The sequence below is a fragment of the Bolinopsis microptera genome, chromosome 11, assembly GCF_026151205.1.
Source record: "Bolinopsis microptera isolate Bmic1 chromosome 11, MBARI_Bmic_1.0, whole genome shotgun sequence".
Classification (NCBI taxonomy): Eukaryota; Metazoa; Ctenophora; class Tentaculata; order Lobata; family Bolinopsidae; genus Bolinopsis; species Bolinopsis microptera.
This window is the reverse complement of record NC_087082.1, coordinates 2,556,175-2,613,761: the sequence shown is the minus strand read 5'-3', so window position 1 is coordinate 2,613,761 and position 57,587 is coordinate 2,556,175. Positions and strand designations below refer to the sequence as shown.

General features: G+C 41.4%; 2 protein-coding genes and 1 long non-coding RNA gene across 3 annotated transcripts; 1 reads left to right on the top strand and 2 right to left on the bottom strand.

Moving 5' to 3' along the window:
- Positions 1-14: 14 nt before the first annotated feature.
- Positions 15-735, bottom strand: LOC134823224 (structural maintenance of chromosomes protein 3-like). Its single transcript, XM_063834619.1, has 3 exons — positions 483-735; positions 293-360; positions 15-132 (listed from the first exon to the last, which is right to left on the bottom strand). Exons 1-3 carry the CDS (start codon positions 733-735, stop codon positions 22-24), a joined length of 432 nt encoding a protein of 143 aa, XP_063690689.1. The 3' UTR covers positions 15-21.
- Positions 736-1,895: 1,160 nt separating this feature from the next.
- Positions 1,896-3,476, top strand: LOC134822594 (uncharacterized). Its single transcript, XR_010161205.1, has 3 exons — positions 1,896-2,020; positions 2,914-3,012; positions 3,207-3,476. It is a non-coding gene; the product is annotated as an uncharacterized LOC134822594 (long non-coding RNA).
- Positions 3,477-4,865: 1,389 nt separating this feature from the next.
- LOC134823203 (structural maintenance of chromosomes protein 3-like) lies at positions 4,866-37,682 on the bottom strand. Its single transcript, XM_063834594.1, is given in 27 exon segments — positions 4,866-5,053; positions 5,214-5,281; positions 5,404-5,653; positions 10,073-10,180; positions 10,341-10,408; positions 10,531-10,846; positions 10,991-11,161; positions 11,276-11,404; positions 11,507-11,675; positions 16,637-16,806; positions 17,008-17,091; positions 17,512-17,625; positions 17,764-17,889; positions 18,061-18,387; positions 18,507-18,648; positions 19,303-19,439; positions 23,408-23,557; positions 23,758-23,978; positions 28,952-29,006; positions 29,008-29,121; positions 29,752-29,767; positions 30,483-30,599; positions 30,753-30,777; positions 30,893-30,958; positions 31,079-31,167; positions 37,162-37,324; positions 37,601-37,682. Coding segments are annotated over 27 exon segments (3,588 nt in total). The 3' UTR covers positions 4,866-4,942.
- Positions 37,683-57,587: the final 19,905 nt, after the last annotated feature.

Genomic DNA, 57,587 nt, shown 5'->3' with positions numbered 1-57,587 from the left:
TTCGATCAGTTTGTTGGGTGTTTATTTGTCAGGTGCTTCATCCTCGATGAAGTCCAGAGCTTCCTCCATGGTAACTTGCTGGATGTGGGACACCTTGCTGCGATAGATCACTCCGTAGTGCTTGTTTGCTGCCTGGGAAAGGGAAAGTGTAAGCAGTCATGATATAGGACATGGTTAGCAAAGTCATCAACGGTAAAACTATGCGCGAACGTTATTCCTTAAAATTCTTGATTATGTCTATGAACGATTTCCGTCTGGGTAAAACGACTGGGAATTGTCGGAAATAAGTTACCTGGACAAGTTCAGGACGGAATGTTGTTGTAATGAACTGGCACGTGTCCGACTGTTTGCTTATCAACTCTGAAATTAAAGTTGGTTTATAGCAAAATATTTGTAAGAAATGTCATCGGAAATGACTGGTTCAATCAATAGAACTCTTTAGTTCGTAAGTCAATGGAGGTGACGAGACGTTTAAGTTTTACCTGCGACAGCTTTACGATGTTGAGGATCCAGCGCCTGATCGATCTCATCAAACAAGTAAAAGGGAGCAGGATCACACTTCTGGATAGCGAATATCAGAGTCAGAGCAACCAGAGACTTCTGTCCTCCAGATAACTGCTGCATTTCCTTTGTCTCCGAAACCTTTCCACTGAAGGAGACCTTGATGCCAACTCCTGTGAATTGCTCAACGAGAGGGACTGAACTGCCCTCCTCGTCGAACTCTGAACGTTTCATGATAGTCAGGCGAATATATTAATTTCCGCAAAATTCAGGGACACGTAGTACTTCTTTACTGAGGTCTTTATTTGCATAAGAGTCCTCCTATAAAGGGAGGCTCTCCAGAATGTGTGAAGTGTGGTCGTGTCTGATATCGCAGGAATAGCAATCGCACACAGGCTGACGTTCAGCTTCACCGCCACCTGCTTATCAGAAGTTATTAAATATTACCGGTGTCCCGCCTATTTAATGCTCAAACTAGCTCTTTCCTAGTTTCCACCGGAAGCGCCATATAGAGAATTTCCTTTGATAGCTGTCACGTGACAGTCACGAGATAGCTATTGAGCGCGTTTACTGGTTGGATATATAGCGCGTGATATTGAGCTATTATTACGCACCATATAAGGCGTAATTAAGAGCTGCATCTAGCACGTGATATTTGCAAAGCTAATTACATATAAGGCGTAATTAAGAGCTCTCGGAGTTGCAGAGGAGTTGCAGGGAGTTGTAATAGCGTGAAATTGGCTGGTTGATTAGGTGTAACAGTACATACAAGTAAATTTTTCGTGAACTATGTTGGTATAAAGGTAACTCTGGTTTAAGAACAGTGTGTGAGGACGCGTACAGATGGAAAGTGCACTGATTTGTTGTTCAAATGGTTAGAACAAAGATTTGTCCGAACCGGCTGAAATCGTTGTTACGTTGAAAACTGTCTCCTCGATTACCTTGTTACCTAGCTAGTAACTTGGTATGAAGGGAGAGTGGAAACCAGACGAAAGTAAGACGAAGTCTCGGGGATCGGGATGCAGCCTACAATGGGCATGAATATATAGAGGGCCCTAGGTTGCTCCCCAGATCGGCAGTCCAATAACACATTTTCTGAAAATTTCTAATTTTCAAACTTTTCATCAGTCCTACGCCACTGCTATGTAATAAGCGCCATGTAATGAGCTGGCACAGAATTTGTTGTCTCTGATTTTGATAAATTTGGTACCAAAAGTTGCCTCTAAGTATGAATAATGAAAATTCACCGTTTATCAGCGCTTCGTGACTAGAAAAAACCACAACTTTCTCACTGAATTTTGATTGAAAAATGCCATTAATAGTTTATAACTTAATTTAAGTAAAACAAAATTTAAATTTTATTGCCATATTACAATGAATAATAATATAGTTTGACGACTGGACAGAAGACATAGAAGATGACCCAGCAGAAGAAGAGGAACCTACCACTTCAGCCTCCAAGTCAAAGGGAAAAGACAAACTTGACGATTTTAACCTGGGTGTTTCCTATTCTGATGATGTGAGTGTTATTGTGTTAGATATTTCAAGCTCATAACAGTCGTTTTCTTGAGAGTGCCACTGACCGCGAATTTTTCCAAATTTTTTCTGAAACCTGACCAATTATAGCTCTGTACTCGTAGTTTATAATAACACTCATTAAGTAGTAAGTTATTAATCATTAACATGCCAATGGATTACAGATGTTGGTGCATCTTCGTTTGAGGTTAGAAAAATCAACAATAAACTATTACAGGTTAGATGTTTACCTGAGTTCTATATCTTTCGATAGCAACTCCATCTATCAATCTGATTAGCAAGTCATTCTGTATTCCACCAGTACTTGTGATCCTGGTTGCAGCTTTCAACATGTTTTATGGGCCCAACACTCAGCTTTCACAGTTTATGACTTCTGGCCTCCTTGCGATGTCGTAGCAGGTAGACCATTTCTTGTTGTCGCGGGCTAACCAGATTGTATAGGAACATCGAAGAGCGACCAAAGCAGCCTCATTCAGGGCTTTATTCTTCGTCCTCTTCGCCAATCCAAAGTAGTTAAATAGAGCTGGTACAGTATGGTGCCAGAAGCCCCTACACCCAATCTCTACCGTAAAGAGCAGAGCTTTCCAACCGCACCCGTCGATGCCAGGAATCAGCTCTCTGTTGTAGCGTGCTTCTTTACGTGCTACTTGGTCACTGAAGTTACTCTCGTCACCACAAGTCAGTTCAATCAGAACTGCTTCTCTCAAACTATCCGACCATACTACAATGTCGGGTCTCTCCGCTGTGTTGTAGATGTGCTGTGGGAACTGGGCAGGTATTCGAAATCCTTGGCAATAAAGTTGAAATATCGTTGTTAAATGTAAGCACAGTAAAAATATGTTCGAAACAGCTTGAATATGATTTTAAAAATCTCAGACGTATGCCGTGATGGAATACTCGGGCGATACCATTCAGCTGTACGAGTCCATGGCCTCAGCTGGCACTCTCAAGACATACAATGACATTACAACAGTTGTAAGTATTACAGCTGATATAGTAAAAAATTGTTATTGCGACTCTTAGTCTTACTTAAAAGCTTAAAGTTAAACTACACTGACTGTACTAACGAACATCGAGCGTGAGACTCGCAAAAATAAGTACGATTGTCAAAACAAGCTCAGTATATATTGCTAATTTTATGAATTACCTTACATTTATAAATTCCACAGTCAGCAACTGACAAGGAAGGAGTAACTAGGTACAAGCCACTGGGAGCTGAGACCGAAGAGGACGCTGTTTACACCAGAAGCACCAGACAAAGTGTAAAACGAGATGGCGAGGGCGCTGTGTCGGATAAGTGATCTGGAAACAGTTAGGGACAATGGAAATTACAAAAACTAAAAGGAATATGGTTTATTGGACCATTTCCCATGTATAGTTCAGTCTGATTGCAAGATAGAGATCTAACTGAAACACTTGCCAGTTTACTTAGCACAATAATTACCGTATCCGAGAAACTATCTATTTGAACTTGAATTGAATGTTTATTAAGAATCAGTACTGGACAGCTTTTCGTAATTTCATACTACAGTTGTAGTCTAATATCTGGTTCAAGAAATTGACCCATGGTCGTCTTATTAAAGCATTTCTCATCATGGAAGTCATAGCACATTTACGTTGTGCTTCCACGATTACATTTACAATATCAAATTTACGCTGTGTGATTTAGATATAACAGGAAAGTGATTAAACAGTTTGGCCGCTATGCTTATTAATGTTTACGATTTTCTGCTAGTTTAAACAATAACTGACAAGGATGATATCTAAGGATGATTTTGAGTGACACTAAACACTGTAATCTATGGTAATAAACTACATTGTCCACTATTCAGGCCCCTTAATGAGTAGTCAATTTTAGTATTTTAATACATGGTTGGGATCAGACGGAAAAGTACTAGATCAGTAGAGTATTATTTTAACGATTATTCATTTTCTGATTGATATAATATGACAGTTTGGTAATTAATGGATGTTTGAAAACAATGAGTAGATCCATCATTTTTAGTTCATTTTAAGACTGAAGTTTTCCTTGGCAAACTGCATGATGTGTGATCTTACCACAGTCCACACGCAAGGTATGATCATAACTGTAACTACTGATAAACGCATAAGAATCCCTCGGTCTCACAGTACTATAAATTAGACTTGGTTTAGGCAAACAAACACGTATTTTGGTGGTAATGAAGTACTGTAACAATACATAATATGATTGATAACATAATGCGAGATGCCAGTTTATAGATTACAACTTCAACAAAACTCGACAGGGCATGAACTGTGTTTAAAACGTTAGCTAAATAACACGATGGGATTACAAGTCTGGTATATTATTTGGATGGCTCATACCATGAACCCATTCAATATTATATTGTGTCATCGGCCATTCTCACATGAATATCAAAATGGAGACCGTTAAATCTAAATTACTTAGAGAAGTCCACAATTCAATATTTTTGTGGATCTACAATGTAGAAGCATTAAATCACGTTTAAAATAAACATGTGTTAGGATTGGAAATCCCTTGGTCTCCAATATATTTTCATAACTAAAACGTTTCTGGAGAAAATAGCGGCAGTATTTTTTTGGACAATCTAATTTCATTATTAAGGGTCCGAACAAGTAAACTTTTAAAAAGGTTAAATTTAGAATAAATAGTTTAACAGGACAAGCAAAGTACTATCCGATTCGTTTGAAACATAACAAACGGCGTTAAATATTAAAATGCCAATTGCAAAGGGACACGGTCCAAAAAAGGGTAACCCCATACATAAACTAAATAGTAATCGGGTTAATTGACACATTTTAAGTGACCTGCACAATCGATTATCTAATCAATTTATTTAATCCAATTAGAGATGGTCCGTCAAAATAAACTCGAAATCACTTCGATCAGTTTGTTGGGTGTTTATTTGTCAGGTGCTTCATCCTCGATGAAGTCCAGAGCTTCCTCCATGGTAACTTGCTGGATGTGGGACACCTTGCTGCGATAGATCACTCCGTAGTGCTTGTTTGCTGCCTGGGAAAGGGAAAGTGTAAGCAGTCATGATATAGGACATGGTTAGCAAAGTCATCAACGGTAAAACTATGCGCGAACGTTATTCCTTAAAATTCTTGATTATGTCTATGAACGATTTCCGTCTGGGTAAAACGACTGGGAATTGTCGGAAATAAGTTACCTGGACAAGTTCAGGACGGAATGTTGTTGTAATGAACTGGCACGTGTCCGACTGTTTGCTTATCAACTCTGAAATTAAAGTTGGTTTATAGCAAAATATTTGTAAGAAATGTCATCGGAAATGACTGGTTCAATCAATAGAACTCTTTAGTTCATAAGTCAATGGAGGTGACGAGACGTTTAAGTTTTACCTGCGACAGCTTTACGATGTTGAGGATCCAGCGCCTGATCGATCTCATCAAACAAGTAAAAGGGAGCAGGATCACACTTCTGGATAGCGAATATCAGAGTCAGAGCAACCAGAGACTTCTGTCCTCCAGATAACTGCTGCATTTCCTTTGTCTCCGAAACCTTTCCACTGAAGGAGACCTTGATGCCAACTCCTGTGAATTGCTCAACGAGAGGGACTGAGCTGCCCTCCTCGTCGAACTCTGAACGTTTCATGATAGTCAAGCGAATATATTAATTTCCGCAAAATTCAGGGACACGTAGTACTTCTTTACTGAGGTCTTTATTTGCATAAGAGTCCTCCTATAAAGGGAGGCTCTCCAGAATGTGTGAAGTGTGGTCGTGTCTGATATCGCAGGAATAGCAATCGCACACACACAGGCTGACGTTCAGCTTCACCGCCACCTGCTTATCAGAAGTTATTAAATATTACCGGTGTCCCGCCTATTTAAGGCTCAAACTAGCTCTTTCCTAGTTTCCACCGGAAGCGCCATATAGAGAATTTCCTTTGATAGCTGTCACGTGACAGTCACGAGATAGCTATTGAGCGCGTTTACTGGTTGGATATATAGCGCGTGATATTGAGCTATTATTACGCACCATATAAGGCGTAATTAAGAGCTGCATCTAATCTAGCACGTGATATTTGCAAAGCTAATTACACATCCATATAAGGCGTAATTAAGAGCTCTCGGAGTTGCAGAGGAGTTGCAGGGAGTTGTAATAGCGTGAAATTGGCTGGTTGATTAGGTGTAACAGTACATACAAGTAAATTTTTCGTGAACTATGTTGGTATAAAGCTAACTCTGGTTTAAGAACAGTGTGTGAGGACGCGTACAGATGGAAAGTGCACTGATTTGTTGTTCAAATGGTTAGAACAAAGATTTGTCCGAACCGGCTGAAATCGTTGTTACGTTGAAAACTGTCTCCTCGATTACCTTGTTACCTAGCTAGTAACTTGGTATGAAGGGAGAGTGGAAACCAGACGAAAGTAAGACGAAGTCTCGGGGATCGGGGATGCAGCCTACAATGGGCATGAATATATAGAGGGCCCTAGGTTGCTCCCCAGATCGGCAGTCCAATAACACATTTTCTGAAAATTTCTAATTTTCAAACTTTTCATCAGTCCTACGCCACTGCTATGTAATAAGCGCCATGTAATGAGCTGGCACAGAATTTGTTGTCTCTGATTTTGATAAATTTGGTACCAAAAGTTGCCTCTAAGTATGAATAATGAAAATTCACCGTTTATCAGTGCTTCGTGACTAGAAAAAACCACAACTTTCTCACTGAATTTTGATTGAAAAATGCCATTAATAGTTTATAACTTAATTTAAGTAAAACAAAATTTAAATTTTATTGCCATATTACAATGAATAATAATATAGTTTGACGACTGGACAGAAGACATAGAAGATGACCCAGCAGAAGAAGAGAACCCTACCACTTCAGCCTCCAAGTCAAAGGGAAAAGACAAACTTGACGATTTTAACCTGGATGTTTCCTATTCTGATGATGTGAGTGTTATTGTGTTAGATATTTCAAGCTCATAATAGGCGTTTTCTTGAGAGTGTCACTGACCGCGAAATTTTTTTCTGAAACCTGACTCTGTAGTTGTACTCGTAGGTTATAATTATATACACTCATTAAGTTGTAAGTTATTAATGGATTACAGATGTTGGTACATCTTGGTTTGAGGTTATATATTAGATTCGAAATCCTTGGCAATAAAGTTGAAATATCGTTGTTAAATGTTAGCACAGTAAAAATATGTTCAAAACAGCTTGAATATGATTTTAAAAATCTCAGACGTATGCCGTGATGGAATACTCGGGCGATACCATTCAGCTGTACGAGTCCATGGCCTCAGCTGGCACTCTCAAGACATACAATGACATTACAACAGTTGTAAGTATTACAGCTGATAGTGCAAAATTGTTATTGTGACTCTTAGTCTTACTTAAAAGCTTAAAGTTAAACTACACTGACTGTACTAACGAACATCGAGCGTGAGACTCGCAAAAATAAGTACGATTGTCAAAACAAGCTCAGTATATATTGCTAATTTTATGAATTACCTTACATTTATAAATATCTCCGGGATTTCGACGCGGGATCATATTATCACTCAGCCCGGCCCGCTGTTAGATAAACATCTCAAGGTGATATCATCCCGCCCCGGAAATTTGTATAAACCCGGCCCGCTTTTTAGTCGTAACTGATGTTTATCATTCAATTCTCCGACTTACAATAATCAATGATACTGCTGATTAGAACTCGATAATAGTAGAACAGTTAGACGCACGATCACGTGGGCGCGTCACGTGCGTACCACGTGCCACCAATAGCATACGCCGAGTCTATACCACGTGACACGAAAGCGCACCACGTGATATGAAACATCGTAACCGTCCACTTCTTTTACACGCAAATTCCTGGGAACGTTGCCAAAGCAGCTAATTCTTGGAATTTCTCCAACGCGTGGCGTGAGAAGTTGGCGACTAGCCAGCTACCCTTGTCCGTGCCCTAAAAATAGTATTGTTTTGCTTGCTCTCCTTCCAGCTTTTGTTCCTGCTAACGTTCAAGCTATTGCTCCACTATGACAGATCGGTTTGACATTCAGATTGATGAACTGCTTTCCAATCCCTTGTCGAAATCGCCGGAGATAATTATAATCCATAAACACTTCACGCTCAGGGCTAAATAAATGTAATCCCTCAGCTGGCGCTTCGGGATTACATATTAACACAAAACTCGTGCGCTGCGCGCACTCGTATGTGTTTATCAGATCATCCCGCTAGCGCGGGATGATCTGTTATATAAACCCTTTGCGTGGCGGGTTTATGTTATTATAAATTCTACAGTCAGCAACTGACAAGGAAGGAGTAACTAGGTACAAGCCACTGGGAGCTGAGACCGAAGAGGACGCTGTTTACACCAGAAGCACCAGACAGAGTGTTAAACGGGATGGCGAGGGCGAAGTGTGATCGGATAAGTGATCCGGAAACAGTTGGACATTACAAAAACTAAAAGGAATATGGTATATTGGACCATTTCACAAGTATAGTTCATTCTGATCGCAAGATAGAGATCTTTAAACTGAAACACTTGCATTGCCAGTTTACTTAGCACAATAATTACCTGTTACCGTGTCCGAGAAACTATCTATTTGAACTTGAATTGAATGTTTATTAAGAATTAGAACTGACAGCTTTTCGTAATTTCATGCTAGTTGTAGTCTACCTGGTTCAGGAAATTGACCCATGGTCGACAGTCGTCTTATTAAAGTATGTCTCAACATGGAAGTCATAGCACAACATTTACATTGTGCTTCCACGATTACATTTACAATATCAAATTTACGCTGTGTGATTTACAGGATGTGATAACAGGATAGTAATTAAACAGTTTGGCCGCTATGCTTATTAATGTTTACGATTTTCTGCTAGTTCAAACAATAACTGATAGTGATGATATCTAAGGATGATTTTGAGTGACACTAAACACTGTAATCTATGGTAATAAACTACATTGTTCACTATTCAGGCCCCTCATGCAATGAGTAGTCAATTTTAGTATTTTAATACATGGTTGGGATCAGACGGAAAAGTACTAGATCAGTAGAATATTATTTTAACGATTATTCATTTTCTGATTGATATAATATGACAGTTTGGTAATTAATGGATGTTTGAAAACAATGATTAGATCCATCATTTTTAGTCCATTTTAAGTCTGAAGTTTTCCTTGGCCAACTGCATGATGTGTGATCTTACCACAGTCCACACGCAACGTATGATCATAACTGTAACTACTGATAAACGCATAAGAATCCCTCGGTCTCACAGCACTATTAATTAGACTTGGTTTAGGCAAACAAACACGTATTTTGGTGGTAATGAAGTACTGTAACAATACATAATATGATTGATAACATAATGCGAGATTGCAGTTTATAGATTACAACTTCAACAAAACTCGACAGGGCATGAACTCTGTTTAAAACTTTAGCTAAATAACACGATGGGATTACAAGTCTGGTGTATTATTTGGATGGCTCATACCATGAACCCATTCAATATTATATTGTGTCATCGGCCATTTCACATGAATATCAAAATGGAGACCGTTCAGTTTTAAATCTTAATTACTTAGAGAATTCCACAATTCAATATTTTTGTAGATCTACAATGTAGAAGCATTAAATCACGTTTAAAATAAACATGTGTTAGGATTGGAAATCCCTTGGTCTCCAAGATATTTTCATAACTAAAACGTTTCTGGAGAAAATAGCGGCAGTGTTTTTTGGACAATCTAATTTCATTATTAAGGGTCCGAACAAGTAAACATTTTAAAAAGGTTAAATTTAGAATAAATAGTTTAACAGGACAAGCAAAGTACTATCCGATTCGTTTGAAACATAACAAACGGCGTTAAATATTAAAATGCCAATTGCAAAGGGACACGGTCCAAAAAAGGGTAACCCCATACATAAACTAAATAGTAATCGGGTTAATTGACACATTTTAAGTGACCTGCACAATCGATTATCTAATCAATTTCTTTAATCCAATTAGAGATGGTCCGTCAAAATAAACTCGAAATCACTTCGATCAGTTTGTTGGGTGTTTATTTGTCAGGTGCTTCATCCTCGATGAAGTCCAGAGCTTCCTCCATGGTAACTTGCTGGATGTGGGACACCTTGCTGCGATAGATCACTCCGTAGTGCTTGTTTGCTGCCTGGGAAAGGGAAAGTGTAAGCAGTCATGATATAGGACATGGTTAGCAAAGTCATCAACGGTAAAACTATGCGCGAACGTTATTCCTTAAAATTCTTGATTATGTCTATGAACGATTTCCGTCTGGGTAAAACGACTGGGAATTGTCGGAAATAAGTTACCTGGACAAGTTCAGGACGGAATGTTGTTGTAATGAACTGGCACGTGTCCGACTGTTTGCTTATCAACTCTGAAATTAAAGTTGGTTTATAGCAAAATATTTGTAAGAAATGTCATCGGAAATGACTGGTTCAATCAATAGAACTCTTTAGTTCATAAGTCAATGGAGGTGACGAGACGTTTAAGTTTTACCTGCGACAGCTTTACGATGTTGAGGATCCAGCGCCTGATCGATCTCATCAAACAAGTAAAAGGGAGCAGGATCACACTTCTGGATAGCGAATATCAGAGTCAGAGCAACCAGAGACTTCTGTCCTCCAGATAACTGCTGCATTTCCTTTGTCTCCGAAACCTTTCCACTGAAGGAGACCTTGATGCCAACTCCTGTGAATTGCTCAACGAGAGGGACTGAACTGCCCTCCTCGTCGAACTCTGAACGTTTCATGACTAGAGTAGCGGTACCGCCAGGGACTAGCTTCTTGAAGATATCTGTGAAAAAGTGGGACACCTGAAAATATGACAGTCGGTTATTTATATACATTACCTTAGGAATGTTTATACAATCTTTCTTTATGCTTGGTTTATCTAAAAATGAATTAAGAATATGATTATTATTATTCGCTCAATAAGAAGACTAAGGAACAACATGTACCTGTTTGAAAGTTAGCTGAATGGCTTCGTGTTTTCTGTGCTCTAGAACGTCCATCAAGTTCTTGATTGCATCCAATCCCTTATCAAGCTCTTTCTTCCTCTCTATAAGCTTTTCTTTCTGTTCCGAGAAACTTACAAACTGATCCAGAGCTTTCTTGTTCACGTGAGCGTACTGAAAAGTTGGTGGTTTACTAATGTACCAAAATGAGTTTACATTCAGGCGTCAGCAACATTGTTCCTACATTTCGACACACCAATTAGAAATAGAAATTTTCATAAAACACACCTTTTTCAGCTCATTGTTACACTTGTTCATGAGCTTCCACAGCTCCTTCAAACTCATGTTCTGATATTTCTCAAAAGCGTCTGCTGGTAATGACCCCAACTCTCGGATCTTTCTCATCACTTCCTCTTTCTGAGTGAAATGTATTTTAATACACTATTCAACGTTTAGAACAGTGGTGGAATGAGTCAACTTCTGCAAATTACGAGTCGTGAATTTTTTCAGGGCGAGTACCTTTCGTAACTTTACAGCTCGTTTGTTTGCCATTTTCTCCATGTTTTTGCTCTCTTCTTCAATGCTTTCCTGAATCTCCCTCTCTTTTCCTGTTTTGTGTTCAATCTGAGTCGCCAATTCTTTGCATTTCTTCGTGTATACGTCCATTTCATTCTCGAGCCAGTCTAATCTGTTGGAACAAAAAATTAGAATTGTTTTTAAATGTGTTTAAAGAATTTTACAAATCAATAAATTATAAACGCGTGTAGCGCCAAATTTTACTCGCAGTAAGGTCCTTTATTCATACAAGTCGCGCGCAAACTAGCAATAGCAATAGGCGGGAATTATTTGTACACCGCTTCGTGTAAACATCAAGCGCCAGTAGATGAATCCATAAATTTGGAACATGGGCACATCGAAGTATTGGCTGTATTTAAGTGCTGGGAAGCCTCAATTCGGTTTTCTAAGATGGATATAGGTAAAAACTAGGCCTAAGAGTCATCAAGACTCAAATAACATTACCCAGGTTCATGGAATGAACGAAAATGAACAAAAATGAATATTGTCCTAAAAATGCTCAGAACGGTTTAAAATTGGTCGGAAAGTGTTTATATTAGTCCTAGGACCACTCAAACCAAGTTTGGGAATCACTGCATGTCTAGAACCGATGTTACCAATGTTCCAAAATGTTCCAATTTTGGGACAATAATCCTTCTGAGAATCCAGATCTTTGGAACATGGGCACATCGAAGTATTGGCTGTATTTAAGTGCTGGGAAGCCTCAATTCGGTTTTTTAAGATGGATATAGGTAAAAACTAGGCCTAAGAGCCATCAAAACTCAAATAACATTACCCAGGTTCATGGAATGAACGAAAATGAACAAAAATGAATATTGTCCTAAAAATGCTCAGAACGGTTTAAAATTGACAAAAAGACGAAGACTGAACCCCGACACAACGACAAAATCCATTTTCATCTCCACCTGGTCCGTTGAAACGGTCTGTATAAAGAAGTCTTACTGTAGAGTAATTGAGTAGTTTATTTTTATATACAGATTTTATAATATACAGTATTTTATAACATACAGTATTTTTACTAGATAATAAACGTAGAATTTAATTTGCTGTTTACTAAATGACTGTTATCTTTGTTTTCAAAATACAAAGCACACTCAAATACAGCTAGTGATGTCAAAAATTTATATCAAAATATTGGAGGATTATTAAAACCAAAATATTTGCCCATATGGATATGGATTCATCTACTCCAGTAGATGAATCCATAAATTTGGAACATGGGCACATCGAAGTATTGGCTGTATTTAAGTGCTGGGAAGCCTCAATTCGGTTTTCTAAGATGGATATAGGTAAAAACTAGGCCTAAGAGTCATCAAGACTCAAATAACATTACCCAGGTTCATGGAATGAACGAAAATGAACAAAAATGAATATTGTCCTAAAAATGCTCAGAACGGTTTAAAATTGGTCGGAAAGTGTTTATATTAGTCCTAGGACCACTCAAACCAAGTTTGGGAATCACTGCATGTCTAGAACCGATGTTACCAATGTTCCAAAATGTTCCAATTTTGGGACAATAATCCTTCTGAGAATCCAGATCTTTGGAACATGGGCACATCGAAGTATTGGCTGTATTTAAGTGCTGGGAAGCCTCAATTCGGTTTTTTAAGATGGATATAGGTAAAAACTAGGCCTAAGAGCCATCAAAACTCAAATAACATTACCCAGGTTCATGGAATGAACGAAAATGAACAAAAATGAATATTGTCCTAAAAATGCTCAGAACGGTTTAAAATTGACAAAAAGACGAAGACTGAACCCCGACACAACGACAAAATCCATTTTCATCTCCACCTGGTCCGTTGAAACGGTCTGTATAAAGAAGTCTTACTGTAGAGTAATTGAGTAGTTTATTTTTATATACAGATTTTATAATATACAGTATTTTATAACATACAATATTTTTACTAGATAATAAACGTAGAATTTAATTTGCTGTTTACTAAATGACTGTTATCTTTGTTTTCAAAATACAAAGCACACTCAAATACAGCTAGTGATGTCAAAAATTTATATCAAAATATTGGAGGATTATTAAAACCAAAATATTTGCCCAATAAAATAATTTCTGTCTAATTGTACATAATTCTGATTGCAACTTTAAGACCCTGTTGGATGAAAATATTGACTCTTTGCCACCATTTTTTAACCATTCTGAGCGCTTTGAGAAAAATTTTCATGTTCGTTGTTCATTCTATAAACTTGGGTAATATTATTCGACTTTTGATGGCTCCTCTAGGCCTAGTTTTTTAATATCCATCTTAGAAAACCGAATTGAGGCTTCCCAGCACTTCGATGTCCCCATGTTCCAAAAATCTGGATGCTCAGGAGGATTATTGTGACAACATTGGTAACATCGGGTCTAGACATGAAGTGATTCCCAAACTTTCCGACCAATTTTAAACCGTTCTGAGCATTTTTAGGACAATATTCATTTTTGTTCATTTTCGTTCATTCCATGAACCTGGGTAATGTTATTTGAGTTTTGATGGCTCTTAGGCCTAGTTTTTACCTGCATCCATCTTATAAAACCGAATTGAGGCTTCCCAGCACTTAAATACAGCCAATACTTCGATGTGCCCATGTTCCAAAAATCTGGATTTTCAGGAGGATTATTGTCCCAAAATTGGAACATTTTGGAACATTGGTAACATCGGTTCTAGACATGCAGTGATTCTCAAACTTGGTTTGAGTGGTCCTAGGACCAATATAAACACTTTCCGACCAATTTTAAACCGTTCTGAGCATTTTTAGGACAATATTCATTTTTGTTCATTTTCGTTCATTCCATGAACCTGGGTGATGTTATTTTAGTTTTGATGGCTCTTAGGCCTAGTTTTCACCTATATCCATCTTAGAAAACCGAATTGAGGCTTCCCAGCACTTAAATACAGCCAATACTTCGATGTGCCCATGTTCCAAAAATCTGGATTCTCAGGAGGATTATTCTATTATTGTCCCAAAATTGGAACATTTTGGAACATTGGTAACATCGGTTCTAGACATGCAGTGATTCCCAAACTTGGTTTGGGTGGTCCTAGGACTAATATAAACACTTTCCGACCAATTTTAAACCGTTCTGAGCATTTTTAGGACAATATTCATTTTTGTTCATTTTCGTTCATTCCATGAACCTGGGTAATGTTATTTGAGTTTTGATGGCTCTTAGGCCTAGTTTTTACCTGCATCCATCTTATAATACCGAATTGAGGCTTCGCAGCACTTAAATACAGCCAATACTTCGATGTGCCCATGTTCCAAAAATCTGGATTCTCAGGAGGATTATTGTCCCAAAATTGGAACATTTTGGAACATTGGTAACATCGGTTCTAGACATGCAGTGATTCTCAAACTTGGTTTGAGTGGTCCTAGGACCAATATTAACACTTTCCGACCAATTTTAAACCGTTCTGAGCATTTTTAGGACAATATTCATTTTTGTTCATTTTCGTTCATTCCATGAACCTGGGTGATGTTATTTTAGTTTTGATGGCTCTTAGGCCTAGTTTTCACCTATATCCATCTTAGAAAACCGAATTGAGGCTTCCCAGCACTTAAATACAGCCAATACTTCGATGTGCCCATGTTCCAAAAATCTGGATTCTCAGGAGGATTATTCTATTATTGTCCCAAAATTGGAACATTTTGGAACATTGGTAACATCGGTTCTAGACATGCAGTGATTCCCAAACTTGGTTTGGGTGGTCCTAGGACTAATATAAACACTTTCCGACCAATTTTAAACCGTTCTGAGCATTTTTAGGACAATATTCATTTTTGTTCATTTTCGTTCATTCCATGAACCTGGGTAATGTTATTTGAGTTTTGATGGCTCTTAGGCCTAGTTTTTACCTGCATCCATCTTATAATACCGAATTGAGGCTTCGCAGCACTTAAATACAGCCAATACTTCGATGTGCCCATGTTCCAAAAATCTGGATTCTCAGGAGGATTATTGTCCCAAAATTGGAACATTTTGGAACATTGGTAACATCGGTTCTAGACATGCAGTGATTCTCAAACTTGGTTTGAGTGGTCCTAGGACCAATATTAACACTTTCCGACCAATTTTAAACCGTTCTGAGCATTTTTAGGACAATATTCATTTTTGTTCATTTTCGTTCATTCCATGAACCTGGGAGATGTTATTTGAGTTTTGATGGCTCTTAGGCCTAGTTTTCACCTATATCCATCTTAGAAAACCGAATTGAGGCTTCCCAGCACTTAAATACAGCCAATACTTCGATGTGCCCATGTTCCAAAAATCTGGATTCTCAGGAGGATTATTGTCCCAAAATTGGAACATTTTGGAACATTGGTAACATCGGTTCTAGACATGCAGTGATTCCCAAACTTGGTTTGGGTGGTCCTAGGACTAATATAAACACTTTCCGACCAATTTTAAACCGTTCTGAGCATTTTTAGGACAATATTCATTTTTGTTCATTTTCGTTCATTCCATGAACCTGGGTGATGTTATTTGAGTTTTGATGGCTCTTAGGCCTAGTTTTTACCTATATCCATCTTAGAAAACCGAATTGAGGCTTCCCAGCACTTAAATACAGCCAATACTTCGATGTGCCCATGTTCCAAAAATCTGGATTCTCAGAAGGATTATTGTCCCAAAATTGGAACATTTTGGAACATTGGTAACATCGGTTCTAGACATGCAGTGATTCCCAAACTTGGTTTGAGTGGTCCTAGGACTAATATAAACACTTTCCGACCAATTTTAAACCGTTCTGAGCATTTTTAGGACAATATTCATTTTTGTTCATTTTCGTTCATTCCATGAACCTGGGTATTTTTATGCTACTTTCGATGGCCCCTAGACCTAGCTTGCAACTATATCCATCATTTACAATTATTTTTGGCACTATTTAGAGCTTATTAGGGCAAATAAATGCATGGGACACTTTTGGGACAATTTTGGGACATGTTCCAAAAATGTTCCAAAAATGTTCCAAAAATCTGGATTCATCAACTCTCAAGCGCTGTATCAGTTTTCATAAGTTCTATTTTGGCATTATTCCAGAACTTTTCAACAATAGGATAAGATTGGCGACTCCTTACCGCTTCTTCGTGGATTCCATTCCCTCGGTCGCTTGAGAGAACTCTGCTCTTTTACTATCATAATCCTGTTTTCGCTCACTCATTCCCAACTCATCAATATTACTCAACAGCTGATCTCTTCTTTTGAATAAGTTATTGTGCAACAGATTTTCGTACATGTTCTTCTCTACCTAAAGTGTTGTCAATTAAATTCACAGACTAGATTGCATATGAATAACCACTGAGTAATCTAGCACGTCGAGGATTTTGTCTCTGTGGTGTTATCTCCGACCATTCTAATTTATACACACAAAATTACACCTTGGTTAATTAACATTGGCGCGGAAACAGAAGAGATGACGGAAAATAGCAGAACGAATTCTTTTACATACTTCTAATTTACTCCTTCGTTCGAGAGAATCTCTAATTTGAGACTGAAGAGAGGCGATTTCCTTATTCAGTTTCTTAACTTCTTCCTGAAATACACAAATTGTACAATTACCGCGAATACTTAGCAGTAATTAAATTAATTACACTGCCAATCATGGCTAGTGGAATGAATAGAGATAATAAATCAGATTTAGAATATGATTTCCTTCCAAATCACCTGTACTGGTGGATAATACAGACAGGAAGTAATTGGAGTTGAGCATATTCAAACAATACTTTTGGAAATTCTCGAATAATTAGCAGTAACTGAATTAATTACACTGCCAATCATGGCTAGTGGAATAAATAGAGATAATAAATCATATTTGGAATATGATTTCCTTCCAAATCGCCTGGTGGATAATACAGACAGAAAGTAATTGGAGTTGAGCAGATTCAAAGAGACTTTACATCACACATTAACACGTGACGTCACACCATTAATCATGACACGTGATCGTACAAACCTGTTCAGTCTCAGTGAGCTGAGAAAGAAGCTCGGTTCCCAGTTCCTGCTGGAGTGAGGCCACGGTGCCTCTCAGTGCAGTTAGATCTCCATCTAGCGCCAATTTTAATCTGGTCTGCACAAGATTCGGGGTCAATTTCAAAATACTGCAAACTGTCCAGCAAAACGTTGAAAAATAAGAATCAGACAGCACAAGATTTTATAAAGTAAAAAGAGGAGGTAAAAGTAAAAACTACTTCTCTTCTAAATTTACCTTGGTGTCAAGATGCTTTTCAAGCTGTTTCTTCTCCACATTGAGGTTCTGAACATCCATTTTCTGTCTCTCATAAGTTTCCCTTAGCTGAATCTGCTTTGTTTCTAACTTCTGCACTGCACTTACCTTTATAGTAGAAATTGTTATTATATTTTATTTATACTATCAGAACAGAAAACTTACTAACACTTCGCGATAATTGCAAAAAGATCATAATTGGGATAATTATAATCAATTATAATTACTTAATATTATTATTAATTGGTGCATTAATAGCCTAAACAAAGTTACACCAACCAGCTTTGAGAGCTCGGAGTCCACTTCTTCCATGTCGCCCTTTATCTTGCCAGCGTTTGTCTCCTCCTCCGCCAACTTGGCCTGCCAGTACCATACCTGGCGCTGTGAGTCCAGACGAGACTTACGCTTGTCGTAGTACCCCCCAGTTAGCGCACCACGGCGAGACACTTGGTCACCGTCAAGGGTGATGCAATCCATGTGCTCGTTACGCGCGTACTGGGACGCAATCTCCAGACTCCGACAGATGAGAGTTTTGCCGAATATTGTTTCCATGGCTGGTTTGAAGATCTGGTTGTACTCCAACTTGCTTACCATCGGGATAACGTCCTGGTGATCAGATGGAATGTGTGAATAGTCTGATTATAATTCAATATCTAATTCGCTAATTACAGTAACTAATTAGTAAATTACCCCAATTAGTTTGATAAATTCTGAACAAAACCTACGTTGGATGTGGGATACTGGACTTCCTTGAAGGTGAGTCTGTTAAGAGGCAGAAAGTTAACTTCACCGTTCATTTTGTTCTTGTTCATTATGCTCAGTATTTGTGATGCTGTCTTGTCAGTGTCTACTATGATGTAGAATAGCCTGTTAAGGTGGGGGCTGTTAGTTTGAGTTATATTTGAGATTATGTTGCTAATGACAGGGAGGTGATACATTATCTCGTATAGTATTGTACTGTGATTTATACACTTCTAGACTCTAGTGTTGGTGGCTTTCTGTGGTTTTTGGTAACTAAGTGGTCATTGATGAACATTTGTAAAAGACGGGCAATCAGCTATTAAATGTGCACTGTGATCACATGCACTATTGTAAATTGTAAATTGTAGATTGACGTATTGGTTGGGTGTAAATTGATACTAACCAAGTGAATAGAGGTGACGGAACATAAGATAGAGATAATATGAAGTGACGATGATTATATGCTTTCAGGAAATGAAACAAAGACCGAATCATTGCATATCATGATTTAGTACAATACATAATACATACATGTATTATGTATAATAACTACTTGTGTGCATTTTGTATTGAATAAGTAACAGTATAAAAATAGTAATGTTGTGACGATGAGACTTTTGAAGGCGACGAAACATCAAACTATTCATTCACGATTAATAGTTAAAATAAGCACAAATTGTTCACGATATAATTGGTTATTCAAGTAGACGATACAAAATAATCCCTGGATGATATTGGAGTAGTATTGTTAGCAATTAGGTAATTAATCAATTAAGTTACCTGTTTCCAGCGGTGACTTCAACAGCGGTGAAGAACTTCTCGTTACATTTGAAGTTCTCTATAAGGGGTCCATACACGCCACTGATGTTCTTCTCACGTACAATCTTCTTGATGGCATCTATACCGTTGTTAAATGCCTGAAGAAGTAGACAAAGTAAAACAGGGAATTGAACAGAGGTGAAGCACTGATAGATGTGGATTCTGGTGGAACATTGATTCTGGGATTTTATCAATGCTGGATGATAATTTGTTCACGTGTCAGGAAAAACATGTTTCACCTCCCCACCACAATCCAGATATATGGACTGTGGAAGACGGAAATACGCTCATTTGAAAGTTGAGTAAATAATGAACGTTTAAAATGTATGTCACCTACAGCTACCCAAGATACACGTATGACTGTATCTCCATGAGGTTCGAATTTACACAACAGTATATATTAGTATAATTCCATGATTAATGTTACTAACGTTTGTTGTTACCTTACATTTTCGCATAATCTTTAGGTTCTTTTTACCTTCCACTTGATTAATAGATGTGGATTCTCGTGGGGATGTGAGGTACATTTGTTTACTTTAACAGGGTTCTGTTCAGCACAAGAAAGAGGTGATGCACATTTTGTATCATGGAACGCTTGTAACGCTTGTAACGCATGTAACTCTTGCTACCCTAAACCTCCTTTAGAGGTTTAGATTTATTTTCTGGACGAAAGCTTAGAAATAACCGAGAAATCGACCTTGTTATTAAACTCATTTTGATGACTGGACTGTTTCTAACCTAAAATTGCACGGGAAATCGATTAAACTAGGTCTCAGAACCCACAAACACTTCCTTATCCCTCAAAATTGATGTTTTACAGTTAATACGAGCGACAAGCAACATATATTTTGATCTTTCGGCTCAACTCATGACATAGGGGGCTAAGCTGAAAACGAAAGATTAAGGCAATCGTCACTTTAACTGATCGAACAGGTACTAACAAGATCGGTTGCAATTTTAAACCCCCCCCCCCCCACAGTTCGTATTGTACGTTAACACAGAACTAAACGTTCACATTATTTATAGTTTATGACGTAATCATGGCGTACGCGTGTTTATGATGCAGATAGTACCTTGAAATTGCCGAGCCAAGCTGTGGTTACGATAACAATGTGAATATAAAGTGACTCAATTTCAATCTGTTGAGCGAGGGATTTCGATCCGAGGCGGCGAGGAATCATACACTCATATCAAACTTCTTTACTTTTAGTCGTTCACATTTTGCACCGATGGACAGTTTTACGTCCTATTTTTGACAGTGTTGAGGTCGCTCCTTCAACTGACTGTGAAGTGTCGGTGATGCTATTTAATTGACGAAAATTTAATTGTTAGGTGAGGAACAGTCACCAAAATGAGTTGCTTACCTGCCGTGTGTTTTCGTACTCTGCTCTTCACTCAAGTTGCAAAGTTGCAACAAACATTTCTCTCTGAAAATTGTGTTAATACCTGTTTGATCAGTTAAGGTGACGATTGCCTTAATCTTTCGGTTTCAGCTTAGCCCCCTAGGTCATGAGTTGAGTCGAAAGATCAAAATATAAGTTGCTTGTTGCTCGTATTAACTTTAAAACATCAATTTTGAGGGATAAGGAAGTGTTTGTGGGTTCTGAGACCTAGTTAAGTTAAATCGATTTCCCGTGCAATTTTAGGTCAGGAAAAGACATCAAAATGAGTTAATAACAAGGACAATTTCTCGGTTATTTCTATGCTTTCGACTTTCGTTCAGAAAATAAATCTAAACCTCCAGAGGGGATAGCAGGAGTTACAAGCGTTACAAGCGTTACATGATACAAAATGTGCATCACCTCTTTCTTGTGCTGAACAGAACCTTACTACAATAAAACCCCGATTTACCACGGAGTTTGGGGGAAAGGAAACATCCGCGGTAAATCGGGGTTTGTTTGTTTACATTATACATGTTAAAATACAAACCACTAAGAATTGTAACAACATGGAAAGTTGTGGCAACTCTATCCACTTGTACTTGTGAGGATGTTAATTGCTACACATAACCCATTTATCATGCCTATTTGTGTCGGGGTGTATTTTGTGATTACGTATTTTAAGTTTTAACTATATTATGTAGTATGTTTCAGTTTTAACACATGTAAAGATATACGCGCATTTACTTCAGACTGAAGATGCATTATACTCTCATAAAAACTGATAAGTGTCACAATTTTTCAGCTCAAGTTATGTAACACAATGGTAACACAGCTGACAGCCACCTTACCGGAAAGAAAACGGCTGTTTCTCGGACTAGCTCTACTCGTCACTTTAGTTCTCTTCTTTGCACACACCAGACTACAATTTGAGGATTACAAAAAGTTTCACCTCTTTCTGGCCAGCACCCCGGTGTTATCCCACCGGATACAGCTGTGGTACGAAGGCAAATGTGTGGGCTCCTCTCCGGATGGTAGGTTACACGTCATGTTCTGTAACCCTCGGGAGGAGCAGTATTTCCAGTTGTTACCAGATGGGAGGTTGGTGTTCGGTAGTATGGGGAGTAACGGTGGCGGGATTGAGGGGAAATGTGTGCAGCTAGGAATGGGGAAGACCAGGTTAATGCTCGGAGACTGCAGCTCAGCGATCACTATCAGGTTGGATCTTGTTAATGGTTCGTACCTGCAACTCCAGAAGAACAGTAAGGTATACCAGCATCTGTATACGCAGGGTAATGAAGAACGATGTATTTCACCGATAAGCAAGTCTAACGAAGGACTGGTGCCTAACCTTAGCCCTGAAAACCGTGATCCTGTATCTCTCTCTAGTTGCCATGAAGAAGCTTCTAGAATAAATCTTATTGAAGAGAACTACTTCCAGGAGAGTGTCAAATATCTGCTTCTTCCTTTTCCTAAAGCAGAAACTAACTGTGATTTCCCTGCTTGTGGGATCAACAAGGTAGCTGTCCCTGTGGCCCTCCTCCCGACGGAGAAAGTAGAAAGGTGTCATGATGTATCTCAGTGTGTAACTGTTGTCATCAATACTGCTCGTAGGCCTGAGTTGGTACTGAGGATGATTCAGTCAATCAGAAAGTTTGAAAAGTACCAGAATCTGTCAGTCATCGCGTATGATGGTGGTGTTGGGGAATTATCTGACGAAATCATGGAGGAGATTTTGAGTTGTCCTAATCTGAAGTATATCATTGGGGAGGAGGAAGAAATTGGGATGGCTCAGGGTAAAAACTCAGCATTAAAACACGTCAACACAAAATATCTCCTATTATTGGACGATGACAACATGTTCACCGAGAAGACAAATTTAGAATTGCTTGCGGAGATTTTAGACACAACAGATGCAAGTCTGGTGGGAGTAGCTGACTCTTTATACAAAGCAGATACAGGCTTCATCAACTTTGGGTATCTCACAAGGAATGAAAGAAAAACAAGAAGATTATTTGTATCTCCCGAAACTTGTGAAGAAGTGAACGAAACAACCCTAAATTTTCCGACCTGTGTCAGATGTGAACTAACCTCAAAATATTTCCTGGTCAGAACACGTGATATAGTGGAGGTAGGTGGGTGGAGCAACGATCTATCAGATCTAGAACACAAGGATTTGTTTATCAGATTGAAAGCGGCGGATAAGAAGGTTGTGTACTGCCCGGAGGTTATCATTTCCAATAATAAACCAGGGAAACGGATGAAAAGCAAAACAGAAAACCGGATGACAAAATTGTTTGGTAGTAGGTGGAACATAGATGAAATAAATAGGTGATAATATAAATAAGCGATATCACTATTATCATTCTATAGAAAGCGTGTAATAAATGTTAGAATTTATTTATTATTATTTATACGTCATGTATTTTCCGATAAGGATCGGATACTGGTAATCTACGAAGAATACCTAATTTACAAAAATTCAAATAGAGTATGAGTATGGGTCTCATACTGTTCTGTTTTTAAACCTATTATCACAGAATCACGCATGATTTATTTAAAGATTTTAAATGTGTTTACACCTTTACACAATACACATTTACTATTTATTTGTCTACACATTGTATTTGTACCTAAAAAAGTTAAATTAACAAAAATTGTACCAGATTCTTATTAAATTGACTGACCTTGCTGACTGTGGAGCGGAGTTGACGTTCTGCCTCGTCCAGCTGTTCCTTGCTGGTATTGAGACTCTGCTCAAAGTTACTGTCCTGTCTCCACAGGTCCTTTCGTTTGTTTTGAACCTCGTCTCTTTTAATCTTCGCTTCTCCCAGCTCCTGGAGAAATGTTTGTAAGTTTTAGAGATATTGGAAAGTTGCTAACTACCCAACTCATTTGGTCTACTAGAAATTTTCGATTTCATAATATCTTCTACAAGGTGCCACATCAGGCCTCAGGGACCTATGTTATAAATAACAATGAATCGTAAGTGCTATAAGATTTGGTATATCTGAAACTAATTCAGCGTAAAATGAACCTTGTTAGTCTCTTCTATTTCCTTCTTTCTTTCCTCAAGATTCTCACTTCGTTCCTTTATATCCTCTGTTATCTTCTCTATCTTTTCTTTAGTGTCTGTAACCTCCTTTTCAACAGTTTTGGTTTGCTCCTCCTTGTCAGAGAGATTTGATCCGTACGTTTTCAGCTCACTACTTATCCACTCATCTCTCTTTTTTTGATCCGTGAATTCCAGATTTCTTCCTGTTCACCAAAAAATAATAAAAATAAGCTCTAAAACAATATTTTTTCCTACCTGAGCTGGGTCTATTGTTCCAAGCTACTTTTCTCTTTTAAATTTACGTTGAAAATAAACAACCAAACAAAATAATCATTGAACACAAGACTTTAAACACCCTACGCGCGTGGGGTGGACTCCTGGGGTGGACTTTTATTCAGCGCGTATTTTGTAGCCTGTTCAACTTGACGTTTTGATTCGTTACTATCTCAATGTCACAGATACACAGAATGTGAGGTGATCATCTTAAAGAGAAACGTCTCAGCTTTCACCTGGTGTAAAGTTTATCTTTGTACTCAAAATATAGCTCGCTCAGTGTGCAATAGAAGTTGACAATACAATAACCACGTCTGCGACCGGTCGTCAGGTACCGGAGTGTTGCACAAAATTGGGTCCCTAAATTAAAATTCTATGACACAGTTACCATGCAGAAATGTCTAGGGAAACATTTGGTGAAAGTTTCAACTCTCTACTATAAAAATAGCGATAGTTATTGACGATAAACCGTGAGAAACTCCCTCTTGTCGAGATCAACGCTCTAGGAAACTCCCTTCTGTACCACGTGACAACGATTTGAGCGTCACGTGGCCGTCACGTGACAAAAGTGCGCGCATCGGATGGAGCAGTCTCGTGGGAAATCCTGATTGCCTGATCGATCTCGTGGGAAATCCTGATTGCTACGGAAAGGGCTGACAACCACAGTTATTTCCCTTCCTCAATTTTCCAGTTCACTTGCTCAGTGCTGTCAGTTTGTTTTTTGTTTGCCCTGCTATATAAACTTCACTCCGTCATAATCCCTACTCCCCTATCCAATGAACTGTTTCTGTTACAGCTGCCATTCTGTTGACTGGACCCTAACTTAGTCTTATCATTTTCACTTGATAACTTTATCCGTGTGCACTTTCTCGAAACTCAACTTATCTTTGTCAAGACTCAGCTAATCTCAGAACTAAATGTTGCCTTAACAGACTTACTTGTCACTGCACTGGGCCCTCCTTTAAATGCAAATATCATATGAGCAGCTGATCGATTTATTGCTTGAACTGTGCATCCTTTTTAAAAATAAATAAGGTCAATTTTACTATCGTGAAACTTAGTCACTGAAGACAACGCAATCTGGCTGTGCCGGTTCCCCTCTGCCTAGATCACTTAGAATATCCATAGTTAGCAATACTTTTATCGTTTAATGCAGCGATATAGCCAGTTATCAATACTACATAGTAGATTTTAGCCTGTTCCAATCATCCTTATATCGCGTTAATGGAATTTATGAAATTGCCTACCGTTCAAATCGCTCTCTGTTGTTAGCACCACACTGATTAACTACGATGTTCCAATTTTTAGAATTATGTCCGACATAATTCTAATTTTTGCTGTTACAGCAGATAGTTAGGGTGTAATGGCACGCAGGAATAAGTCATCCCTGTCCTCCAAAAAGCCCATGAAAAGGTATTTGGTAAGCTATGTCTTTTCCAATATCAAATCCAATGTATCACAATCTGTGGACTTTCTACTCAAAAACTAGATTGATTAATTGATAATTCATTGCTGATTGTTCACGCGCCCTGTATGGAAGTATATAATGGTAATCCGCATACTCCAGAAGAATTGAAGCAATCTCAAAAGAAAAGAAGGGAATCTGGATCCTTCGTCGGATCGTTCAAAAGGCTTAGAGGGGAGCTCTACGCTTCACTGGCATGCAAAGCAGGGAGAGTGACGGAGGCGGAGGCACTGCTGGCTGCTGGAACGGGACATTACCAAGCTGGACAGAACGCAGTTTAACCCTTTCATGGACGCGATCAACTCAGGTAAATCATTCGGACCGCCTTAACAATATGGGTTTATTGGTAATAGTAGCAAGAGGTTTTAGTCATGCGTTTGATTACAGCACAGTGTGAAACCCTGAAGCATACGTCGAGGCTCTAAACTCTGTTTTGGTCTAATAATCAATTATTTGAATATTGAAGGATTAATTTGGTAACTTGATGATCACACAATTAACAGGACAGGTCGACTGTGCTAGATGGCTGCTGAGGCAAGACGGTTTAAAGCTTCAGACCGAGATATGGTCGTTTTGTAGGGAGAGGGTGCTAGAGTCATTGCTAACAGCTTAACAGAAGGTAAAAATCCTGAACTTTTGTTCATTGATTAAAAATCACCATTCAGACATACAATCGTCAGATGTAAAAATTATTTATTCACTATTTTGGATTACATTTAGTTACAGGACTAACATGCGACATCGTCGTTGACCTTTGTCTTTAATTCAACAAGGTAGGGAGAGCGATCCATGGCTGTCCCGATAGACCCACTCAGACTCCTGCCGGAAGATACTCCTCCGGTTGATCCAGATGAGACAGTTCTAGCAGATGATCAGTTACAGACTGAAGAACATATCCCGCAGATCAATGCGTCAACATCTGCAAATGAAGGTACTTCAATCTGCTCTTCTTGTATATGTCTTTGTGCCTGCGTCTGTGATTGTACTGAAGTGTACTCTGTGTGTTTGTGTCTGTGTCTGTCTTTGGTTCATGTGTGTGTTCTCGATTGTACTGCGTGTGTCTGTAATTGTAATGTAGTGCACTGAAGTGAACTATGTGTGTTTATGTGTGGTGTGTCTGTGTGTGTCTGTGTGTACTGTGTCTGTCCTGTGTGTCCGTCTGTGTCTGTGTGTGTCTGTGTTTATGCCTGTGTCTGTGTGTCTATGTCTGTATGTGTTTGTGGGTGTGTGTCTGTGTGTCCCTTGTCTGTGTGTAACTGTGTCTGTCTGTGTGTCTGTCTGTGTGTCCGTCTGTGTCTGTGTTTATGCCTGTATGCCTGTATGTCTGTGTCTCTGTGTGTGTGTGTCTATGTCTGTAAGTGTTTGTGGGTGTGTGTATCTGTCTGTGTGTGTGTGTGTGTGTGTGTGTGTGTGTGTGTGTGTGTGTGTGTGTGTGTGTGTGTGTGTGTGTGTGTGTGTGTGTGTGTGTGTGTGTGTTCTTTCATAGAAGTTGTCTATTTCCAAGATACGAAGTTCGAAAAGCTAGCATTTAGTAATAGACGAATTTTGCCAGCTGATATCAGAATCGACATGATGATGGTACTACAGCGAGATGCTCATGGAAACGGTTCTCCGTTTGCTTTCCTCCTCCCACGAGCAGTACAAAAGTGTGGGTTCAACTTTAATCTGATAGAAGATAATCGTATGCGGAAACCCAAGCCCGGCCATGTCTGTACATAATAACGAAAAGAAACCGGTAAGTTTCTAATCATGTAAATGTTCGGCCGAAACGTTTGCATTCATTTAGACTAGTGACGAAAATCAACAATCGTTTGCAGTTTGGTTTGCAAAATCGACAAAAAATAGTCATTCCCCATGGCCATGATATTAGAATTCTGCCCGTTGAAATCGGCCACTCTGATTTTATCATTGAACTTCACATTGATGACATGTTCATTCTCTACAGGTTATGCTGCGAGGCGTTTACCTCCGATAGATGTTGAAAATGCCCCACAGCATTATAAAACATTTGGACCGCCGAGGGGGCCAAAAACCTCCTCAATCGAAGAGCTTAGTAGACATGCCAGCAACCTACAGAGACTTCAAATTCTCAGGGAAAACCCCTTTTAGGACGGTAATAATTAATTGTTTAGTTAAAAAATTTAATAATAGTTTTTGGTGTGATTATGAATACAGTATCGAGCCTCGAGGGTACCTAAAAGGGTATATAAATTTCATTATGCTTATATCTTTTACTATCAATGAATACAAATCGCCTTCTTAGTTAAAAACCCAAAATAATTAAATCTTGCTACAAGGCATTTGATATTTTCAACAGACCGGTGAAAGTCTCATCTTTTTAGGAAGCTTAACTCCGACATCCCCCAAAATTTTCTACGCCCCCAGATCACAAAGGGCTTTTGATAATTTGCTTCCCGCCAATTCGATTTTCGAAGCCCGGGGGGGAAGAACAAAAACGAAAAACCCCCCCTCGCAACGATGTCCCCGCGGACAAGGGAAGAAAGGGGCCTCGGTGGTCACAAGACTGGATAATATTTATTTTTTAAGCGTTGAGGTTGCACGAAAGCTATGTAACGGGACTATCAATTTTTAGGATTTTTTTTTGGATTTGCAGTTTCCCGGGTTTTATTGTGATTTTAACTGTAAAAAAATATAAGGTTCAAGTTGAAATATCGTCGCCATGATTAGTATTTTGGAAAAATGTTCACGTTGAAATTTGCTTTTGTTTTCAGCAGTCTTCCTGGTTACTTTCTACGTGTAATGCGCTACGATCCCAAAGTACTTAGCTATAATTCATAGTAAACCCAACTGCAAGAAAGAGTAAAAAATTTGGTTTGACGGAAAACTTTCCCTTTTTTTTTAGAACGGTTATACCTAGTGAGGGGGGATATTCATTAAGGGTTTTCACAATAATTTGTCTTGTATTGGCCTATGACGGCTGTTGAAAAAGCCACCCGTCAATTGCGCCCCCGCAAGGGGCCACCCCCGTAGACCCCCCGTCAAAATTTGAAATTTTCCCCAAAAATTCTGATTAAGCTGTTTGTTTTCATAATTTTGAAATTTACAGTAGACCCTTCAAATTTTTACCAAATTTACTCCAGACTTTTTGATGGTAACTTGTCATAGAATTTTTTTTTAGGGGCCCAAATTTTTGCCAAAAACTCCGGGACCGACGACCGGGGCGCAACTGGTTATTGTATTGTCAACTTCTATTGCACACTGAGCGAGCTATATTTTTGAGTACAAGATAAACTTTACACCAGGTTGAAAGCTGGAGACGTTTCTCTTTAAGATGATCACCTCACATTCTGTGTATCTGTGAAATTGAGATAGTAACGGATCAAATCGTCAAGTTGAACAGGCCTACAAAATACGCGCTGAATAAAGTCCACCCCAGAGGTTCCACCCCACGCGCGTAGGGTGTTAAAGAAAACCCACCCTTCTTGGCGTAAAGCTCTGTCCTTCTCTGGCTCGTTGATCCTCAGCTGAGAGTTGCAGGATTCTTCTAGATTCTTCTGTTCGTGGAACTGGGGAACTACTTGGTTGAGTGCTTCTGAGCTGTCTTGATTCTGCTCTTCGACCTGGGCTAGCTCCTCCGCTGAGGTACCCTGAAAAGAGAAGTGTCGGTTAAATGGGTAATGGGTGTCAACTTAAAACATAACTTAAAACATTTAACTCATTAGAGCATTAGGGACGATAGGGTCGTTTTTATGACCCACCTTTTCTAGACGAAAAACCAAATTACTAAACGCTATAACGAATCTATAGCATATATGCTCAAAATTTATTGGGCTTCATTATACGTAGCCCAATACATTTTGAGCATATATGCTATAGATTCGTTATAGCGTTATAACTCATCTCGAACATTAACTGGGCAAACAGCTGATGCAACAAATGTAAAGTCTGCTCAATTCCAATCATACCAATGACTCTGGTTCTACTAATCTCCAAAAAACTGTTCCAAATAATGGACGACTGTGGACCTCCCTTGGGGGGTAAATCTCATTAATATTCATCGATCCTTAGATCGAGTTCGCTTGGGTCCTTTTCTGATTTTTAAATTGCGTTCATCAGCAAAAAAATCCGCCACTTCGAGTAACGCAGTCTGAAAAATACAAAAAAATAATTAAAACAATTTTGATCCCCTTAAAAAATTTAAACAAAATAAAAAAAAATCTTGGGTTAGTTAAAATATGATCACGCAATTTGCGGTGTTAGATCCCTTAAACTCAAACTCCTTTAGATCCCTTTCTAGGGGTTTAATCTCGTTTGGGAGTGGTAGAAAAGGGGGATTGTTTAAAGTCTTTCGTCCTTCCCTCCTCGAGCCCCGGGTGATTAGCGACTCCAACTTTTCCCGAACCCTCTTAAATTCCCTTTTGTACATGGTGTACTCAAGTGACCCGGGAAATTTTGATACGTGTAATCATAGCGTAATCGCGTCGGTCGACTGAAACTAAATTTTAATTAAAAAAAATGTTCATTCTACATATTGTGTTTATTCCTAACAAGTACATTGTTCATTCCTACATGGTTCAGTTTTTTTACCAGTCTTTTTTATTCCTACCCGTAATTGTTCATTTCTCCCGTTTACTGTTCTTTCTACCTGTGCATTCGACCCATTTTTTTTTACTCCTTCAGCTCTTCTTTTTTTCCTCGAGATTTTTAGTCTTCCTCAATGTCTAGAAATCGTCTATCTTTCAAATTTTCCCTTTTGGTCCTGGGAAAAAAATGTTAGTTATTGGGGGAAAACACCAACTTAATAATTTAAAATATATCGAGTTCTAAAAGTTTTCCCGTTTTTCAAACCAAGTCACTATTTTGACAAAAAAAGAAAAGTTTAAGAGAAAAGATAAAGAATGGAACAAGAACATATCTAAGATGCTAAGAAAGTATTTTTTCGCACCTTCAAAATACCCAAAATTCCCCTTCCCTCAAAAACCCCTTTACCAGCTTTCCTCAGGGGAACTTCAATCGCTGACTGTCCGGTGCAACAGCCATCTGGTTTATTCGGCCTTTTTTCACGATGTAGTAGGGGGGTTACTTTGGGGAAATAGAGATTAAACGATTTATCACATCTGTCTTCCTAGAAAAATCGCTTTTTAATACAAAATAAATAGCCAGCTCAGTAAAAATTCTTCATTTTCGAAAAAATAAAATCTTTTCAAAAACTCTGGAAAAAAAAAATCATAAAAAAAACAAAACGGGTTAACACATAAAAAAAAAACAAAAAGACCACGTGACATTCTTCTTATCGAGGAATACTGATCCTTCTTAAAAACCCAAATTTTCTGTCTAATAGGACCCCTCCTTTTTTATTGGTACTGTTTCAGGTTACAAACGTTATCTCCACAACGCGTTACAAAAGTGGTCCGCTACCCTCATGGGGTTGCTGTCGTTGTTCTGGTCTCATGTATGAACTCATCACTCGCACAAAACGGATCGCTGAAGACAATCAGGTTTATAAAATATTACTTTGAAATAATGCCCTTTTTAAAAGGATCTTGCAGATTAGCTGAACTGTGATAGAATTGTGAAAAATGGTAAATAAAAGCCAAATCTTACCCAAGAAGAAGTTAGATTTTCCAGATCCGTTCCTTCCCACAACACAGTTATGGTGAGGATGGAATGGTTCCACGACCACTTCATTCCTGCTAGCTCCGAAACCCACAGATCACCACCTAGAATTAGTGATTTTTAACAATTTTAACAAGTTTTAAGGCAAATTAAATATTAGGCATATTGAGCAAATTATTAGGCAAAAAAATTAAATTCAGGAGATAACTGACGGAATATCGTGATGTAAATGTGAAAATGTGATTACCTGCTTGATAAACATGACAGGGGTCTGCCCTTGCTATTAAAATATTACAGGTTAGATTTTAAAATGAAATTAAACTCCTGATACGGTTGATAATTCTAATACTATAATTCCTGAAAGCAATTATTCACTTCTTTTTTACAAGCTACCTCTAAAATTTACTGTGTCAATGGTTGGATTGTTACAGAAGGGGCCTGGGGCCAGGGAAAACTGGCTCAAAAATAAGTCATAGAATGTGAAAATAGGACGTAAAATGTGAACAATTCATAATGATCAGTTTTCTGGCCAAACCCTCTGCATGTCATCAGGAATAAATAAAAGATTGATAAAAAAACATCAACAATACAAAATTCCACAGAAGCTTCACAAAAATTACTTTGCGTCAAGGTGACAAATAAAGTCATAATTGTTTTTGTAACATTTCTTGGGTAAATCGATAAAGGCGTTCTACTTCAAGAAACAGTTCATGATTGCGTTGACAATGACAGGCGACAAGCACTTTAACGAAATGTCGAACATTTGAATAGCTCTATTAATATTGGTCAATATAGACAGGCTTTATCGGAGTATCCCTGTTCCAGGTAAAGCTTACCCAGTTTAGCAATGAACATTCCTGTTGAAGTGGATAAAGCTGTGCCCAATCCATCAACCTGTTGGGCCCCTCGGACCAACAAGATCTTTAATTATAGTGGTTCTTTTCTAAAGTTCCCTTATTTGGGGAATTTGTCAAAACCCTTTCCTTGAGAATCAAAGTTTTGTATACCTTTTAAGTCAAATTTATTTTACGGGTTTTAAACATTAATTGAATTAACCCCTAAAAAACCCTTTGAAAGGGACACTACAGTGACTTTGGTCATTAGTCCAGTGAAAATTTTTAAAAAAAAAACACCGATAACGGGTCTACCAAATGAAAACCGGGTGTTGGTCATTAGTCCGGGGAAAAAATTTCAAAAAATTCGGGGCCTTCAAATGTAAGGGGAATAGTTTCCGTGTTGATTAGTTTTTAATTGAGCATTAAAGAGGCCCGCATCGGCGATTAGAAGCCGTGTTTCGAGCGCTAACGGTAACAACACTGCCCGACTATATCTGAATTTTTGTTGCGATAGCAACAAGTTACAATTCAAACGTAGCTCTCAAATAAGCTACAAGTTCAATTCGAATCGGAATTATAAAAAGACTCTCAATATATGAACCTTATCTCCGAAGGTATCTATTTAATGAATTAATGGAAGTATTATTATATTTGAAGGCTTATTATACGACTCTATCATTGTGTTCAAGTAACCATAAATTGAGACTGATTAAAAGCTCTAAAATCTAAAATATAAAATATAAATAAACCACAACGGCAGTAGCCAAAACTGGTGCCCTCCTGGTTCGAATTGACGATCTCTTCATATCAAGCTTCAATTACTGAAACATCAAACTTCAATCATTGAAACATCAAGTTCAATAAAATGGCTGAACTGGACAATGCAAAGAAGGAAATAGACAATTTGAAGAAGCAGCTACATGAAATAAATGATAAAAATGAGGATCTGAAGACATATGCCGACAAACTTAAAAATACAGTCAAAGACACTGCAAAGAAGAACGAAGATTTGAAGAAATATGCAGACGATTTATCGGACCGAAATAATAATATGCTCGAGACTAATCAGAAGCTAGATAATGAATATAGAGAATGCAACATGAATTGGACAAACGAACTCAGCTTAAAGAACAGGAAATGGATAAAGCCTATCTTGACGGACAGAAAACTGGAAAATTGGAGCTTCTGGAGAAATGGGACGGAAATAGAAAATCAGATATACCGCTAAGAAAACCCGACATCTTTCGTCACGGGGGAAACTTTAAAACGATGGCTAAAGAATTTTCAACATTTTGCGGACTGCATCGAAAATCCCAGAAAAACAAGAGATTGGATGTATTAATTACCTATTTGGATCAAACATGTCAATCAAAAGTCGACACATTGAATTTCGACAGAATGCAGAGGCTGGATTTTGAAAGTTGTTGTGAAAAATTGGTACGAACAATAGAGGGATCAAATTCGAAAGCAGAATGGAGAACAAAATTATTCTCAGCAAAGCAAGAACCGACTGAATCAATCACGATTTTGTAACTCGTCTTAACGACATGGCGGAGCGTTGTTACGGCACAGAAAAATCAACAATTAAATCGCAGATTTATACGACTGTTTCATGATGGTACGAAGGCAATATGTGTGGGCTCCTCTCCGGTTGGTAGGTTTTAACCGTCATGCTTCTGTACACCTCGGGAGGAGCATTATTTCCAGTTGTTACCAGATGGGAGGTTGGTGTTCGGTAGTATGGGAAGTAACTGGTGGCGGGATTGAGGAGGAAAAGTGTGCAGCTAGGACTTGCGGGGAACGACCGGTTAATGCTCGGAACTGCCAGTCAGCGCTCACTATCAGTTGGATCTTTGTTAATGGTTTGTACCTGCAACTCCAGAAGAACAGTAATGTATACCAGCATCTGTTATTACGCGCGTGTACTGAAGAACGTGTATTTCTAACGATAAGCAAAGTCTAACGAAGCTCGTTGCCTAAACCTTAGCCTGAAAACCGTGATCCTGTATCTCTATCTAGTTGCCATTGAAGAAGCTTCTTGAATAAACTTATTGAAGAGAACAACTTCGCAGTGAGAGTTTCAAATATCTGCTTCTTCCTTTTCTAAACAGAAACTAAACTGGGCTTTCCCTGCACTGTGGGATCAAGCAGGTAGCTGTCCTGTGGCCCTCCTCCCGACGGAGAAAGTAGAAAGGTGTCATGATGTATCTCAGTGGTAACTGTGTCATCACTACCTGCTCGTAGGCTGAGTTGGTATGGGATGATTCAGTCAATCAGAAAGTTTGAAATGTACCAGAATCTGTCAGTCATTCGCGTATTGATGGTGGTTGTTGGGGAATTATCTGACCGAAATCATGGAGGAGATTTAGAGTTGTCCTAATCTGAAGTATATCATTGGGGGAAGGAGGAAGAATTGGGATGGCTCAGGGTAAAAACTCAGCATTTTAAAACACGTCAACACAAAATATCTCTATTATAGGACGATTGACAAACAAGTTCACCGAGAAGACAAATTTAGAATTGCTTGCGGAGATTTTTAGACACCAACAGATGCAAGTATGGTGGGAGAGTAGCTGCTCTTTCTACAAAGCAGATACGGCTTCTTCAATTACACAATGGAACACAGACTGACAGCCACCTTCCGGAAATGAAACGGCCTCGTTTCCGGACTAAGCTCTACTCGTCACTTTAGTTCTCTTCCTTTGCACACACCAGACTACAATTTGAGGATTACAAAAAGTTTCAACCTCTTTCCGGCCAGCACCCCCCCGAGTGTTATCCCACCGGATTACCAGCTGTGGAAACGAAGGCCAAATGGGTGGGCTCCTCTCGGATGGTAGGTTACACGTCTTGTCAGTAAACCTCGGGAGGGCCGTATTTCCAGTGTTACCAAGATGGGAGGTGTGTGTGTTCTGGTAGTATGGGGTAGTAAAACGGTGGCGGGATAGAGGGGGAAATGTGTTGCAGCTAGGAATGGGGAAGGACCAGGTTAATGCTCGGAGGACTGCATGCTCAGGGACGATCACCTATTCAGGATGGGATCTGTTACTGGTCTCGTACCGCAACACTCAGAAGAACAGTTAAGGTATACCGCATCTGTATACGCAGGGGTCTATATGAAGATCGATGTATTTCTCGATAACGCAAGTCTAACGAAGGCTGAGTGCCAAACTTAGCCCTGAAAACCCGTGTCCTGTATCTCCTCTCTAGATGCCATGAGAGAAGCTTCTAGAATAAATCTTATTGAAAGAGAACTATTCCAGGAGAGGGTCAAATCATCTGTTTTCCTTCTTCCTCTAAAGCGAAACTAAACTGTGATTTCCCTGCTTGTGGGATCAACAAGGTAGATGTCCTGTGGGCCCTCCTCCCGACGGAGAAGATAGTTAGAAAGGTGTTCATGATGTATACTAGTGTGTAACGGTAGTCATCCAATACTGCTCGTAGGCTGAGTTGGTACTGAGGGAGGATTCAGTCAATCAGAAAGTTTGAAAAGTACCAGAATATGTCCGTCATCGGCGTATGGATGGTGGTGTTGGGGAATTATCTGACGAAAATCTGGAGGGAGATTTTGAGTGGTCCTAATCTGAAGTATTCATTGGGGGAGGATGAGAAAATAGGGATGTCCTCAAGGGTTTTAAAACTCAGCATTAAAACACGTCCAACACAAAAAATATCTCCTATTATTGGACCCCCCGATGACAACTTGTTTCACCGAGAAGACAAAGTTAGAAATTGCTTGCGGGCGATTTTAGGAACCAACAGATGCAAGGTCTGGTGGGAGTAGCTGACTCTTTATACAAGCAGATACAGCGTTTCATCAACTTTCACAATGGTAACACTGCTGACAGCCCCTTACCCGGAAAGAAAACGGCTGTTTCTCGGACTAGTCTACTCGTCACTTTAGTTCTCTTCTTTGCACCACCAGACTTACAATTTGGGTTACAAAAAGGTTCACCCTCTTTCTGGCCAAGCACCCCCCCCCACGGTGTTATCCCACGGGATACAGCTGTGGTACGAAGGGAAATGTGAGGGCTACTCTCCGGCATGGTAGGTTACACGTCATGTTCTGTAACCCTCGGGAGTGGAGCAGTATTTCCAGTGTTACCAGCTGATGGGAGGTTGGTGTTGGTAGTTAGGGGAGTAACGGTGGGGGATTGAGGGGAAATGTGTGCAGCTAGGAATGGGGGGAAGACCAGGTTAATGCTCGGAGATGCAGCTCAGGCGATCACTTCAGGTTGGATCTTGTTTATGGTTCGTACCTGCAACTCCAGTAGAACAGTTAGGTATACCAGCATCTGTAACGCGGGTATTGAAGAATACGATGTATTTCCCGATAGCACGTCTTCTAACTGAAGGACTGGTTGCCCTAACCTTCGTCCTGAAACACCGTGATCCTGTATTCTCTCAGTTGCCATGAAGAAGCTTCTAGAACTAAATCTTATTGACGAGAACTACTTCCAGGGAGCGAGAGTGTAAATATCTGTCTTCCTTTTCCTAAAGCAGAAATAACTGTGATTTCCAATGCTTGGGGCTCAAAAGGTAGTGTCTGTGGCCCCTCCTCCGACGGAGAAAGTAGAAAGGTTTTTCTGATGGTATCTCAGTGTGTAACTGTTGTCATCAAATACTGCTCGTAGGCCTGGTTGGTACTGAGGATCGATGCAGTCAATCAGAAAGTTTGAAACAGTAACCAGAATCCTGTAAGTATCGCGTTTATGATGGTGCGTGTTGGGGACTTATCTGACGAATCATGGGGAGATTTTGCGTTGTCTAATTGAAGTATATCATTGGGGAGGAGGATGAAATGGGATGGCTCAGGGTAAAAACTCAGCATTTAAAACACGTCAACCACAAAAATATCTCCTATTATTGGACGTTGCCACATGTTCACGAGAAGACAAATTTAGAATTGCTGCGGAGTTTTTAGGACACAACAGATGCAAGTTGGTGGGAGTAGCTGTCTCTTTATACAAAGCAGATACAGGGCTACATCAACTTACACAATGGTTCACAGTGACAAGCCACCTTACCGAGGGAAAGAAAACGGTGTTTCTCGGGACTAGCTCTACTCGTCACATTAGTTCTTTTTTGCTCACACCAGACTACAATTTGAGATTTACAAAACGTTCACATCTTTCTGGCAGCACCCCCTGGTGTTCTTATCCCCCGGATACAGCTGTGGTACGAAGGCAATGTGTGGGTTCCTCTCGGATGGTAGGTTAACGTCTGTTCTGTAACCCTCGGGAGGAGCAGTATTTCCAGTTGTCTACCAGATGGGAGGTTGGTTGTTCGGTATGTATGGGAGTTACGGGAGTAACGGTGGCCGGGGATTGAGGTGAAATGTGTGCGTAGAATGGGGGAAGACCAGGGTTAATGCTCGGAGACTGCAGCTCAGCGATCACTATCAGGTTGGATCTTGTTAATGGTTCGTACCCTGCAACTCAGGAAGAACAGTAAAGGTTTATACCAGCATCGTATACGCAGGGTATGAAGAACGATGTATTTCACCGATAAAGCATGTCTAACCGGAAGGCTGTGCCTCAACCTTAGCCTGAAAACCGTTATCCGTATCTCTCTCAAGTGCCATGAAGAAGATTCTAGAATATATTCTATGAAGGAACTACTTCCAGGAGAAGTGACAAATATCTGCTTCTTCTTTTCCTAAGCAGAAACTAACTTGTGATTTTCCTGCTTGTGGGCTCATCAAGGAAGAGTCCCTGTGGGCCATCCTCAGGACGGAGAACGTAGAAAGTTGTCATGTTGTATCTCAGTGTGTGTAACTGTTGTCATCAATACTGCTCGTAGGCCTGAGTTGGTACTGAGGATGATTTCAGTCAAGCAGAAAGTTGAAAAGTACGAATATGTCAGTCATCGCGTATGAAGGTGGTGGTGGGGAATTTCTGACGGAAATCATGGAGGAGATTTTGAGTTGTCCTAATCTGAAGTATATCCATTGGGGAGGAGGAAGAAATTGGGATGGCCTCAGGGTAAAAATCAGCATTAAAACACGTCCAAACACAAAAATATCTTCCTTTATGGGGACGATGCCAACTTGTTCACCGAGAAGGACAAATTTAGAATTGCTAGCGAGATTTTAGAACAATCAGATGCAAGTGCTGTGGGTAGTAGCTGGACTCTTTATAAAAGCAGAGATACAGGCTCAATCAAACCTACACAATGGTTAACTACAGCTCTGACAGCCACCTTACCGGAAAGAAAACGGCTGTTCTCGGACTAGCTCTACTCGTCCTTTAGTTCTCTTCTTTGCACACCAGACTACCAATTTGAGGATTACAAAAAGTTTTCACCTCTTTCTGGCCAGGCACCCCGGTGTTATCCCACCGGATACAGCTGTGGTACGAAGGCAAATGTGTGGGCGCCTCTCCGGATGGTAGTCACGTCAGTTCTGTAAAACCCTCGGGAGAAGCAGGTATTTCCAGTTGTTACATGATGGGAGGTTGGTGTTCGTTTAGTTTGGGGAAAGTAACGGTGCGGGATTGAGGGGAAATGTGTGCAGCTAGAATGGGGAAGACCAGGTTAGGCTGAGAGGGACTGCAGCTCAGCGATCACTATCAGGTTGGTGGATCTTGTTAATGGTTCCGTACTGCAACTCCAGAATGAACAGTAAAGGTATACCGCATTCTGTATACGCAGGGTAATGAAGAACAAGAACGATGTATTTCACCGATAAAGCAAGTCCTAACGCAGGCTGGTGCCTAACCTCTAGCCCTGAAACACCGTGATCCTGTATCTCTCTCTAGTTGCCATGAAGAAGCTTTAGAATAAATCTTTTGAAGAGACACTACTACCCGGCGAGTGGTCAATATCTGCTTCTTCCTTTTCACTAAAGCAGACACACTACACTGTGATTTCCCAGCTTGTGGGGCTCAACAAGGTAGCTGTCCCTGTGGCCATCCTCCCGACGGAAGAAAGTAGAAAGGTGTCATGATGTATCGTCAGTGTTGTAACTGTTGTCATCACTAACTGCCTCGTTAGGCTCTGAGAGTTGGTTACTGAGGATGATTCAGTCATCAGAAAGTTTGGAAAGTACCAGAATCTGCAGTCATGCGTATGATGGTGGTGATGGGGAATTATCTGACGAAATCATGGAGGAGATTTTGAGTTGTCCTAATCTGAAGTATATCATCTGGGGAGGAGGAAGCGAAATTGGGATGGATCAGGGTAAAAACTCAGCATTAAAACACGTAAACAAACATATCTCCTATTATTGGACGATGACAACATGTTCACCGAGAGACCAAATTTAGAATTGCTGCGGAGATTTTAGACACAACAGATTGCAAGTTTGGTGGGAGTAGCTGGACTCTTTATACAAAAGCAGATAAGGCTTCATCAACTTACACAATGGTAAACACAGCTGACAGCCACCTTACCGGAAAGAAGGAAAACGGTGTTTCTCGGACTAGCTCTTACTCGTCACTTTTCGTTCTCTTCTTTGCACACACAAGACTTCAACTTTGAGGATTACAAAAAGTTTCACTCTTTCTGGCCAGCACCCCCCGGTGTTATCCACCCGGATACAGCTGTGGTTCGAAGGCTATGTGTGGGCTCCTTCCGGATGGTAGGTTCCACGTCATGTTCTGTAACCCTCGGGAGGAGAAGTATTTCCAGTTGTTACCAGATGGGTGGTTGGTGGTTCGGTAGTCCCTATGGGGCGTAACGGTTGGCGGGATTGAGGGGAAATGTTGGTGCAGCTAGGACTGGGGAAGACCAGGGTTAAGGCTCGGAGACGCAGCTCAGCATCCTCTATCAGGTCCCTGGTTCTTGTTAATGGTTCGTTACCCTGAAAACTCCAGAAGAACAGTCAACGGTATTCCAGCATCTCGTTTATACGCAGGGTAATGAATGAACGATGTATTCACGGATAATGCACAAGTCTATCGAAGGACTGGTGCTAACACCATTAGCCTGAAAACCGTGATCCTGTATCTCTCTCTTGTGCCATGAAGAAGGGGGCTCTAGAATAAATCATATTGAAGAGAACTACTTCCAGGAGAGTGTAAATATCTGCTTTTCTTCCTTTTCCTAAAAGCAGACAAATAACTGTGATTTCCCTGCTTGGTGGGAATCAACAAGGGTCGCTGCCCTGTGCCCTCCTCCGACGGAGAATGTAGAAAGGTGTCTGATGTACTCAGTGTGTAAACTGTGTCTATCAATTACTTGCTCGTAGGCCTGAGTTGGTTACTGAGGATGATCAGTCAATCAGAAAGTTTGAAAACGTAACAGACCTCTGTCAGTCATGCGTATGCTGCGTTGGTGTTGGGGACTTATCTGACGACTTCATGAGGGATTTTGCGTTGTCCTAATTGAAGTATATAATTGGGGAGGGAGGAAGGAAATTGGGGATGGCTCAGGGTAAAACTCTTCATTAAAACACGGCACCCTAAATAATTCCTATTATTGGGACGATGACAATCATTTTTCACCGAGAAAGACAAATTTAGAATTGCTTGGCGGAGAGATTTTAGACACAACTGATGCAGTCTGGTGGGAGTAGCTGAACTCTTTATACAAAGCAGATACAGGCCCTTCCTCAACCTTACACAATGGTAACACAGTGACAGCCACCTTTACCGGAAAGAAAACGGCTGCAGTTTCTCGAATAGTCTACTGTCACTATAGTTCTCTTCTTAGCACACACCAGACCTCTATTTGAGGGATCTCATCCAAAAAAGTTTCACCTCTTCTGGCAGCCCCCGGTGTCTATCCACCCGGATACAGCTGTGGTACGGAAGGCCAATGTGTGGGCTCCTCTCCGGATGGGAGGTTACACGTCATGTTCTGTAAACCCTCGGGAGGAGCAGTATTTCCCGTTGTTACAGATGGGGAGGTTGGTGTTCGGTGTATGCGGGAGTACACGGTGGCGGGGGATTAGGGGGGGGAAATGTGTTGCAGCTAGGAATGGGACGACCAGGTTAATGCTCGGTGAATGCAGATCAGCGATCATATCAGGTTGGATCTTGTTAATGGTTTCGTTACCTGCAACTCCAGAAGAACAGTAAAGGTATACAGCCATGATGTATACGCAGGGTAATGAAATGAACGATGTATTTCACCGCTAAGCAAGTCTAACGAAGGCCTGGTGGCCTAACCTTAGCCCTGAAAACGTGATCTGTATCTCTCTCTAGTGGCCATGAGAAGCTTCTAGAATAAATCTTATTGAAGAGAAACTACTTCCAGGAGGAGTGTCAATATCTGCTTCTTCCTTTTCCTATAAGCAGAAACTAACTGTGTGATTTCCCTGCTTGTGGGATCAACAATGTAGCTGTCCCTGTGGCCCTTCCTCACGACGGAGAAAGTGAAGGTGTCATGATGTATCTCATGTGTGTAACTGTTGTCATCAATACTGCTCGTAGGCCCTGAGGTGGTATGAGGTTGATTCATGTCAATCAGAAAGTTTGAAAAAGTACCAGAATCTGTCAGTCATTCGCGTTATGATGTGGTGTTGGGGAATTATCTGACGAAATCAGGGAGGATGATTTTGAGTTGTCCTTAATCTGAAGTATATCATTGGGGAGGAGGAAAGAAATTGGATGGCTCAGGGTATTTTTAAAAACTTCAGCATTAAAAACACGTCAACACCAAAAAATTTCTCTATTATTGGACGATGACAAAATGTTCACCGAGAAAGACAAATTTAGAATTGCTAGCGGAGATTTTAGACACAACTCCAGATGCAAGTCTGAGTGGAGTAGCTGACTCTTTATACCAAGCAGAATAAGCTTCATCATTTACACAATGGTAACAAGTTGACAGCCACTTACGGAAACGAAAACGGCCTGTTTCTCGGACTTGCTCTTACTCGTCACTTTGTTCTCTTCTTTGCCCACACCCCAAAGCACAATTTTGAGGATTACAAAAAGTTTCACCTCTTTCTGGCCAGCACCCCGGTGCTTATCCCTACGGATACAGCTGTGGTACGAAGGCAATGTGTGGGCTCCTCTCCGGATGGTGGTTCACGTTGTTCTGTAACCCTCGGGGGAGCAGTATTTCCAGTTGTTACCAGTTGGGAGGTTGGTTGTTCGGTAGTATGGGGAGGAGTAACGTGGCGGGATTGAGGGGAAATGTGTGCAGCTAGGAAGGTATGGGGGAAGACCAGGTTAATGCTCGGAGACTGCAGCTCAGGATCACTATCAGGTTGGATCTTGTTAATGGTTCGTACCTCGCAACACCAGAAAGAAACAGTAGTTTACCCAGCATCTGTTTCGCAGGGTAATGAAGAACGATGGTAAATTTCACCGATAAGCACGTCTAAGAAGGACTGGTTGCCTAAACCTTAGCCCTGAAAAACCGTGATCCTGTATCTCTCGCTAGTTGCCATGAGAGAAGCTTCTAGAATAATTTATTGAAGAGAACTACTTCAGGAGAGTTCAAATATCTGCTTCGTCTTTCCTAAAAGCAGAAACTAAACTGTGATTTCCTGCTTGTGGGATCAACAGGTAAGCTGTCCTGTGGCCTCCTTCCCGACGGGAGAAAGTATGAAAGGTGTCATGTTATATCCTCAGTGTTGTTAAACTGTTGTCATCAATACTGCTCGTAGGCTGAGTTGGTACTGAGGGATGATTCAGTCAATCAGAAAGTTTGAAGTTCCCAGAATCTGTCAGTCATCGCGTATGATGGTGGTGTTGGGGAATTATCTGACGAAATCATGGAGGGATTTTGAGTTGTCCTAATATGATATATCATTGGGGAGGAGGAAGAAATTGGGATGGCTCAGCGATAAAAAAACTCAGCATTTAACAACACGTCAACACAAAATATATCCATTATTGGACGTTGGACAACATGTTCACCGAGAAGCCAATTTAGAATTGCTTGCGGAGAGTTTAGACACAACAGATGCAAGTCTCGGTGGGGAGGTAGCTGACTCTTTATACAAGCAGATACAGGCTTCATCCAACTTACACAATGGTAACAAGTCTGACAGCCCCTTACCGGAAAGGAAACACGGCGTTTCTCGGGCTAGCTCTACTCGTCACGTTGTTCTCTTCTTGCACACACCAGACTACAATTTGAGGATTACAAAAAGTTTCACCTCTTTCTGGCCAGACCCCGGTGTTATACCCACCGGATACAGCTGTGGTACGAAGCAAATGTGTGGGCTCCTCTCGGATTGGGTAGGTTACACGTCATGTTCTGTAACCCTCGGGAGGCGCAGTATTTCCAGTTGTTACCAGATGGGAGGTTGGTGTTCGGTAGAAAGGGGGATTAACGGTGGCGGGAATTGAGGGGAAATGTGTGGCAGCGAGGATGGGGAAGACCAGTGTTAATGCTCGGGAGACTGCAGCCTCAGCGATCATATCAGGTTGGATCTTGTTAATGTTCGTACCTGCAACTCCAGATAGAAACAGTAAGGTATACCAGCATCTGTATACGCTCAGGGTAATGACGAAACGATGTATTTCACCGTAAGCCAGTCTAACGAAGGACTGGTGCCTAACCTTAGCCCTGAAAACCGTGATCTGTATCTCTTTCGTAGTTGCCATTGAGAAAGAAGCTTCTGAAAAAATCTTATTGAAGAGAATCTACTTCCAGGAGAGTGTCAAATCTGCTTCTTCTTTTCCTAAAGCAGAAAAATAACTGTGATTTCCTGCTTGTGGGGATCAAAAGGTAGCTGTCCCTGTGGCCCTCCTCCGACGGAGAAAGTAGAAAGGTTTCATGATGTATCTCAGTGTGTTTAACTGTTGTCATCAATACTGCTGTAGGCCTGAGTTGGTACTGAGGATGATTCAGTCAATCAGAAAGTTTGACAAGTACCAGAATCTCGTCAGTCTTCGCGTATGCTGGTGGTGTTGGGGAATTATCTGACGAAATCTGGAGGAGATTTTGGAGTTGTCCTAATATGAAGTATATCCATTGGGGGAGGGGAAGAAATGGGATGGCTCAGTGGGTAAAAACTCAGCATAAAAACACGTCAACACAAAATATCTCCTTTTATTGGACGATGACAACATGGTACGAGAAGACAAATTTAAGAATTGCTTGCGGAGATTTAGACACAACAGATGCAAGTCTGGTGGGCAGTAGCTGACTCTTTATACAAAGCAGATACAGGGCTTCATAACTTACACCAATGGTAACACAAGCTGACAGCCACCTTTCGGAAAAGAAACGGTGTTTCTTCGGACTAGCTCTATACGTCACTTTAGTTCTCCTTCTTTGCAACACCAGACTACAAATTTCTGAGGATTACAAAAAGTTTCACCTCTTTCTGGCCGCACCCCGGTGTTATCCCACCGGATACAGTGTCGGTACCGAAGGCAAATGTGTGGGCTCCTCTCGGATGGGTAGGTTACACGTCATGTTCTGTAACCTCGGGAGGAGCCAGTATTCCAGTAGTTACCAGATTGGGGGTTGGTAATTCGTAGTATGGGGAGAACGGTGGCGGATTGAGGGGGGAAATGTGTGAGTAGGTATGGGGAAGACCCAGGTTAATGCTCGGAGACTGCAGTCAGCGATCACTATCAGGGTTGGATTTGTAAATGAGTTCGTACTGCAAATCCAGATGAACAGTAAGGGTATACCAGCCTCTGTACTACGCAGGGGGGTAATGAAGAACGATGTATTACACCGATAAGCAAGGTTAACGAAGATGGTTGCCTATCCTTGCCCTGAAAACGTGCATCCTGTATCTCTCTCTGTTGCCATGAAGAAGCTTCTAGAATAACTTTATTGACGAGCACTACTTCCAGGAGCGTGGTCAAATATCTGCTTCTTCCTTTTCCTAAAGCGAAACTAACTGTGATTTTCCCTGCTTAGTGGCGATCAACAAGGTAGCTGTCCTGTGGCCCTCCTCCCGACGAGAAAAGTTAGAAAGGTGTCATGATGTATCTCAGTGTGTAACTGTTGTCATCAATACTGCTCGTAGGCCTGAGTTGGTACTGAGATGATCAGTCAATCAGAAGTTTGAAAAGTACCAGATCTGTCAGTCATCGGATGATGGTGGTGTTGGGGAATTATCTGGACGAATTCATGGAGGAGATTTTGGTTGTTACCCTAATCTGAAGTATATCATTGGGGAGGAGGAAGATATTGGGATGCTCGGGTGAAAACTCAGCATTAAAACACGTCAACACAAAAAATATCTCTCCTATTATTGGACGATGAAAACATGTTCACCGAGAACGGAAGACAATTTAGAATTGCTTGCGGAGTTTTGGCACAACCATGAAGTCTGGTGAGGAGTTGCTGAATCTTTATACAAAGCAGATACAGGCTTCATCAACTTTACACAATGGTAACATCAGCTGACAGCACCTTACCGGAAAGAAAACGGCTGTTTCTCGGACTCGCTCTATCGTCACTTTAGTTCTCTTCTTTGCACACACCAGACTAACAATTTCGAGGATTCACAATAAAGTTTCACTCTTTTGGGCCAGCCCACCCCGGTGTTATCCCACGGATACAGCTGGGTAGAAGGGCAAATGTGTGGGCTCCTCTCCGGATGGTAGGGTAACACGTCATGTTCTGTACCTCGGGAGGAGAGTTATTTCCAGTTGTTACCTGATGGGAGGTTGGTGTTCGGAGTATGGGGGTAATCGGTGGCGGGATTGAGGGGAAATGTGTGACAGCTAGGAATGGGGAAGACCCAGGTTAATGCTCGGAGACTGCAGCTCAGCGATCAACTATCAGGTTGGATCTTGTTAATGGTTCGTACCAGCAACTCAGAAGAACTGTAAGGTATACCAGATCTGTATACGCAGGGTAATGAGAACGAGTATTCACCGATAAAGCACGTAACGAAGGGGACTGGTGCCTAACCTTAGCCCTGAGAAATCCGTGATCCTGCTATCTCTCTTCTAGTGCCATGAAGAAGCTTCTGAATAAAATCTTATTGATAGAGAGGAAACTACTTCCAGGAGAGTGTCAAATATCTGCTTCTTCCTTTTCCTTAAAGCAGAAAACTAACTGTGATTTCCCGCTGGTGGGTGATCAAACAAGGTAGCTGTCCTGTGGCCCTCCTCCCGACGGGGAAAGTAGAAAGGTTGTCATGATGTATCTCAGTGTTGTAACACTGTTGTCAATCAATAACTGCTCGTAGGCTGAGTTGGTATGAGGATGATTCAGTTCAATCAGAAAGTTTGGAAAAAGTACCAGGATCTGTCCAGTCATCGCGTATGATGGTGGTGTTTGGGGACTTATTGACGAAATCATGGAGGAGATTTTGAGATGTACTAATCTGAAGTATTATCATTGGGAGGATGGAAGAATTGGGATGGCTCAGGCGGTAAAAAACTCAGCATTTTAAAACACGTCAACACAAAATATCTCTTTTTTTGGACGATGACAACATGTCACGAGAAGGACAATTTAGAATTGCTTGCGGAGATTTTCGCACAACAGATGCAAGTTGGGGGAGTAGTGGACTCTTTATACAAAGCAGATACTGGCTTCAACAACTTACACCAAATGGTAACACATCTGACAGGCCACCTTACCGGAAAGAGAACGGCTTGTTCTCGGGACTAGCTCTACTCGTCACTTTGTTTCATCTCTTTGCCACAACCAGACTACAATTTGAGGGTTACAAAAGTTTCACCTCTTTCTGGCCAGACCCCGGTGTTATCCCACCGGATACAAGCTGTGGTACGAAGGCAAATGTGTGGGCTCCTCTCCGGATGGTAGTTACACGTCATGTTTGTAACCCTCGGGAGGAGCAGTACTTTCCAGTTGTACCAGATGGGAGGTTGGTGTTCGGTAGTACTATGGTAGATATGGGGAGTAACGGTGGCGGGATTGAGGGGAAATGTGTGCAGTAAGGAATGAGGGAATGACCAGGTTAATGCTCGGAGACTGCAGCCTCAGCGATCACTATCAGGTTGATCTTGTTAATGGTTCGTACCTGCAAACTCCAGAAGACCACGTAAGGTATACCGGCATTTGTCTTACGCAGGTTAATGAAGAGACGATGTATTCACCGATAAGCAAGTCTAACGAAGGACTGGTGCCTAACCTTTAGCCCTGAAATCCGAGATCCTGTATCTCTCTCTAGTTGCATGCAGAAGCTTCTAGAATAAATTTATTTGAGAGAACTACTTCCAGGAGAGTGTCAAAATAATCTGCTTCTTCCTTTTCCTAAAGCAGAAACTAACTGTGATTTCCCTGCTTGTGGGGATCAACAAGGTAGGCTGTCCCTTGCTGTGGCCCTCCTCCCGACGGGAGAGAGATAAGTAGAAAGGGGTGTCATGATGTATCTCAGTGTGAATGTTGTCATCATATACTGCTTTTCGTAGGCCCTGAGTTGGTACTGAGGAAGATTCAGTCCAATCAGAAAGTTTGAAAGTCACTCAGGAATCTGTCAGGTCATCGCGTATGATGGTGGTTGTTGGGGAATTATCTGCCGAAATCATGGCGGAGATTTTGCAGTTGCCTAATTGAAGTATATCATTGGGGGGAGGAGGAGGAAATTGGATGGTCAGGGTAGCAAAAATCAGCTTAAAAACACACGTCAACACAAAATATCTTCATTATTGGTCGATGACAACAGGTTCACGAGAAGGACAAATTTTAGAATTGCTTGCGGAGATTTTAGACACAACAGCTGCAAAAGTCTGGTGGGAGTAGTGACTCTTTCTACAAAGCAGTACAGGCATCATCAACTTACACCAAGGTAAACACAGCTGACGCCCACCTTACCGGAAAGAAAACGGCGTTTTCGGATAGCTTATCGTCACTTTAGTCTCTTCTTTGCACACCACCAGACTAACAATTTGAGGATTACAACAAGTTTTCACCTCGTTCTGGCCCGCACCCCGGTGTTATCCCACCGGATACAGCTGTGGTCGAAGGCAAATGTGTGGGCTCCTCACCGGGAATTGGTAGGTTATCGTCATGTTCGTAACCCTCGGGAGGAGCAGGTATTATCCAGGTTGTTACCAGAAGGGAGGTTGGTGTTCGGTTGCTATGGGGGTAACGGTGGCGGGATTGAGGGGAAATGTGTGCAGCTAGGGAATGGGGAAAAGACCAGGTTAATGCTCGGAGACTGCAGCTCAGCGTTCACTATCTGGTTGGATCTTGTAAATGGTTCGTACCTGCAATTCCAGAAGAAACAGTAAGGTATACCAGCTTGTATACGCAGGGTAATGAGAACGATGTATGTCACCGATAGCAAAGTCAAACGAAGGACTGGTGCCAACCCTTAGCCCTGAAAACCGTGATTGATCTCTCTCTAGTTGCCATGAAGAAGCTTCGAGAATAATTCTTATTGAAGAGAAATTCTACTTCCAGGAAAGTGTCAAATATTGCTTCTCCTTTTCCTAAAGCAGAAAACTAACTGTGATTTCCCCTGTTGTGGGATCAACAAGGTCAGCGGTCCCTGTGGCCCTCCTCCGACGGAGAAAGAGACAGTGAAAGGTGTCATGATGTTTTCTCAGTGTGTAACTGTTGTCATCTATACTGCTCGTAGGCCTGTGAGTTGGTTACTGAGGATGATTCAGTCAATCAGAAGTTTGAAAAGTACCCTGAATCTGTCAGTCTCGGTATGATGTGGTGGTTGGGGAATTATCTGACGAAATCATGGAGGAGATTTTGGTTGTCCTAATCTGAAGGATATCATTGGGCCCACCGAGGAGGAAGAAAATTGGGAATGGCTAAGGGTAAAATCAGCATTTAATAACACGTCAAACAAAAATATTCCTATTATTGGACGATGACAACATGGTCACCGCGAGAAGACAAATGTAGAATTGCTTGCGGAGATTTTAGACACAACAGATGCAAAAGTCTGGTTGGGAGTGCAGACTCTTTTACAAAGAGATACAGGCTTCATCTAACTTACACAATGGTAACACAGCTGACAGCCCACCTTACCGGACAGAAAACCGGCTGTTTCTCGGACTAGCTCTACTCGGTCACTTTCCTTAGTTCTCTTCATTGCACACACCAGACTACAATATTTGAGGATACATAAAGTTTCACCCCTCTTTTGGCCAGCACCCCGGGTGTTATCCCACCGGATACAGCTGTGGTTACGAAGGCAAATGTGTGGGCTCCTCTCGGATGGTAGGTTACACGGTCATGTTGTAACCCTCGGAGGCGCAGTATAGTCTCAAGACTACGCCTGTCTTGTGGCATCTCCCAGATGGGAGGTTGGTTCGTTCGGGTGTATGCGGGAGTACGGTGGCGGGATTGAGGGGAAAGTGTGCAGTAGGAATGGGGAAAAGACCAGGTTAATGTCGGAGACTGCAGCTCAGCGATCCACTTTTCAGGTTGGGATCTTGTTAATGGTTCGTTCTGCAACTCCAGAAGAACAGTAAGGTATACCAGCATATGTCTACGCATGGTAATGAAAGAACGATTATTTCACGATTAAGCACGACTATAGAAGGAACTGGTGCCTAACCTAGCCCTGAAAAACGTTGATCCGTTTTCTCTCTCTAGTTGCCTGAAGAAGGCTTCTAGAATAAATCTTATGAAGAGAACATACTTTCCAGGAGGAGTGTCAAAAAATCTGCTTCTTCCTTTTACCTAAAGCAGAAAACTAACTGTGCTTTCCCTGCTTGTGGGTCAACAGGTAGGGGGGGGGGGGGGGGCTGTCCAGTGGCCCCTCTACCGTCGGAGAAAGTAGAAAGGATTCAGATGTATCTCAGTGTGTACCCTGTTGTCATCAATATGCTCGTAGGCCTTGAGTGGTATGAGGTTGATTCAATCAATCAGGAAAGTTTGAAAAGTACCAGATCTGTCAGTCATGCGTATGATGGTGAGTGTAGGGGATTACTGACGAAAATCTGGAGGAGATTTGGAGTTGGACCTAATTCTGACGTATATCATTGGGGAGGAGGAAGAAATTGGGATGGCTCAGGGTAAAAACTCGCATTAAAAACAACGGACAACACAAAATATCTCCTATTATTGGACGAATGACAACATGTTCACCGAGAAGACAATTTAGAATTGTTGCGGCGATTTTAGATCACAACAGATGCAATCTGGTGGGGAGTAGCTGTCTCTTTATACAAAGCAGATACACGGCTTCATCAACTTACACAATGGTAACACAGCTGACATGCCTTACGGAAAAAGGAAAAAAGGAGTTTCTCGGACTAGCTCTACTCGTCACTTTAGTTCTCTTCTTTGCAACCACACCAGACTACAATTTGAGGATTACCAAAAAGTATCACCTCTTTCTGGCCCAGCACCCCGGTGTTATATCCCTCCGGTTACAGCTGATGGTAGAGGCAAATGTGTGGGCTCTTTCCGGATGCGTAGGTTAACGTATGTTCTGTAACCCTCGGGAGGAGCAAGTATTTCCAGTTGTTACCAGATGGGAGGTTGTGTGTTCGGTGACGGGGAGTAACGGTGGCGGGATGAGGGAAATGTGTGCAGCTAGGAATGGGGAAAAGACAGGTTAATGCTCGGAGGACTGCAGCTCAGCGATTCACTATCAGGTTGGATCTTGTTAAAGGTTCGTACCCTGCAAACTCCGAAGAACAGTAAGGTTATACCAAGCATCTGTTCCGCAGGGTAATGAAGAACGATGTATTCACCGATACGCACAAGTCTAACGAAGGAACTGGTGCCTATCCTTAGCCTGAAATACCGTGATCCTGATCTCTCTCTAGTTGCATAAGAGACGCCTTCTAGAATAAATCTTATTGAAGGAACTACTTCCAGGGAGAGTGTCAAATATCTGCTTCTTCCTTTTCCTAAAGCAGAACTCACCTGTGGTTCCTGCTTGTGGGATCAAAAGAGGTAGCTGTCCCTGTGGGCCCTCCTCCGACGGAGAACGTAGAAAGGTGGTCATGATGTCTTCAGTGTGTAACTGGCTGTCATCAATACTGTGTAGGCGCAATGAGTTGGTTACTGCGGATGATTCAGCTCAATCAGAGTTTTGTAATAGTACCAGAATCTGTCAGTCATCGCGTATGATGGTAGTGTTGGGGAATTATTGGACGAAATCATGGAGGAGATTTTGAGTTGTCCTAATCTGAAGAATATCATTGGAGGAGGAGGAAAGAAATTGGGATGGCTCCTCAGGGTTAAAAACTCCGCATTTTAAAACACGTCAACACAAAATATCCCTATTAATTGGACAATGACAACTTGTTCACGAGAAGACAATTTAGTATTGCTTGCGGAGATTTAGACACAAAACGATGCAAGTCCTGGGGGGGAGTAGTGGACTCTTTATACAAAGCAGATACGGCTTCATCAACTTACCAATGGTAACACAGCTGACAGCCCCAACCTTTCGGAAAGTAAAACGGCTGTTTCTCGGACTACGCTCTACTCGTCATTTAGTTCTCTTCTTTTGCACCACAACCAGACTACAATTTGAGGGATTATCCAAAAGTTTCACCTCTTACTGGCCAGCACCCCGTGTTATCCCACGGATATGCTGTGGTACGAAGGCAAAGGGTGGGCTCCTCTCCGGAAGGTAGGTTACCGTTCCATGTTCTGTAAACCCTCGGGAGGAGCAGTATTTCAGTGTTACCAGATGGGAGGTTGGTGTTCGGTAGTATGGGGAGTAAACGGTGTCGGGATGATTGGAGGGAAATGTGTGCAGATAGGGAATGGGGGGGAAGACCAGGGTTAATGCTCGGAGACTGCAGCCTCAGCGATCACTATCAGGTCTGGGTCTTGTTAATGGTTCGTACCTCGCACTCCCAGGAGAACAGTAGGTAATACCAGCATCTGTATAAGCAGGGTAATGAAAGAACGATGTTTTCACCGATAAGCAAGTCCTAACGAAGGACTGGTGCCTAACCTTCGCCCTGAAAAACCGTGATCCGTATCTCTCTCTAGTTGCCATGAAGAAGCTTTCTAGATAAATCTTATAGAGGGAGAACTACCTTCCAGGATGGGAGAGTGTCAAATATCTGCTTCTTCCTTTTAATAAAGCAGAAAACTAACTGTTGATTTCCCTGCTTGTGGGATCAACAAGGTAGCTGTCCTGTGGCCCTCCCTCCCGACGGAGAGGGGAAAGTAGAAAGTGTCATGATGTATCTCAGTGTTGTATCTGTTGTCATCAATACTGCTCGTGGCCTGAGTCTGAGTTGGTTACTGAGGGATGATTCAGGTCATATCAGAAGTTTGAAACGTACCAGAATCTGTCAGTCATCGCGTATGATTGGTGGTGTGGGAATTATTGGACGAAATCCTGGAGGGAGTTTTGAGTTGTCCTAATCTGAAGTAGATATAGGGGAGGAGGAAGAAATTGGGCTGGTCAGGGTAAAAACTCAGCATTAAAACACGTTCAACACAATATATCTCCTATTATTGGACGATGACAACCATGTTCCACCGAGCTAACGACACACCCTATTTAGCGCCTCTGAGAAGTTCCTTCGACGCTTGCGGTGTTTGTAGACAACAACAGATGCAAGTCTGGTGGGCGTAGCTGACTTTTATACAAAGCCGATACAGGCTTCATCACTTTACACAATGGGTAACACAGCTGACAGCCACCTTTCGGAAAGAAAACGGTGTTTCTCGGACTTAGCTTCTACTCGTACTTTAGTTCTCTTCTTTGCACACACCAGACTACAAATTAGAGGATCTACAAAAAGTTTCACCTCTTTATGGCCAGACCCCGGTGTTATCCACCGGATGGATACAAGCTGTGGTACGAAGGCAAATGTGTGGGCTCCTCTCCGGATGATAGGTTAACCGTCATGTTCTGTAACCGCGGGTGGAGCAGTATTTCCAGTTGTTACCAGATGGGAGGTTGAGTGTTCGGTAGATATGGGGAGAGTAACGGTGGCGGGAATGAGGGAAAATGTGTGCAGATAGGAATGGGGAAGTACGGTTAATGCTTCGGAGACTGCAGCTCAGCGATCCTATCAGGTTGGATCTTGTTTAATGGTTCGTACATGCAACTCAAGAAGAACCAGTAAGAATACCGCATCTGTATACGCAGGGGTAATGAAGAACGATGTATTTCACCGATAAGCAAAGTCTAACGAAGGACTGGTGCTAACCTTAGCCCTGCTGAATGAAACCGTGATCTGTATCTTCTCTAGTTGCCATGAAGAAGCTTTAGAATAAATCTTATTGAAGAGAAATTACTTCCAGGGAGAGTGAGTGTCGAATATCGCTTCTTACTTTTCCTAAGCAGAAAAACTAACAGTGATTCCTGCTTGTGGGCTCAACAAAGGTACTGTCCCCTGTGGCCCTCCTCCCGACGGAGAAAGTAGGAAAGGTGTCATGATGTATCTCAGTGTGTAAAATGTTGTCATCCAATACAGCTTCGTAGGCTGAGTTGGTAACTGAGGAGCTTTCGTCAATCAGAAAGTTTGAAAAGTACCAGGAATCTGTCAGTCATCTCGTAAGATGGTGTGTGTTAGGGGGAATTTCTGACGCAATCATGGGGGCGATTTTGAGTTGTCCTAATCTGATGTATATCATTGGGGAGGGGAGAAGAAATTGGGATGGTCAGGGTAATAATCAGGCATTTTTTTTATTTAAAACACGTCCAACCAAATATATCTCTATTATTGGACGATGACAACATGTTTTCACGAGAGACCAATTTTAGAATTGCTTGCGGAGATTTTAGGACACAACATATGCAAGGTCTGTGGGAGAAGGCTGACTCTTTATACAAAGCAGATACAGGCTTCATCAAATTACCACAATGGTAACACAGTGACAGCCACCTTCCGGAAAGAAAACCGGCTGTTTCTCGACTAGCTCTACTCGTCACTTTTAGTTCTCTTCTTTGCACACACCCAGACTACAATTGGGATTACAAACAGTTTCACCTCTTTCTGGCCAGCACCCCGGTGTTATCCCACCGGATACAGCTGTGGTACGAAGGCAACTGTGTGGGCTCCTCTCGGGATGGTAGGTTACACGTCAAGTTCTGTAACCCTCGGGAGGAGCAGTATTTCCAGTTGTTCCAGATGGAAGGTTGGGGTTCGGTAGTATGGGGGTAACGGTGGCGGGAGGGAGGGGAAATGTGTGTGCAGCTAGGAATGGGGAAGACCACGGTTAATGCTGGAGACTGCAGCTCAGCGTCTGATCACTATCAGGTTGGGATCTTGGTAATGGTTTCGTACCTGCAACTCCAGAAGAACAGTAAGGTATACCAGCATTCTCGTATACCAGGGTAATGAAGACCGAGGTATTTCACCGATAAGCAGTCCTAACGAAGGGACTGGTGCCTAACCTTAGCCCTGTGAAAACCGTGATCCTGTATCTCTCTCTAGGTGCCATGAAGAAGCTTTTAGATAATCTTATTGAAGAGCAAACTACTTCCAGGAGGGAGAGTGAGAGTGTTAAAATATCTGCTTCCTTCTTTTTCCTAAAAGCAGAAACTAACTGTGACTTCCCTGTGTGGGATTCAACCAGGTAGCGTTCCCTGTGCCTCCTCCCGACGGAGGAAAGTAGAAAGGTGTCATGGTGTCTCTCAGTGTGTAACTGTTTGTCATCAATACTGCTCGTTAGGCCTGAGTTGGTACTGAGGATGATTTCAGTCAATCAGAAAGTTTGAAAAGTACCCGAATCTGTCAGTCATCGCGTATGTATGTGGTGGTGTAGGGGAATTATCTGACGAAATCATGGAGGAGATTTTGAGTTGGTCCTAAATCTGAAGATATATTGGGGAGGAGGAAGAAATTGGGATGGTCAGGGGTTACAAACTCAGCATTAAAACACCGTCAACACAAAATATTCTCTATTATTATGGAGTGACAACATGTTCAACCGAGAGAAGACAAATTTAGACAGTGCTTGCGGAGATTTAGACACAACAGATGGCAAGTCCTCGGTGGGGTAGCTGACTCTATTACAACGCAGATACAGGCTTCATCAACTTTACCAATGGTAACACAGCTGCAGCCACCTTACCGGAAAAGAAATACGGGCTGTTTTCGGCTAGCTCTACTCGTCAACTTCAGTCTCTTCTTTGCAACACACCAGACTAAATTGAGATACAAAAGTTTTTACCTCTTTCTGGCCGCACCCCGGTGTTATCCACCGGAACAGCTGTGGTACGGAGGCAATGTGTGGGTCCTCTCCGGATGGTAGGTTACACGTTCATGTTGTAACCCTCGGGCGGAGCAGTTATTTCAGTGGTTACAGTTGGGAGGTTGGTGTTCGGTAGTATGGGGAGTACCGGGGGCGGGATTGAGGGGAAATGTGTGCAGTAGGAATGGGGCAGACCAGGTTAATGCTCGGAGAGAGCACTGCAGCTCAGCGATCACTATCAGTTGGATCTAGTTACTGGTTTCGTACTGCAACTCCAGAGAACAGTAAGGTATACCAGCATCTGTCTACGCAGGGTTAATAAGAACGATGTATTTCACGATAAGCAAGTCTAACGAAGGACTGGTTCCTAACCTAGCCCTGAAAACCGTATCCTGTATCTCTCTCTAGTGCATGAAGAAGCTTCTAGAATAAATCTTATGAAGAGAACTACTTCAGGCGATAGAGTGTGTCCATATATGGCTTCTTCCTTTTCCTAAAGCAGAAACTAACTGGATTTCCCTGCTTGTGGGATCAACAAGGTATGCCTGTCCCTTTGCCTCATCCCGACGGAGGAAAGTCGAAGGTGGTCATGATGGTATCTCATGTGTGTAAAGATTTGTCATTTCATTACTGCTCGTCGGCCTGGGTTGGTACTGAGGAAGATTCAGTCAATCAGAAAAGTTTTGAAAAGTACCAGAATCTGTCAGTCATCGGTATGATGGTGGTGTTGGGGCATTATCTGAACGAAATCCTGGAATAGGAGATTTGAGTTGTCCTAAATTCTGAGTATTCAATTGGGGGGCAGGAAAGAAATGAGGGATGGCTCAGGGTAAAAAATCGGCATTAAAAAAACACGTCAACACAAAATTCTCTATATTGGACGATGACAACATGTTCACGAGAAGACAAATTTGAATTTGCTTCGGTGTTTTAGACAAAACTGATGCAAGTCTGGTGGGAGTAGCTGACTCTTTATACCAAAGCAGATTACAGGCTTCATCTACTTACACAATGGTACACGCTGACTGCCACTTACACGGAAGAAAAACGGGCTGATTATCGGATAGCTCTACTCGTCACTTTTAGTTCTCTTCTTTGCACACACCAGACTACAATTTGAGGATACAAAAAGTTTCAACCTCTTTTGGCCAGCACCCGGTGTTACCCACCGGAATACAGCTGTGGGTACGAAGGCACATGTGTGGGCTTCCTCTCCGGATGGTAGGTGACAACGTCAGGATTCTGAAACCCTCGGGAGGCGCAGTATTTCTCAGTTGTTACCAGTTGGGAGGTTGGTGTTCGGTTAGTATGGGGGTGTAACGGTGGCGGAGATTGAGGGAAATGTGTGCAGTAGGAATGGGGAAGACAGGTTAATGCTCGGAGAGACTGCAGCTCCAGCGATCACTATCCAGGGTTGGTTCTTGTTAATGGTTCGTACCTGCAAACACAGAAGAAACAAGTAAGGTATGACCAGCAATCTGTATACGCAGGGTAATGAGAACGATGTATTTCACCGCTAAGCAAGTCTAACGAAGGAATGGTGGCCTCAACCTTGCCCTGAAAACCGTTTGTTCTGTATCCTCTCATTAGTTGCATGAAGAAGCTTCTAGAATAAATCTTATTGAAGCGAACTTACTTCTAGGAGAGTGGTCTAATATCTGCTTCTTCATTTTCCTAAAGGCAGCAAACTAACTGAGATTTCCCTGCTTGTGGGTTCAACAAAAGGTAGCTGTCCCTGTGGCCCTCCTCCCGACGGAGGAAAGTATAAAGGTGCATGATGTATCTCAGTGTGTTGAGTAAACTGGTTGTCATCAATACTGCTCGTAGGCCTGAGGTTGGTACTGAGGATGATTCAGTCATCAGAAGTTGAAAAGTCCAGAATCTGTCCAGTCATGCGTATGATGGTGGTGTTGGGGAATTATCTGACGACATCATGGAGGAGATTTTGAGTTTGCTAATCTGAAGTATATCCTGGGGAGGAGGACCAAACGAAAATAGGGGGATGGATCCGGGTAAAAAAATCCGCATTATTAAAACACGTTCAACACAAAATCTCCCTATTAGTGGACGGATGACAACCATGTTCACCGAGAAGACAAATTTAGAATTGCTAAGCGGAGATTTTAGACACAACAGATGCAATTCTGGTGGGAGTAAGCTGATCTTTCTACAAAGCAGATACAGGCTTCATCCTTACAACACTGGAAACACAGCTGACAGCCACCCTACCGGGAAAAAGAACACGGCTGTTTTCTCGGACTAGCTTCTATGTCACTTTAGTTCTCTCTCTTGCACACACCTTGACTACAATTTGAGGATTACAAACGTTTCACTCTTTCTGGCCAGCACCCCCGGTTTTATCCCACCGTATAACAGCTGTTGGTACGAAGGCAAATGTGTGGGGACTCCTCTCCGGATGGTAGGTTACACGTCCTGTTCTGTAAACCCTCGGGAGGAAGCAGTATTTCAGTTGTTACCAGATGGGAGGTTGGTGTTCGGGATTATGGGGAGTAACGTGGCGGGGATAGAGGTGAATGTGTTTGCGCTAGGAATGGGGAAGACCATGTTAATGCTCGGTGACTGCAGCTCAGCGATCACTATCCGGTTGGATCTTGTTAATGGTTCGTACCTGCAAACTCCAGAAGAACGTTAAGGTTATACAGCATCTTGTTATTACGCAGGGTAATGAAGAACGATGTATTACCACCGATAAGCATGGTCTAACGAAGGACTGG

Bases quoted from the DNA above. Each gene is read 5' to 3' on its own strand.
- LOC134823224 (XM_063834619.1), bottom strand. From the start codon at position 735: ATGAAACGTTCAGAGTTCGACGAGGAGGGCAGTTCAGTCCCTCTCGTT. The intron at 361-482 runs GTAAAACTTAAA...CTTTAATTTCAG, and splicing joins ACATCGTAAAGCTGTCGCAG to AGTTGATAAGCAAACAGTCG. The intron at 133-292 runs GTAACTTATTTC...TCCCTTTCCCAG, and splicing joins TCCGTCCTGAACTTGTCCAG to GCAGCAAACAAGCACTACGG.